General features: G+C 48.1%; 3 protein-coding genes across 6 annotated transcripts; 2 read left to right on the forward strand and 1 right to left on the reverse strand.

Annotated features, from left to right (window-relative positions):
- Positions 1–3,902: 3,902 nt before the first annotated feature.
- Positions 3,903–22,011, reverse strand: DDX24 (DEAD-box helicase 24). 2 transcript variants are annotated; one of them, XM_068991139.1, is made up of 9 exons: positions 21,954–22,011; positions 19,931–20,647; positions 12,796–13,308; positions 11,570–11,723; positions 10,731–11,246; positions 9,725–9,800; positions 6,421–6,609; positions 4,994–5,123; positions 3,903–4,421 (listed from the first exon to the last, which is right to left on the reverse strand). In XM_068991139.1, exons 2-9 carry the CDS (start codon positions 20,643–20,645, stop codon positions 4,150–4,152), a joined length of 2,565 nt encoding a protein of 854 aa, XP_068847240.1. In that variant the 5' UTR covers positions 20,646–20,647; positions 21,954–22,011; the 3' UTR covers positions 3,903–4,149. The 2 variants fall into 2 exon arrangements, with proteins under 2 accessions (XP_068847240.1, XP_068847239.1); XM_068991138.1 differs by having other exon boundaries at positions 19,931–20,650; positions 21,954–21,996.
- Positions 22,012–22,146: 135 nt separating this feature from the next.
- On the forward strand, positions 22,147–38,164 carry LOC138095189 (interferon alpha-inducible protein 27-like protein 2). 3 transcript variants are annotated; one of them, XM_068991183.1, is made up of 6 exons: positions 22,147–22,222; positions 29,917–30,038; positions 30,419–30,571; positions 35,334–35,363; positions 36,393–36,554; positions 37,086–38,164. In XM_068991183.1, exons 2-6 carry the CDS (start codon positions 29,966–29,968, stop codon positions 37,313–37,315), a joined length of 648 nt encoding a protein of 215 aa, XP_068847284.1. In that variant the 5' UTR covers positions 22,147–22,222; positions 29,917–29,965; the 3' UTR covers positions 37,316–38,164. The 3 variants fall into 3 exon arrangements, with proteins under 3 accessions (XP_068847284.1, XP_068847286.1, XP_068847285.1); XM_068991185.1 differs by having other exon boundaries at positions 22,165–22,217; XM_068991184.1 differs by having other exon boundaries at positions 22,170–22,222; positions 29,921–30,038.
- Positions 38,165–49,123: 10,959 nt separating this feature from the next.
- On the forward strand, positions 49,124–60,020 carry LOC138095060 (interferon alpha-inducible protein 27-like protein 2A). The gene is made up of 6 exons (XM_068991010.1): positions 49,124–49,204; positions 49,834–49,955; positions 50,337–50,474; positions 58,018–58,047; positions 59,092–59,253; positions 59,789–60,020. The coding sequence occupies exons 2-6, from the start codon at positions 49,883–49,885 to the stop codon at positions 59,896–59,898; spliced, it is 513 nt and encodes a 170-aa protein (XP_068847111.1). The 5' UTR covers positions 49,124–49,204; positions 49,834–49,882; the 3' UTR covers positions 59,899–60,020.
- Positions 60,021–60,948: the final 928 nt, after the last annotated feature.

A 60,948-nucleotide genomic window follows, 5' to 3' on the forward strand; every position in this document is an offset into this window, starting at 1 on the left:
TTAGGTGGGAAAGACCGGAGATGAGCAGGTGGTAGTGGGGGAGCCCACCGCTGTGGGAGCTGCCGGGTAGCCAAGAGCCCTGGCTCCTGCCAGCCTCCTCATTCATCCGTCTGGACATGGCCCTTAATAAGCTGCTCACCTTACTGCCTCAGGATCTCAAGGAGCCCTGGCTGGGCTGCGGCCACTGCCAGCAAGCTGTCTTCCCCTCTGGGAAGAAAGGGAGAATGCAGGGGTGTAGAATTGCCTTTCTTAATCGAAGGCCTTCAAAGGTTCCAATCTGCAGGGATTTATTCGAATCTACTGGTGCTTCAGTGTCAGACTGCAGCGTCTGCCGACAGCCAGACTGCGCCGGGACCTGGGTAACAGCCTGCTCCCAGTCCCTGTATACAAAGGGCACTCTTGTGTCCATTTTCTGCCTTTGTGAAAACTGATGTCAGGGTGCTTTTAATCCCAGGCACAGGCCCAGGTTCCCGTACTGCCCTGGGCTGGAATGTGGACCCATGGGCTCAAGCTGAGTGCTTGTCCCTTCTTCACAGGAATGTAAATCCGACCCTGATCTCTGAATTGGTTCAGTGGTTCCCCCTCCCTGCCCCTCCCACCTTGGCCTGGGGAGAAGTACACTGTGACAAGTACACTGCCAGAGTGGGGTGATGCGTTACATGGTTTGTGAATATCATGATCCCTGTTTCCAAACTGAAGGGCACCGAGCTCAACCTCTGCTGCTCGGAGCTGTTGTGAGAGCCGTCCTGGGTCTCGGGCCGGGCTGCCGGGCACAGTATGATCAGCAGTGGCTGCTTCCTAACTGCATTCGTAGTTTGTGCACCATCCACAAAAGCGAAGCTTTCTCTTCAGCAGAGGCTGGAGAAATTCCCTTCGGGGTGTGTCTGTGCCTTTCCAGGCCTGCCAGTGCTCTTGTGGCGGGGGGTGGGGGGGGGGGACCCTCTTCTCAGGAGAGATGCTATCAGCTTAGAATCACAACACCCGAGAGAGACAGGCTGTTTCCATGACCTTGCCCTCTGCTCTCCCATTTTTCACAGAACCACTGGCCAAACCCAAAGCACCGCTCTCTTCCCTTCACATCCGCCCTCAGATCTTGCTTCTGAAGGGAAAGCGCCGTGGAGGAAAGGAGTGGCAGAATTCAGAGGAACTCTAAGGAACACAGTTAAAAACTCACTCACACACGGACGTTACCCTGCTTGGCTACAGCAGTCAGGCAGGGAGGCAATCCCACTTCCTGGGTAATGCACCCACCCCACGATGCCTTCTCTTTGCAGACCAAAAGCTGGAAGGAAAGTTGCTTTAAGTTTGTCTTTACAACTGTGTATGTGTTACTTTCCTTCCAAAGGGAACTTTATAAATCAGTGTGACTATTTAGCAACAGAACTGCCCTCGCTTTTGGTTCCTACTTTAAGCACAAAGTGGCTCTGGAGCCAGATTGCCTGGGTTCGAAATCTCGACTTTGTCACTAACTAGTTATATGACCTTAGCCAAGTCACTTCACTCCCCCTGAGTTCCAATTCCCACAACTAGTGAAATGGAGACAGTTATCAACACATCACAGAATTATTGGTTCAAGTGCAACAAGATTATGTATGAAAATAATCGCACAACCTGACGTGTAGTGAGTGCCCTATAAGTGGGATGCTTCCCCCGCAGACCCTTCCCAATGGGACGTGGCAGAACACCCCAAGACGGGAAAAAGCCACCTTGGCGGTGGCTCTGCAGTTTCCTGGGCAGAGGGAAGAAGTCGAAGGACCAAACACACTGCCATGCTGAGCAGAGGCAGGGGCACGGGCTGTGGCTCCGTGAGTGGGTCCCCAGGGGCCCCTGGTTCTGTGGGAGCTAGGCCAGGCCCTACAGCTTCCTCGGGCAATTGGTTAAAAACTTTTCTAGTATTAAAATGGTTTCCATAACAACTTTTGGTCCTGGCTTCTTAATAGTCGGTACCTGGCCCGCACCAAAGATCAAAACTGCCGTCCCACGGGGCTTGTCTGTGTGAGTGGATCAGCAGGGGCAGGAGTGTCTTCGTTGAGTGAAAGGTCCATCCGCTCAGGAAATTCTGTCCTTGGGCTGGGCTGCAAGTGCCAAAGGAACCACAGGCCTCGCCAGAGCTTCACCTCATTGGGTCAAAGAGCAAAACTGCCTTGGAGGCCGGCCCTATCTTTTAAAACCCAGCTCTTTACCATGTTACCCCACCACAAAACAATCTGCTAGGGGGCAAGGACAGGATGTCAAAGGACATCAGTGGGTCTCCTTGGCCTGTGACGAGTGTCCTTAGGCCTCCCAAGGCCCAGGAGCTGCTGCGGGACCCTGAGTCTGCTTGTGCGTCCACTGCTGGCATCTGGAAGATGGGAGAGCCCCTGCCGTCCTCTGATAGCTGTCACTCAGAAGCTGACTTCACATTCTCCTCCACGTCACTGGGGATGCTGGGAAGACATCCTTTAAAGCAGGGGATTCCTGGTGGTTCAGTGGCGAAGGATCTGCCTGCCAGTGCAGGAGACATGGGTCCCTTCCCTGGTTCAGGAAAATCAGTGCCCCACATGCCGCAGGGCAACTAAGCCCATGCCCCACAACCAGTCTGTGCTCTAGAGCCCAGGAACCACAACTACTAAAGCCCCTCAGCCTAGAGCCCAGGCTCCTCCACGAAAGAACAAGAGAAGCCACCAGGATGAGAAGCCTGTGCACTGCACCTGGAGAGGAGCCCCTGCTCGCTGCCAACTAGAGAAAGCTGCACACAGCAACAAAACCCAGCACAGTCAAAAACAAACAAAACACTTAAAAAAAAAAAAAAGCATACAAAAAAACATTAGCCACCACGCAGTTTTCTAAACTTGCCTTTGACCTACAAGAAAATGCCCAGGCTTCTAATCCTAGCTCTGAGCAAGTCTTAACCACTCAGCAGGAGCTTTCTCAACTACAACAAACGGTACTAAGACTTACGTCCCAGGGTCTTGATGGAAACTAAATGATAATTAAAGCGATAAAAAGTACCAAAGCAACACCCAGTGATACCTGCATCTGAGTTCAGGCCAACACCCTGTTGCAGTTACCTACAGGGGCTATGGGGATATAGCTGCCAACCACGAGGCCAAGGGAACACGTTTTGAAGCCCAGTCTTAGCTGTGCAGAAACGTCTGCTTCTCCCATGCCTGTGGCTACTCACCCAGACTGACGGCGAAGCTGCCAGGAGGTCACATGTTCCCTCAGCTCCTATTTACACCAGGCCTGGATCTAAGCACAAGGGCTGCAAGGGGAAATAAAGCAGCTTCTGCTCTCAGGGAGCCCAGCAAGATACCAGATCCCAGTGCGGCCAGTGCTGTGGGTGTCCACAGGAGGAACTCCTCACCTCCTGGGGTTCAGGGGCCAGCATTGCTCAGGGATGGGAAAAGGCAAACAGGCCAAGGGAAATACTGGGACAAAGGCTGGGGGAAAGGAACGAGGGTGTGACAGCGTGGGCAGCAACCATTCTGTCATACAGAGGAGGGAAGCTGTGAGACCAGGCCGGAGACTGGCCAGAGCCAGAGCCTGCACGCCTCACGGTCAGACTCTGCACACTGCTCCTGGCTTCCCCACGAGGGGCTCAGTGAGGTTACGGAAGCTGTGTTCTCTAGGAACCCAAGAGCAGCAATCTCTACCCTGCCCACCTCCCAAGGAGACTCAGGCAAGACAACAGCTGTGAGGCAGAAAGAGTGAAGGAGCTGCTAGGATTCTGTTATGGAGAAAAGCGGGAACACACATTGGGGACCCAGGCAGAAATGACTTCATCGTGATCGGCGAAACTCACCGCCTCTGCTCTATCCACACTGTGCAGGCTGCAGCCCAAGGACTGGACGGGGTCCCCTGACTCTGGCAGAAACTCAAGGTGATGCGTTGGTTCTGACCATTGTTTTTAATTGAGAAAATCAAGTTACACATACAAGAAGCCTGTAAGCACTGATATGCAGAAATATATAAGCTGGCACACAGAATTCTTACTCTGAAACAACATGAATCTGTATGAGGTCTGTCCTGCTGTGAGGGGTGGTGTGGAAGAGAGGGAGATTTCTGGAAGCAGAGCTGACAGTGGGGTGAGATCCAAGGTGGGAAGGTTTCCATACAGCCGGAGAACACAGCCACGGTGCGGTCGCAGCTGACTCTGGCCTGGGGCGGTCAGCCTGCACTTGTGCTCGGCCGAGGCTGCTCCTGCGGCTGCTTCTTGGGCTGCTGCTGTTTCTTCTTCTTCTGTTTGGAAAGGCAGCTCAGCGCGGACTCACCCTTTCTTGGGGCAGACATGAGCACGGGTAGCTTGCCCGACTGAGTCGGATACTTGGTTTTCAGGTCATCTTTAAACAGTGGCTGTGAAAGTAAATGGCGCAGCTCCTTCTTCAGGATCTTCATCTGCTTTTGTCTACGACGCTCTTCCTGCTCGTCAACTTTTCCTCCTTGAAACGCAATTCAAAATAGATGGCATTTACTATGACTTATAGGAGCATTTTCTTTCCCTTGATGGATAATACTTGTGATGAAAAAATGTTTTGGACCTCTTGGGGAGACAGGGCTCCTAGGTTCTCGGCAGAGGCCAGTGTTGGCTAACTTCCAACAGTTTAGGAGAACCACTCAGGGCCACCCTGTCCTTCAACCCCACGAGGCAGGTACTTTATGCCCTAGTTTTATAAATGAGGACAGCATAGGTACAAGAGAGTTGAGTAACCTGACCTGGGCACATAGCTAGTTAAGAGAATAGGCAGCAAACACCTGCAGTCTGGTCTCAGAGCCTGCCCCGACTTCCACCATCTCTCCACACAAGGGACGGACCTACAGCCTCCAGACGGATGATGGCAGCAGCTGAGGGCTTTAGGCTCATCTGAGATTAGGGCTCCTCACAAAGGAGGAGGAGGTATCCTGCTGGTTTTGAGGGGACCTATGGTGGTGGGGGAGGCTCCAACAGACAGAAGTTGAAAAACCAAAGCTAAAAGCTGAATGAACCCTTCCTCAAGCCCATCCGGCTCCTTACCCTTATACATTTCTTCTTCCAGCTCAATCTCAAGGGCAGCCGCGGCCTGCTCAATCCAAGAGTTGTGCAGACAAGCCTGGAAGTTCCGATACTCTGCTTTTTCAATCTGTCGAGCTAAACGGATTCGCTCCTAGGGGCAAGGTAGAGAAAGTATTCATCCGACAGAGGGTTCAGGCCTCTGGGGAAAAAAGGCTCATTTAAGTTGTGTTTTTAAAAAAGATCTTGACGTCAGTGCTCAGAGAGAGACACCTCAGCTCCCATCAAAAAGCATTTGCTTGGGTTCCTGGTTAAAGTAATCACGACTGGTGAGTGTGTACACACGAACCTCAAAAGCCAGCTTTCCAAGCCAACTTGAACAGCCCCTCTTCCTGGCAGCCCACCTTGGTCAGACTCCCAATCTACACGTGTTCAAAGGGGAAACGTGTTTCCCAGACACCACAGCTGACCTCCACAGCCAAGCTAAGACCTGGAAACACCCCAACAGCCAAGTCAGGGCCCAGCTCTCACTCTACATGGCTAACACAGACCTGTCACAGGACTGCCTCCCCCCGTCATCCTCCTCCCAAAACACTTCAATTCTCCTTATGCATACTGGGTTCGACCGCAGTGACAGGAAACACCAAAAACAAAAAAAAAAAAGTAAGATCTTGTGGGGGAAAAGATCCACAGGAAGCCTGGTGGCTCCTGAGGCTCTCTGCAATCTCCATTTGTCCGTCTCATCTCCCACCTCATTTTCCCACACAACTGGCATTCCTTTTGAACCACAGGAGCCAACAGAACGAGCTGTTCCTTGCTTTTTGCTCCGCCAGTTCCTGGAACCCCTTCTTCGTCTCCTTACATCTCTGCCTGCAGGAGGCCTGGAGGAAACTAAACCCCCTACCTGCCCAGGGTGCTTCACCTGCACCGAACTTCAACCTGCCGCACGAGCCAGCGGACTCCTATGGAAATGCAGCCACCCTGCTTTGTTGCCTGACACGCTGCGGCCCACAGTCAGCAGCACTCACTTAAGTGAATGTTTACTGAGTTAAGTAAAACCCCAAAGGTAGGAATTACAGGCATCTGCCTCAGGGATGTGACAGACCTTTGGTTTCTGCCTCAGTGAGACACACTGACCCCACTGCCCTACAACCATCCGTCCGTCCCATAAGATGTCCAGACAGCTACGCTTGCTGCACTGGCCAGTGGTGGGAGGCGGATGATGGTAGAAGTTTCAGGGGCACAGTAAAGGAAGGGCTCATGAAGAAAGCTCCTCACTCTGGCCATTCACCCTTTGCTCCGTCCTTCGAGTAACGGCGCCCTCCATTTCTTTTTTCCACAAAACTAGGAATTCGTTTCCAAAAGCAGTACTCCAGGAATCCCAGGGCAAAGCCAGGGAGTGGCACAAGCCCGCCCCTCGTCAGCGCTGGGCTTCCAGCTTTTCTTTTTACCTTGACCGCATCCATGTACTTTGTCTGCACAGGGAACAGTGGGATGTCCTCATCTTTCTTGAGGGTTTTGTAAATCTTCTTAAAGTTGATCACATCCTCAGGCCCAACCAACATCAGGCTGAGGCCTTCATTGGTGGCACGGGCAGTCCGACCACTTCGGTGGACATAAATCTCCGACGTGCGAGGGACCTATCAAAGAAGAACTGGGAGGTCAACATGTGGCTGTCACCAAACACCACTCGTCCCCTCAAGGCCAACAACCCAAGGCGGGACCCTCCTGCCTTCCAGCCAGGCAGCTAGAAACCTTGCCAGCCCTGTGGAGAGATTAAGCCCTCCTCCCTAAGTCCCACATCCAAACCGTCCCCAGGTTTGGCCCCCTTACTGTGCAGGCTCTGCCCCCTGCCCTGGTTCTGGTTCTCAGGACCATTCCAATGCAAAGCAGAAACAGTGGGTGTGTCACCCACAGCTAGCGTGGCATGGGAGCTCGCGATCCCTCCCGCCCCACACCATGGCGCACACCACTAATCAAGAGCCGTCTTCTACACAGAGCCCAGGCAATGCTCAGTGTCTTTCCCAAAGCAGTGCTCCAGGCAGACCCAGTAGATGGTGGAGTAGAAGAATGTATGCTCATCTTCTGCGAGAACTACAAAATTACAACTAACTGCTGAAAACCATCAACAGGAGAATGTTGGATCCCACTGAAAAAAGATAACCTACATCCAGGGGCAAAGGAGAAGCCCCAACAAAATGGTAGGATGGGCAAAACTGTGTTTAGAATCAAATCCCATGCTCACCAGAGACACTCGGAGGGCTCAAACAAACCCATGTGCACACCAGGACCCAGAGACGCCACGGAGACTGAGCCAGACCTGCCTCTGAGGATCTGAGTGTCTCCTGCAGAGGCACGGGGCAGCAGTGGTCTGCCATGGGGACAGGGGCTCTGGCTGCAGCAGACCTGGGAGGTGCAGCGCGTGGCCTGAGTCCTCTTGGAGGAGGTCACCACTAGCCCCACCATAGATCTGCTGAGCAGATGACCCACAGACTGGAGAACAATTACACCAAAGAAGTTCTCGCACTGTTCCAAAAGCTTTAGGGCTCACAACAGATTTCCCGACCTGGGGATCTGGCAAAAGGACTGAAAACCCCCAGGGAATTTGACTTTGAAGGTCAGGGGGATTTGATTACAGAACTTCCAGACTCTTAGAAGGCACAAACAAAACCCTGTATACACCAGGACCCAGGAGAAAAGAGCAGTAACCCCACAAGAGACTGAGCCAGACTTGCCTGTGAGTGTCCAGGAGCCTCCAGTGGAGGCGTGGGTCAGCAGTGGCCTGCCGTGGGGTCAGGGGCACTGACTGCAACAGTCCTGGCAGCTGAAGCATGCTGGCATAAGTCCTTTTGAAGAAAGTCTCCATTACCCCTACCATATTTGGTAATGAGAACATAGCCCCACCCGTCAACAGAAAATTGTATTAAAGATTTCCTGAGCATGGCCCCACCCTTCAGAGCAAGACCCAGATTTCCCATAGCCAGTCCCTCCCATCAGGAAGCTTCCACAAGCCTTTTATCCTTATCCATCAGAGGGAAGAAAGAATGAAAACCACAACCACAGAAAACTAACCAAATTGATCACATGGATCACAGCCTTATGTAACTCAATGAACTATGAGCCACGCCCTGTAGGGCCACTCAAGACAGATGGGTCATGGTGGAGAGTTCTGACAAAACGTGATCCACTGGAGAATGAAACGGCAAACCACTTAAGCATTCTTGCCTTGAGAATCCCACGAACAGTATGAAAAGGCAGAAAAATATGACACTGAAAGATGAACTCCCCAGGTTGGTAAGTGCCCAATACGCTACTGGAGGAGTGGAGAAATAGCTCCAGAAAGAATGAAGACGCTGACACAAAGCAAAAACAACACCCAGTCGTGGATGTGACTGGTGACGGAAGTAAAGTCTGATGCTGTAAAGAACACTGCACAGAAAAGTGGAATGTTAGGTCCATGAATCTAGGCAAATGAAGCGGTCAAACAGGAGACAGCAAGAGTAAACATCGCCATTTCAGGAATCAGTGAACTAAAATGGTCCAGAATGGGCAACTTTAATTCAGTGCTCTTAGCACTGTTACCCATGGTTCATGATGGTGCCAGAAGTGAAACATCCTTCACTTCCTCTTTGAGTACACATCCCCTCTATTCACTCCCCGGCAACAGCCCACTACCACACCTCTCCTCCTTCCTTCCCTACCTCTACACGCCTGAATCCTCTCCATCCCTAAATGCCAAGCATCTTTTAGAAAGCACTTTCCAACCTAACCTCCCACACCAGAAGTTTTCTCTTTGTCCAACTTTATTTTGCCACTTTCTAGTATCTTCTGCCTTAAAATTATGGCTGCAGGCATCTAACCTCCTCTAGTGGAATTGATATTTCTTAGAGGCTGGGAACTGTATTTTGTTCATCTGGATATTTCTCATAGACTGACCCAGACTCTCCCAAAGAGAGGAAGAATAAAGATTTGCTCAACTGCACTGGCACCCTTAAAGACTGTTAAAAGCATGAAAGATTTAAAGGAAAAAAAAGAAAGCAAGGATTTAAAAGGAGGCATAATTACACCAGTTACTGAGTACTTACACTATGCTAGGTGATCCATCAGCATTAGCTCATTTAATCAGAGTAACCCCATGAAGTAGGTAGCAGCATCCACTCCCAATTTACAATGACATTGAAACCAAAGACACTTAGTAACATGCCAAAAGCTAACCCACTCAGCAGCAGCCAATAAGCATTCAAAGGCTGGAAGTGAGGTTCGAGAGCCCATGCTCCCAACCACCACTCTCTGCTAATTTTCCTAGGTTCACACACTAATACTAATGTCTGCATCAACAGCAGCTAACATTTAGGAAGTGCTGCCTGGCTTTCTAAACTCCTCACACATAATAACCTATTTCACCTTGCAGGACTTAACCACCAGTTTTTTCTCTATAGCAGGGTAATCATTTTACATGCTAAACTTTACTATGCCCATTTCATGGAAGAAACTAAGACTCTAACCTGTCAGTATTATGTAGCCTGGCCAAGTCAAAAAGAGAGGGGCTATCTGACATCAGACAATGTCAAGAGGTTTTGGAGAATAAATCTCACCATAGTAAGTGGAAGCAGCTAGTTGACCAGACACCAGTGGTATTCTCTGTTGCATGAGGCCTTGGGACCAACAATTCTCCTTGCTCTCTCCCTCAACCTTTGCTTTAAAAATCCTCTGCTCAATGCTGGGAGATGCCCACAAATTCCCCGATGTCCCTACCTGGTAATGGATGACATGCTGGACTTTTGGAATATCCAGGCCCCGAGCTGCCACGTCTGTTGCCAGGAGCACACAACTGTGGTAGAGAGAAAGCTTATTAATAACAACTAACAGCTGTCATTAATCAACTCCTTACCACAATCGGGTACTCTAAATACTGCAACCCTTATTAACACTCTACAAGATAACACTATTATGTATGTATCTCCCTTTGAGAGATGAAGAAACTGAGGCTCACAGATATTAACCTCCCAAGATACATACATGCCTATTCGGTTGTGGAGCCAGGATCCAAACCTGGGTTTCACTGGCCACAATCAATAAAGCCACACTCTGCAATAACACAGACTACTTTAAGTGAATTAAATAAGGTAATATTCTAGGTCCGTGACCTCGTCTCCTATCACCTCCCACTTAATTCCCTCAGTCACACAGGTAGACATCCTTGCTTCTGCTCAAACATGCCAAATCCGCCAAGTCTTTGCTTAGCACACTTCAGGCCAGAATGGTTTCCCTCAGATAGTCACATTTCCTTACTTTCTTCCACACTCTGCTCCAATCTCACCTTATGAGAAAAGCCTCCCAGACCACACCCCCCCAGTCTGCTCAACTCCCTATGTAACTTTACTTCTTAGCACCACTTGACAAACTATATACTTACTTTTCCCTCCAAATGGATGTAAACTCCCTGCGAGCAGGGACTTTGCATTAGGCACTATTCTATTACCAGGCCCTAGAACAGTAGCAGGTTCAAAACAAGCACTCAGTAATATGTACTGGATGACGTTTCATAATGTAGGTGTAGTTTGAGGAGAGTCAAAAGCACTTGAGGGATGTTTTTAAAATAAATGTACTAGATGAGAGCGAACCTGCCTCATGCTATGCAAAATTTAAAAGAAGACTGGAGGGCTACCTTCTATTAATAAGGCTCCCAAGAAAGAAGGAAGCTTCCCACCCTCCTGGCAACCTGGACCCAATGGCCAGTCTGTGGACAGGCCTGACTTACTCCTCCAGATGGGCAAACTGCTCCAGGTTTCTAAGCCTCTGCTTCTGGTGCATGCAGGCATGCAGGGTCAGTGGCATGATATCCAGGACTTTGAGGAGCCCGGAGAGGCGCTTGATGCAGGAGATACTGTTGGCAAACACTAAGGTGCGGCCTGGATACTGCATCAGGAAGTAGTACAGATACAAGTCTTTCTCATCAGTCTCACAATGGATCTTGGTCTCTGTCAGCGTCTCTACCGTAGCCTCCTTTCTTGTGAGGTCAATGACCTTGGGCTTGCCCCTCATGCCGATCTTCTGCATGAGGAGGTCAAGTTTGGCAGTTTTGTCGATTTTCTTGGCATGCTTCTTGTGAAGGATGCGGGCAGGAGCTTGATGTACCAGGGTCAGTGTGGCGGAAAAAACAAGGGTCTGTCTCTTTGGGTTGTACTGGGAATCACTGAGCATCTCTAGCAGCTGTGAGAGCTCAGCAAAGTGGCCTTTCTCAACCATCCGGTCAGCCTCATCGATCACCAGGCACCTACAGATCCAGACAGACCCGTGATCACCAGGTTAGCAGCAGGGAAGGGGAGTCACCACAGCATACTCTACCAGTGCCCCCCGCCCCCGCCCCCGCCCAACCCAAGACAAACACCACTTTCACCACCTCCACCAGGGCCCTCAACTAACCTCCCGCACACATGCTTGGTTTCCTAAAGGCCAAGTCCCTAGTACCTAGTAGGGTACCTAGTACCAAGGCTTAGTACCCCACGATGGCACTTTGTGACAGGGAGGATGCACTGTGCCAGCTCACCTCAGGCCCAGTTCAGAACAGGGAGTGGGGGGAAAGGGAGGCACTCTCACCTGAGCTGCCGAAGGTTGCTCAAATGAGGGTGCTTTTCTTTAACTAGCTCCCACAGCCGGCCTGGAGTGGCGATCACAATCTCCGGCTGGCGGTTCAGCATCCTCTGCTGTTTCTGCGTGGACATTCCACCAACCAGAATAGCGGTTTTAATGCCTATGGTTCACACAACACGAGGGACAGTGTTAGTCTGATTGCTTATTTCTTCCACCGTGAACACCAGTGCCCCCAGATTAGCAAAGGCTGCCAGTCAGCGGCACAGCTCCCCTCTCCAGGGGAGTGCTAAGAGCTGGCCTGGCTTGCTGATGCCATTACTGGAGGGCTTACCGGGTCTCCTATGATCTAGGCCCAGCCTACTTCCCAAACCCATTTTTTCTACTCTTTCCCCTCACCCACAACAGTAGCGCTGGAGTTGAACCCAGGCATGGTGACATCCGAGGCTCTGGAGAAGCAGACCAGCGGCACACCGCAGTGCTGGGAGAGATGGAACCAGCAACTGTGACACTTCACCCGGGGGAACTCCTGCCCGTCCCCCTCAATGCAGATTCATCTCAATCTCCTCTAATGCCTAGTGTTCTCTTCTCCTCTCCAGTGGAGGACTTCTCAAGGTATCCAGCGTGGGAGGAACAAAAAGGATCATGCAGGCAAAGTGCTCAGTCAAATGCCTCACATACACAGTAAGAGCTTGGTAAAGAATCATGCCTTTTGCTATAGAATTGAAACCCCTACTACCCAGCCTTTCCCAAGGAATTCCCTGAGAAAATTAAGTGCTCATGCCCTAGAGCAGAAGTCGGCACACTTTTCCACAGTCAACAGTTGTGGCCCCATGTGTGGGCTAAATGGTCTCTGTCACAACTACTGCCTCCATTCCACTCTTCAGTGGTGGTCCAAAAGTGGCCAGACAGTGTGTAAATACACAGGCGTGACAGCTCTTTATTTACCAGGAAAAAAATAAACAAACCACCCCCTAAACGGTGGTTTGCCAAACCCTGTCCCAAGTATCCACTGTAGTGAGTAAGGTAACTAATTGCTTATGCAGCTAGAACAGCGTTAGCTATGTGTTATCCTTGGGAGAATTAAGAATGTGTCACTCGAACAGTTTTCTGTCGGGCTTAATTCTCTGGCAAATCAAATTCCCTCTAGAGGGCGGGAGGCACAGCTCAGTCACCTCTATCACCCCCGCCACTGCGATGCTTTCAGGAAACATTATTCAATGAGTTAAACTTACCTGTAAACTTGGCCACAGCATCGACGTGCTGCTTGACCTGAACAGCGAGCTCTCGGGTGGGAGTCAGAACCAGGCCGAGCAGAGGACGCCGCGGCGGCGCAGCGCTGCCCCCCAACCCTCGCTTCACCTTTCCGGTCTGCTCTCCATCATGCTTTTCCACCTGGTCTCCTTCCTGGTTGGGGATGGGCTTCTCCCTCATCAGGGAAGAGGGTCCTTCACCGGCGTCAACATCACCGTCACAGGACGGCAGCCCCTGGTCTGAGCGGGCAGCTCCAGTACTGGTTCCTGCCTGGCTGGGTGGTGTTCCAGTCTTCGCTCCAACCTCCCTGGGAAGTGCTTCACCCTCACTTCCAACCTCCTCAGGCAAAGCTCCAGACGCAGCTCCAGCCTCATCGCCGGTCTCCCCAGGAGGAGCTCCTGTGTTACTTAGAGCTGGGGTAGGCTTCTTCTTCACCTGCCACCGCAGCACCGCGTCAATCATTGGAATGGCAAAGGCAAGAGTTTTCCCACTTCCTTAAAAGCAGAACAAAACACAAACAAAAACCGTGTGAATCAACAGAGGTACACACTCTTGCCTGAGGTTCCATTCTTCACTCGGAATAAGGGACCCTGAAACAGCCAAGTGCCACCCTGACCAATGCAAAGCTCCTTCCACCCTCTGCCGGCATCCCAACCGCACTGCGCCCAGAGGACACCCGTATCCTCAGGCACCTGAGGGCGTGTGCGACAGACGGCACCGAGAGCTCAGGCCAACAATAACGAAGACACGTGGCCAAACGATGAGACCTGAACAGACAGGTGAGTTATGGGTGTGAGTGTTTTGTTGGTGTTGTGGAGGAACATAAAACTGAAGGGTAAAAAATGGAAATCTGTATAATACGTTCCCAAAACATTTCTTTGGTGAAGGAGGAGGTAGTGAAAGAAAGTTTTCTTAGTTTTCAAGGAAACTTTAAAGCTTTTGTCTATGCTTAAACATTTTCAAACTAGCCTCTGAATGTATATGGAGCCCATCTATGTGGTCAAAAAACAAAACGAAACAAAATACCTCAGGCTGAGAATTTAAAGTGGTTCCAAAATTACAATGCTCCAGGCAGAAGGAAATAAGTGATCTCTGTATGAAGAAGCTTTTATCACAGGCCTCAAAAAACTCACAGATGATTTTTCAGAGTAAAACGAGCTGAGTTCTTGCTTATAGTACCTTGTTCCTTAGAGCTGCCCATTTTCTGAGATGACTTCTACCACATATTTCAGGAAGAAAAATGCCAGTTCTACACACACTCCTTCAGAAAACTGAAGAGAATACTTCAAGTCATTCTGAGCCCAGTATTACTCTGATTTCAAAACCAAAGACATTATAAGAAAACTACAAATATCCCATTAATAGAAATTAAAAAATCAACAAAATTTTAGCAAATCAAATCCAACGATGTATAAATGGAATAATATATTGCAACTAAATTCAGTTTATCATCATCAACAAATTGGAAATGAAAAAAGTATGCATCCCATATAAGCAGAAAAGGCATTAAAAAAAAAACACCACCACCATTCCTGATAAGAATCTTTCTCCAACTAGAAACAGACGAGAATTTTCTCAACCTGATAGAAGCTAAATATGATAAACCTACTGCTAACGTCATATTTAATGATGAAACACTGAACATTTTTCCCCAAATCAGGGACCAAGCAATGGTGCCCAAAAGTTTTAGCCAGTGTGGTAAGAAAAAAGTAAACAAAAGGCAACCAGACCAGATGACATGATCACCTTTGTAGAAAATCCTATGTAATCTTCAGAAAACCAGTTAATCATACCAAGTTGCAGGATACAAGATCAATATAAATAAACGCATACTTCTACTTCCTAGCAACAGAAATAGGAAATTTTAAATTACTATTTACAAAAGCATCAAAAATATTAAACAGTTAAGGATAAAGCTAGCAGAAGTATATACACTGAAAGCTACAAACACCAGTAAGAAAAAGCAAAGACCTAAAAAACTGGAGAGATGGACTGCATTCATGGACTGGAAGATTCCAGACTGTCTAGATGTCACATCCTCAGCTGGCTCTATAATCAATGCAATCCTAATCAGAATACTAGCGGCTTTTCTGAAGAAACTGAAAAGCTTTCTTTAAAATTCATATTGAAATGCAAAGGGCCTCAGTTCAGTTCAGTCGTTCAGTCGTGTCCAACTCTTTGCAGCCCCATGGACTGCAGCATGACAGGCTTCCCTGTCCATCACCAACTCCCAGAGCCTACTCAAACTCATGTCCATTCAGTCAGTGATGCCATCCAACCATCTCATCCCCTGTCATCCTCTTTTCCTGCCTTCAGTCTTTCCCAGCATCAGGGTCTCTTCCAATGAGTCAGTTCTTCACATCAGGTGGCCAAAGTACTGGAGTTTCAGCTTCAGCATCAGTCCTTCCAATGAATATTCAGGACTGATTTCCTTAAGGATTCACTGGTTTGATCTCCTTGCAGCCCAAGGGACTCTCAAGAGTCTTCGCCAACACCACAGTTCAGAAGTATCAATTCTTTGGCGCTCAGCTTTTTTTATAGTCCAATTCTCACATCCATACATGACTACTGGAAAAACCATAACTTTGACTTAGATGGACCTTTGTTGGCAAAGTCATGTCTCTGCTTTTTAATATGTTATCGAGGCTGGTCATAGTTTCCTTCCAAGGAGCAAGTGTCACTTAATTTCATGGCTGCAGTCACCAGAACAGCCAAAACAACTTTTATTTTTATTTACTGTTCTTTTTTTTTCAAAACAACTTTTAAAAAGAACAAAGTTGGAGGACTTACACTACCTGACTTTAAGACTTACACAGAGTCTTACCTAAAGCTACACTATCCAACACTGTGTGGTGTTGGGAAAACAGTAAAGATAGACAAATGGGTCAATGGAAAAGAGAAGACTCCAGAATTAACCCACACCTATATCGTCACAGATTTTCAAAAAAGATGTGGAGGCAATTTAGTGGGGAAAGAGTAGTTTTTCAGCAAACAATGCTGGAGTAATTAGATATCCATATGCAAAAATGGCAACCCACTCCAGCTCTCTTGCCTGGAAAATTCCATGGATGGAGGAGTCTCGTAGGCTACAGTCCATGGGGTCACAAAGAGTTGGACACGACTGAGCGACTTCACTTTCAATGTGAAACAAAACCAAACCTTTGATCCATATTTCTCACCACAAAAGTTAACACAGGAACGATCAGACCGAAACACAGAACCTAAAACTAAACTAATAACACCTCCACAAGAAAATGTAGGAGAAAATCTTTGTGATCTTGTGTTAGGCAAAAGACTCTCAGGAAAGCAAATCTGTAAAAGATCATTTAAACTTCACCAAAATAATACCTCCTGCTCCTCAGAAGAGAACTGAAAGATAAGGGACAAACTAGGGGAGAAAAATGCACGTCATATATCTGATGAAGGAGGTGTGTCTAGAATATCTAATGAATTCAGTGATAAAACCACTACCCAATTAAAACACAGGCAAAAGAACTAAGCAGGCATCACCAAAGATGATGACATGGATGACAATTAAGTACTTGAAAAGATGCTGCTTAACTAGTCACTTTGGCAATACCAATTAAAGTCACAAGGAAGTAACACCAAAAACTTTTTAAATCTAAATTAAATTAAAGACTGACCACACTAAGCACTGGCAAGGACTTGGACCAATTCAAACTCATAAGTTGGTGATTATGTAAAATGGTACAATCACTTTGGAAAACTACTAAAAAGTTACATTTACCTTAAGACCTAGCCATTCCACATCTAGGTATTCAGCCAATGAATCAAAGCATACATCTGCACAAAGACTGATATGCCAATATTTATGATAGTTTTACTTATAAATGCCAAAAACTAGAAAGACCATAACCATCCATCAACACAGATAACACAAACTGCACTATATCCATTCAGTGGAATGCCGCTTATCACTGGAAAGAAATGAACCACTGGTATTTGCAATAACATGGTTGAATCTTAAAGTATGCTGAGTTAAAGCGCAGAGATTCTCCCTCCCCAAAATTTACATATTTGTAGGATCTATTTTAAAATTCCAGAAAATGCAAACTAATCTATAGTGATAAAAAGACTATTAGAGGTTATCTGGGGATGGACAAGGAGGGGACCAGGGAAGGCGTGATTATTAAGGGGCCTAAATACCTTTTGGGGGTGATGGGTAAGTTCATTACCTACACTGGCAACAGTCTGTCTACAGCAGTTTGTCTCTGAGACTTAGACCTGTGGATCCATAGCACTCAAGAGAAACAGCCTGAGAGGATCTGCGGTATAAACCCAAATGCCAATCTCGAGCCGCAGTGGCTCACACCTGGCCTCTGCCTCCAGGCCTCTCTGCACATACGCAAGTCCTATAGCAGCGCTGAACAGCACACAGATCTGGTCTAGAATCCTAGCACTACCGCTTTCAGTGGGGCAGTTTTAGGGGCACTGTCTATCCTGTGACGCTGAGTTTCCTCTTCAGTAATATGGGAATAATAATGGCATCCATCTCAGAGTGGTTGTGAGAACTTTCATCAATATAATGCGTGTAACACACTGTGTGAAGTATTTTAAAGAAATGTTTTAATACTGTTACCTTCATTCCCCCTTCCTGGGGCTTCCTCCCTCTCCCATCTTTGCGACTTTTATACAGGACCTCACCTCAAGTTTCCTGACCACTCTTCCAGAAATCTAAGGCACAAAGTTTCTAGATGGTCTATTTCTGAAACAGAGCAGGACCCAATAGTTCTTCCTCACCATACCCTCTGCCTGCCTTTTGTCTGTGGAAAAACTTGAGCCAAACAGTCAGTTTAATGAAAGAAGTGAGAAAACGCAGAAAAAAAGGAAAGCAATCCAACAAGACTAAGATAATAATAGTTTAGTCAATAAACACAGTTAGGGACCTTTAGTTGCTTTTCAAGAGCTATCGCTAACATTCTGAGCCACATCCTGTGAGCTGTCTTGTAGATACTGAAACTCCCACCAGATGAAAGAAGTTAACTGCATGATGACCAGACTGTAGCCGTGACACTGTCGTTATTTAGTCACTAAGTTATGACCTACTTTTGTGACCCCTTGAACTGTAGCCCCCCAGGCTCCTCAGCCCATGGGATTTCCCAGGCAAAAATATTGGAAGTAGATTGCTATTTCCTTTTCCAGGGGATCTTCCCAACCTAGGGCTCAAACCTGCATCTCCTGCTTGGCAGATGGATTCTTTACACACTGACCCACCAGGAAAGCCGATAAGCTGCCACATTTCTGAGGACTGGCCTCCAGAAAACTGAAACAAACAGACCTTGGAGCTGAAACTAACTGAACTTAAAACAGTCAAAATGAGGCTGGTCAGACTACCACGACCAAGTGCAAGATGTCTGTCAGAGCTGACTGTGTTGTTTCTGCATGAAGCCCCCTCCCTCTGTCTATAAAAGTTCTTGCCCACTGGTTGTCATGGGGGTGGCAGGGGGAGAGCCAGCCTTTGGACAGGAGTCTTCCCCAACTCCCCATTGCTGGTATCCAAAATAAAGCAAACTTTCCTTTCCACCAACCTGGCCTCTTCACTGGCTTTTGAGGAGCAAGCAGCCACCCCACTTTGGTTACAGTTCTATGCCATACAATATAGTAGCCACTAGCCACGTATAGCTATCAAGCACTTAAAATGTGGCTGCTCTAAACTGAGATGGGTGGCAAGTTCAAAATACACGTCAGATTTTGAAAATAGTATAAAAATTAGAACAGAAAATATCTAATTAATAATTTTACATTAATTAATACTGAAATGTTATGTAATGGTTAAATATATTGTTAAATTTAATCTTCACTTTTTAAAAAAATCTTTTTTAATATGGCTCCTAGGGAATTTTAAATTGCACGTGTGGCTTGCATAGCATATGTCATGTCTGATGGCTACTGTTGGTCAAGGTGGACTAATAGTTTCAGGTCTGTTTGCTCCTTACCCCCATCAGCAGTTTAGTTTCCCAGGGTGTCAACCTAACATCGCTTCACAAAGCCGTAGATGGCCCAGGGTATGAGGGATCTTTAAACAATGCCTAGTTCCAACAGTCACCTCCTGCCCAAATTTGCCTATAAAATCTACCCAATGGTTATCACACACTCAAAATCTTCCAATGCCAATAAACCCACCAACTCCCAATGTAGCCCTTTTTATCTGTAGACAACTCTTGAGAATTAGACACTTCCTTATACTAATAAAGATCTACCTCTCCAGAGGGCTGATCTTAGTCCCACTTTACCCCCGAATCATGCAGAAAAGGTTCAAGAATTGAAAAAAACACTACCATTTACAGATCACTGGGGCTTCCCTGGTGGCTCAGCTGGTAAAGAATCTGCCTGCAATGAGGGAGAACTGGGTTCGATCCCTGGGTTGGGAAGATCCCTTGGAGAGGGGAAAGGCTACCCACTCCAGTATTCTGGCCTGGACAATTCCATGGACTGTATATAGTCCACGGAGTCGCAAAGAGTAGGACACGACTGAGTGACTTTCACTTTCACAGATTACTTACAATGTACTGTGTAAATTTTAGTTTACTACTGTTTTTTGTTAGCAGTTTACTATTATGTAAATGTATAAATTTAGTAAGCATTTACACTTAACCCACATAGCAAAAAGGGCTTCCCTTGTGGCTCAGTGGTAAAGAATTCACCTGCAATATAGGAGATCCAGGTTCAATCCCTGGGTTGGGAAGATTCCCTGGAGAAGGAAAGGGCTATGTGCTCCAGTATTCTTGCCTGAAGATTCCCTTGGACAGAGGAGCCTGGAGGGCTACAGTCCATGGGGTTGCAAAGAGTCCAACAGAACTGAACAACTAAGTACACAGCACACAGCAAAAGATGTAGGTACTGAATTCACCTATCTCCATTTGATAATGCAGTCTACAGGGCTGAGAGAAATAAAGTGACCTGCATAGGGCACCAATCAGGAAGTGAGCTACTTTAACCTAGAGCTAGCTGACTTCTTAAAAGTCTTCATGCAACAGTGCTTTCTTTTGTGGTCATGTTCCCAACATTCCCCAGTCTCCCAACCATCCAGCCTGTTAGTGGCCACAAGCTCAATCCAGAAGCAATCTCACCCTGGCCAGATAAGAATGCCCTTACCTGTCTCAGCGGCCCCAAGGATGTCCAGTTTGTCACGAATGGCAGGTGCCAAGGTCAGCGCTTGGATTGGTGTGGGGGCAGAGAAGCCTAGAAAGCTGAGTGCTCGGAGAACCGGCTTGGGTACAAACAGATCCTTCCAAGCCGACACATCTGCTTTGTGATCATGCGTTTCAGGCATCCACGTTTTTGCTTTTTTGGGCATCTTTGGAGAAGTACCCTGGGAAGGCTCTGATTTTTTTTTCCCTTTCTTTTTCTTCTTTTTGGGTACAGTCTGGGCCGGGCTTTCTGATGCCATCTCCCCTACCTCTGGATCAGGACAAACTGTGCCCTCTCCCTGGGGCGCTGGCTCAGTATCTTTGACCTCAAACACTTTCTGGGAACTAGTTCCTTCAGTTTCCACATCTTTACTCTTCTTCAACTTCATCTTTTTCTTTGAGGAGCCAGGCTCTCCTTCCTCCTCTCCTTCTGCAACAGCCTGTGCCTTTCTCTTCTTGGGCTCTTCCTTTGAGAAAAGACTGGAGGAACTTTTGGCAGGGGAGACCAACTGATAATCTGTCAGTTCCTCAAAGCACACCAAGTCATCCATCTGTCCGTCTGCAAACATATTTGGGTCTATCTTCACCTCCTTCCATTTCCCCACAACTTTGATTCCCTTCTTCTGAAATCTGCCACAGTTTGTTGGCTTCGGCCTTGATTTTTTCTCTTTCAACTTCATGGCTGCTGAAAAGGAAAAAAAATGTTCCATTAGATTGGCAACTGAGAAGCAAAGGATTCTGAGGCAACAAATATTTCCTAAGCAGCTATCAGGTCTTACAAAAAAGTAAGGACACAAAGATGGCTCTAACACTGATGCTGCCAGCTGGAGATCACAGAAGGGAAGAAATGTACCCAAGAGCATGCAGCTAGGCCTACAACAGAGAGGACACAGGAGGTGTAGCAAAGACAGATGAGCTAGATCTACTGTGGATTTCAGACTCAATACTTACTGCCTGGGTGCCCTTGGCAGGTCCTGCTCAATCCTCTCTGAACCTCAGAGTTCTCATATTTTAAAAAGGTAGGAGGGATTTACCTGCTAAATCACAAAATGTTCTATGCAACAAGTAAACTCACCTAAAGCGTGAAAGGTGAAGCCTACCACTCCCAAGCCATTCTGAAGCCAGAATAAGAATCTAAGAGGGGGTCGCTGGAGGGGTGTGTGAGGGTGCCGGCTCTACCGAGTGCACAAAGCTTTCTTCCCTCTCAATCTTACCCCAAGAGGTCAAACGCCTGTGTCACCACTCTGGCTGTTGCCCAGTGACTTAAAACCCAATCAGCTTTAATCATTACATTTTAAGTAATTTAAAAACCATTGATGCACAACTCATTTGACTGGAACTTGATCCACGTTCTCCCTTTTTCAGAAAGGCAGAGGAAAATCATAGCTTCCGTGGAAAACAAAGGGAGACCTAGGTTCAAATCTTGACGCGCCACTGGTCAGCTCTGGGTCTGGGGTGGCCCTTATCAATCTGCACGAGTCTCAGTTCCTCGTCTGGAAAATGGGGATGAGAGAGCCTGCGACTCCTTGGATTGTCACGCCATGACGAAAAAGTGGCGCACGTTCAGAACCGCTTAGCATTGCGCCCGGTGGGCAAAGCACGCCAGCGCGCAGGGAAGGTCCACCTCCGCCCCGCATCCGCGACCACAGACAACCCTCACCAACGGGGGTAGGCGTGAGGGGCAGGCACAAGCGGGGCGAGGACGCGGAGTGGGACTCGCGGGGTAAGCCGGGGGGTCCCTCCTTATGGAGCCCGGCGCCGCGCCAGCGCCTCGTCTCAGGCTCGAACGGGCGCATCAAGCGGAGAAGCCGAACCAGCCAAGCCCTGACGTCCGCTCGGCTGGTTCGGAGGCCCCAGAAGAAGCCCCCATGGCAGGGTCGGCCAAGGCACTTGACAAGGCCGGCGGCCACCCCTCTCTGGTCCCCAGAACCCGAGGGCCTGGAGGAGCCCGCAGTGAGAGCCCGCCCCCACCCCGCTCCGGCACTCACCGCGAGGCTACCCTGCCACGACCCGCTCAGGAGCCCACCGAACGCCTCCAAACAAGCAGTGCCGGCGTGCCGCCGCAGCGTCCGCCGCAGTTCCGGGGCGGGGCTTGCATGCAGGCACGCGTGCGCGCAGCGAAGGAAGTCCCGCCCCCACTCTAGACGCCGCACTTGATTCGCTGCGGCGCGCCTGAGTGCTGGACCGCCGGCACGCGAAATTGGGCTGCGCTTTTACGTCCTTCTCCAGGAATTAGGGAGCAAGCGCAACAGGTGAGGTCTGTCCTGCTTCTTCCGGGAGACTTTTGTGCTAGCTCATGCACGGGAATGCAAGTTTTCTTGTCTTCTTGCTTTAGTTTCAGCGCACTGTGTTACGTATTGGCTGTGTGCCTGGACCCTCGCAAATGTTTTAGCGTTTAACTGACCGCTCAACCATTGTAGTATTCTTGCCTGGAGAGTTCCATGGACAGAGGAGCCTGGCGAGCTGCAGTTCGTAGGGTCGCACAGACTCGGACAGGACTAAGCGACTAACATTTTACAACCCAACCAGTCTGTATTGGAGGTTCTATTTTCCCCAGGTTTTCATCCCTCCGCCTGTTGCTCACTGATGGTTGGGGAAGGTGGGCCTGCTTCCAGTCATCAAGCTAAACTGGGTCTTTTGTTATGTGTTGAGAAGTCAGCTCCACAGTAGGTAATCATTTTTTCCACTTGGGGATCACCAGACCATCTGGTGATCTGGAAACTTTTCCCATAGACTGTCTCTGTGTCTGGTGTCCTTGGGAAGTCCTAAAGTTTCAACGAGGGAATTCACCAAGCTCAGGTCAAGTGAGCGAGCCTTCACAGCGCCACCATGGGACACAGCTTAACTCATTCCTTGGGGGCACTTGCCAATGTATCCCCAAGAGTCTAGGTGGCATAGTCTGTGTCCAAGTGGTGCCTGAAGAGGATGTGAAGATAAGAGACGGGCTGTCCCTGATGGCAGAGTGAGGAGAGGCTGCATATCCCTCCATAGTAGGACAGTTTCCTCTCTCCTCTGGGCCAGCTACCCACCTCAGGAGCATTGCAGGGCTGTAGTGACAGAACCTCGACAAACCGTGGCTGGTTGGTGGGAAAAGGGACCTCACCAAAAAGAGGCTAAAAGTAGGGTCCCAGAGGTGGTACTTGGGGGCTGTCTTATGGGGTCCAAAAGATACATTGAGATTCTCAGTGGAGGCCTCAAAAAGCTAACAAAAGCATCTGTATTACTCAGGGTTCTCCCTGGTGGCTCAGATAGTAAAGAATCTGCCTGCCATGCTGGAGACCTGGATTTGATCCCTGGGTTGGGAAGATCCCCTGGAGAAGAAAATGGCAACCTGCTTCAATATTCTTGCCTGGGAAATCCCATGGACAGAGGAGCCTGGTGGGCTACAGTCCATGGAGTTGCAAAGAGTCAGACGTAACCAAGGGACTAACACTTTCATTTTCACTTTCTCCAGAGAACCAGAATCAACAGAATACCATATGTAGAGAGAGGTTTGTTTTAAGGAATTGAATTACAGTGATTGTGGAAACAGAGAATCCAGGATCTGCTGAGGTAGTCCAGCAGGCTAAAGACTCGGGGAAGGCATCCTAAAGCAATTAGCTTGCAGAATCCCTGCTTGCTGAGGGAAAGTCAATTTTTGTTATATTAAGGGCTTCAACTGCTTGGGTGGGGCGCACCCACACAGTGGAGGGGAATCTACTTTGCTTAAAGTCCACAGATTTAAATGTTAATGTCATTCAGGAATTCCTGGTGGTCCAGTAGTTAAGAATCTGTCTTCCAATGCAGGGGATGTGGGTTGACTCCCTGGTTGAGAATCTAACATCTCCCATGCCATGGAGCAATAGCCAAGCTGGTGTACTGCAATGAAGACCCAGCACACCACAAAATTGTAATAATAATAATAAAAATATTTGTTAAATGTTTGGTGGTGTTCAGTCACTAAGTCGTGTCCAACACTTTGTGACCCAGTGGACTGCAGCATGCCAGGTTTCCCTGTCCTTCACTATCTCCCAGAGTTTGCTCAAACTCATGTCTGTTGAGTCAGTGATGGCATCCAACCAGCTCATCCTGTCACCCACTTCTCCTCCTGCCCTCAATCTTTCCCAACTTCAAGGTCTTTTCCAATGAGCTCAGATGGCCAAAGTATTGGAGCTTCAGCATCAGTCCTTCCAATGAATATTCAGGGTTGATTTCCCTTAGGATTGACTGTTTTGATCTCCTTGGTGTCCAAGGGACTCTAGAGTCTTCTCCAGCACCACAGTTTGAAGGCATCAGTTCTTCAGTGCTCAGCCTTCTTTATGGTCCAACTCTCACATCCATCCATGACTACTGGAAAAACTATCACTTTGATTATACAGACCTTTATTGGCAAAACAATGTCTCTGGTTTTTAATATGCTGTCTAGATAGTAAATGTTAATCTCATCTAAAACACCTTCACAAAAACGTGTAGACTAATGTGTGAAAAATATCTGGGCATGATGACCTAGTCAAACTGATGCATAAAATTAACCACCAAACATCCTTGGAGAGAAAAGGGCAGCTTTTGTTTGGATGTTCTCCCTGACAGAGACAGCTCTATTGGACAGTCAAGAGACCTCTACATACTGTACCACCTAAAGTAAAATAGCTTTTTGCACCTTTATGTCTCATGGCTCTAGTCAGTTGACCCTGACATTGCCAAAAGCAGCCATTTGGGAAGGAAGTAGAGGAAAGAAAAGTGAGGAGCAGATTCTGTCTCCCTCCCCCTTCTGAAACCTCTCCACATGGGAGCCTGAATCAAATCTAACCTGGGGAAATGGGAGAAGTTATGAATGACACATGAGATGGAAATTCTGACATCAGATTAAGTTTTTATTTATGCATTAGTTTTTCATAATAAAACTTTTCCTGGTTATTATGGATACAATGTTGAAATGTCATTCTTTCAGAGCTGGTTTCAAACTGAGAAGAAAACAATAGCTGTCAAATTTCCTCACTCTGCAAAGTAGGTTGCTTGGAGAGCCTTAGACCTGGCAAGGAAGTTGTCTCAAAATCAGCTTTGTGACCTTTAACTCAATACGTAGTTCAAATTATGAGAGCATTGAGATTGAATTAACTTGAAATTTGTAATAATTTCCTTGAAGAATGTTGTTTCAAACATGTAACCACAGTTGAATAAAGTATAATTCAGGCTAAGAATTTGTCTCAACATCTTCAGGATTCCCAGAGCTTTTGCTGTGCTGAATAGCACTTGTAGCTCTGTATTAGAGAAAGAGATGTATTTTTCTTGTCTTATATTTCTTCCTAGATTGCAAACTCCTCATGAAATCCCGTCCGATTTATCTTGGCATCCCCCCAAAATGTCTAATCAGTGCCTGACTGACTTTGTGAGTCATAGATATTTGTTGAATGAATGAATGAGTGAGCAGTTGATTCTAGCTGAGAACAGACTCTTCAACTCCACTTTTGTGGTTGAACCTGGTACCAAAAGTTACAGAGTACTGACCTGGTCAGGTGCCACTTGTTGATAGTTCATAGCAGCTTTAATAGCTAATAGCCAAAAACAACCAAGATAGGTGAATGGCTAAACAAACGGCAGTGTGCAGTAATCTTTTTGCAATACATGCATGTACTAAATCACATTGCACACTATAACTTACACAATGGTTTACATCAATTATGAAAAGCCCATCACGAAATATCATATAACATTCTTAAAATGACATTATTATAGAGATATAAAACAGATTAGTGGTTTCAAGGGATAAGAAAAGCTGGGCCAGGGAGATAGAGATTCAGTGTGAGGGTTCAGAGAGAGGTTCAGGGGTGATGGAATCGTTCCGTATCTTGAGGCGATAGTGGTTACGCATGTAGTGAAATGACATAAACACACTTTCTACCAATGTTAGCTTCCTAGCTTTTAGCTTATAGTATCATTACATAATATACAAGCAATGGAGTTAACTGGGTGAAGGATCCTCAGGACCCCTCTGCACAAACTTAGCAACTTCCTTTAAATCTATCATTATTTGAATGTTTAACAAGTAAAGAAGAAACTACATCACTGATATATTCTTATCACAAAGTATTTAACCTGCATCTAATTCTGATTACTAAAATAATTAATACTAGTAGTAAAACAATTAATCTGCTATTCTTTCTTAAAGGGAAATAATTTTGGCATTTTCTTTTATCAGAAGGTGATGTGAAGTAATATGAAATATTATGATGATGTGAAATAATAAGGAAAAAAAAATATATATATATTGATCTTTGACCCTAATCCCTAACACAGAATTCCTAAAACCTTTGTACTTTCCTAGTGATAGGTGCATCTTACAGAGAGCTCCTATGTTCTTTGGAGTTTCCTGAGTGATAGAATCATCCTTTGTTCTAATGGGGTGATTCTAGCTGGGCTCCTGGATGGGAGCTGGTCACCAGAAAGACCAAGCCATGATCAGCCCCATCCCCAATCCTGCAGGGCGAGGAGAGGGATAAAAATGAAGCTAATGTTCCATCACACCTACACTATGGGGCCTCCATAAGTGAAGTCGCTCAGTTGTGTCTGACTCTTTGCGACCCCATGGGCTGTAGCCTACCAGGCTCCTCTGTCCATGGGATTTTCCAGGCAATAGCCCTGGAGTAGATTGCCATTTCCTTCTCCAGGGGATCTTCCCAACCCAGGGATCAAACCTGGGTCTCCCACATTGCAGACAGACGCTTTACCATCTGAGCCACCAGGGAAGTCATGGGGCCTCCATAAACATCCCTAAAATATGGAGTTCTGAGAACTTGCCAATTGGGAAACAATAATACATCCACACTCTGGAAGGGTGATGCACCCCAGACTCCACGGGGACTGCAACTCCTGTGTTCCAACCTCATCGTAGGTATCTTTCCACCTGGCTGTTGACTTGCATCCTTTAATACTCTTTGTAGTATATCAGTAATAGTAAGGAAAGTGCTTTTCTGAGTTCTGTGAGCCTTTTGGCAAATTATAGAACCCAAGGAAGAGGTCATGTAACCCAATGTATGTCCGTGTGCCCAGCAAACAGTGGGGCCAAACAATATCAAAACGGCAGTTTGGAGCAGAGGACTGTTTCTTGCAGGGCCAGGAAGGAGACAGGTGGCTCATGCCTTAAAAATCCAGAAATCTGGAAGCTTTCAGTAAAGCCTCTTTCTAGGAAAAATGAGGGAGGGCTGTGGTTGATTATTGTCACCTTCCTGATGTCAGATCCCTTGTTCTAGAAGTCAGGTCCCAGTCAGCGCACTGCTGCTGTTGCTGCTGCTAAGTCGCTAAAGTCGTGTCCAACTCTGTGCGACCCCATAGACAGCAGCCCACCAGGCCCCCCCGTCCCTGGGATTCTCCAGGCAAGAACACTGGAGTGGGTTGCCATTTCCTTCTCCAAGTCAGGTCACTATGTTCCTGTAAATCTCCACCAAACAAAGATTATTCTCTGTCCTGCCAAGGAAGCAGGAAAAGCAAAGTCCCAAGGTACAACTTTTGCCCTCCGAGGCTCAGGCCCTGCCTAAGAGGAGAGAGTACATGAAGGGGTAGGTTACCCTGCCCAGGTCAAGCACCCCATAGGGGTCCTCCCACAGTGCCCAGATCTGGCTGAGGAGGCAGCTCTCAGCTGGTGGTGCCCTCAGGGCCTGGTCCCCAAACCCTGTCCAGGCATCGTCATGAAGGAGCCAGGCATCCAGAGCCCAGTCAGTTTGCAAGCTCCTCCGGCATCCCCGATGGGACCGGGTCCCAGACTGTGACCCAGGGTGACCACCACACCCTGTCAAAGAGACAGGGATGGATGGTGTTTATAATGTCACCTGTGGTCGGATGATACCAGTCTTTTCTGTTTCATAGGCTGTCTTTCTAGCTATCTTCTAGTGATAGGAATTTCAGAGAAACCAATCGGCCTGATTCTCCAGGTAGGGGATGTTCCTTGTGTCCTGAATTCTGGGAAAGTCAATACCAAGTGACACCAAGGAGGGGCTCCTGCAGCCTCTCTGCTCTTGGCCCCATGGACGTCGTCCCACAGTGGCTTACCGAAGCTGCATCAGATTTGCTGAAATGTTTGGCTTTGTTGTCCCAAAGTTTAAGCAAAGGTAGGGGTGAGGGAAAGACAGGGCCCTGGCTCTGGGCCCTCCTGTCCTCATCTTGCAAGAGGAGCAAGGCCTCCATTTCCAAGACACTCAGGCCTGTCCCAAACAGAGGCCTCTTCCAACACTGATTCTGCCTCTTCCCCCATTTTCTGCCCCTTGTTCCCTGACCCAGCTTCACACTGACATTCTCACTTTCCTCTTCTTCTTTGCTCTACCATTCAAAATACATTTATGGAGATCTAGACCCAGGAGAAGACAGACAAATCTATGCTATTTGTAAGGTTTATTCCACCAGGGATAAGGGACAGAAGGGCTTCCCTGGTGACTCAGGTGGTAAAGAATCTGTCTGTGATGCAGGAGACCTGGGTTCAATCCCTGGGTCAGGAAGATCCGCTGGAGGAGGACACGGCAACCCACTCCAGTAATCTTGCCTGGAAATTCCCCAAGGACTGAGGAGCCTGGCAGGCTACAGTCTTGGGGTCACAAAGAGTCGGACACGACAGAGCAACTAACTCTTCAAGGGACAAAAGGAAGTAAATATAGTAATACCACCTATTCTGTGAATGCCAGGGTGTCAGCAAACGAAGGCATATCAAGGGTAATTCACTCCTTTAGTCGCAACTAAGGATTCCTCCCCAGGCACTGGTTAGAGATGGTGCTTTGACCATCAACCTGCTCTGCCTTCTCCGTTATTACAGATATGAGATTGGGGTTCTCTGCTCTTTGTCAGTCAGGAAGAACATTTTGTACCATAAACCTGCAAATCATGGAGGGCAGGGAAAATAAAGTTCACAAGAATTGCAGGTGAGTTTTATAAAAATGAGGACTAGGGATTCCTCACATATCCAAGAAGGGGAATCTGAGAGGGAAAGCCATGCTTCTGCAGAAGCCCCGCCCCTCATCCTCCCATTAGCATGCAAAGGTGAGGTCTACGTGGCACCCAGCCTGGGATGAGAGGGACTCACCTCCACCTTGGACTCTTGGGGTCAGAAGTCATCCAGGGAGGGACTGTTTAGACGGCTGGAGTTCTCAACAGCCTCACTCTGTGCAGGGCTTCACACACTACTCTTCAATTCCCAACAATTACTAAGCAGGGTAAGCAGGGGCCTGGGAGGTGGGGAGGGGAGGGAGCGAAGGGACTCCACTCTCAGCCTCCCTCTCCACTTCCATCAGGACCGCTGTCCCTGTGACCAGAGCTGAGGGTGTGTGCGGGGCTTGATCCCACCTTTACCATGAGACGTTAGGAACCTCTGGTCTTGTCTTGACCCAGGTTACTATGAAACTTAGACCAGGTGGGCAGTGAGCAGGGGACAGAGATGGGGTGTTAGAGGTGGCCAGGATTCTGGAGATCAGGGAGCCAAGCAAAGTCATTATTAACTTCAAAACTGTGGTCTGAGCAGATTAAGGGGGTGGGTTGGAAGTGGTCCATAGGCTGCAATGGGACAGAGGGCAGGGCTGGAAAAGCAGAGAGATACCCCCCTGAAACCTTACTGCAGCCTAAATCAGGCAGTGAAATTGAAAGTCACTCAGTTATGTCCGAGTCTTTGCGACCCCATGGACTATACAGTCCATTAAACTCTCTAGGCCAGAATACTAGAATGGGTAGCCTTTCCCTTCTCCAGGGGATCTTCCCAACCCAGGAATGGAACCCACATCTCCCACATTGTAGGTGGATTCTTTACCTACTGAGCCACAAGGGAAGCCCAAGAATACTGGAGTCGGTAGCCTATCTCTTCTCCAGTGAATCTTCCCAACCCAGGAATCAAACCACGGTCTCCTGCATTGCGGGCGGATTCTTTACCTTCTGAGCTATCAGGGAGGCCCGAAATCAGGTGGAGCAGTTTTAACTTCACACTCTGTTTCTAAAAAGGCAGTGGTGTCCTTGGCTCCAGTACCAGTGTTCCCACACTGCCCCCAGGATGTCAGCTAGAGCCATAGAGAGCGGGGAAGGCCATGCCTTGGGCCCCCTCCTGCTAGAATTGCTGCCGGAAGGTGAGTGCCCTTGGGGAAGCTCCCGAGGGTGGGTGGCCCAGAACTTGGGGTTCCTGGGTGGACAGCGGGGGTCTGGGTTCTGGCCTGGGGCTGCCACCAGGTGCTCTGGGCCCATCAAGCCTCTTCCCCCTGGGCCTCAGCCTCCTGCTCTGTGCAGACAGGACCCCCAGCTCTCCACGGGTGCTGGGCCTTCCTCTCTCTGTTGTCTCCCTGGTTCACCTCCAAGCACCCTTGACACCTCTCAGCTCGGCTCCCTCTGAGGTGCCCTCCCTACGTCAGAGATCCTGGGGGCTTCAGGAAAGGGTGGAGGGGGCTGTGCGGGGTCTGTTCCCCCAGCTGCCTGCACCGCTGTGTGCTCCCCCATTATTTTTTTCTTCCAGAGGAAGAAGAATCTTCCCAGTCAAGCAGCCAGACCTCTGATGGGTCTTCTCCTGGGAAGGCACCACAGGGGCCACATCAAGGACCGGATGGCTCTGGCTCTGACCCCAGAGATCCACCCAAGTCGGAAGGCAGCAATTTCTACCATTATGCAGGTAACGGGTCTCTGAGCACCAATCCATGGATCCTCACCCCACACCCACTGCTCAGCTCAACATGCTAAGTTGTCAATGTAAGGACAGTCTTCCTGATGGAATCTCTCTGACACACTGTCAGAAAAAAGGCACAGTGTACAGGAAATGAAATAAATGATGCTCTATTATCAGAAGGACCACACTTCAGGGTTTAGCTCTGCCTCTGACTTGCTGAGTGACCCAGAGCCAGTCACTTGCCCTCTCTGGGCCTTCATAGGTTGGTTTTTAGCACAGGGGTAGGAGGAGGTCACTCTTAGGGGTCTCTCAGTGTCGGGTCATCTCCAATTAGGTGGGGCAGAGGTGCTGCTCAGGTTAGATGCCTGACAGCCGGCAGGCCAGGTCTCAGGCACGGCTCCTTGCCAATGAAAGTTCATTGCTCATGCCTGCCCTGTTGCCCCCCAGTACCCAAGGCAGGTAAGTTTCATTTCTCCATTTGTGCTCCTCCCTTGATACCCCAGGACCTGGTCACTAATGTCCTCCCAGAACACACCCTCCAAGGGCAGAGTCACCTCTAATGTGGGGCCGCCCAGGGGCAGGGCACCAAAGGTACATGTTTGTTTTTTCTTAAATCAGGTGATAATACACTACAGAATTTAATTTGCCAAGATGAGAGCTTGTCAGCGTAGGTGAACAGTGTTAAGTACATTCGCATTGTTGTCTGCTTGGTCTCAAGAATTCTTTTCATTTCCCGAAACGGAAACTCTGTCCATGTTAAACATTAACTCTCTGTCTCCTCCTGCTCCCAGCTCCTGGAAACCACAATTCTTTCTATTTCTAAAATTTGAGTAAGGTAATCTGATTTCCATGTCAGCGGTTCATTTTACTTCGCATAAGGCCCTAGGTTCACCCATATGTCATAGCTTCCTCTTTAATGCAGAATGGTATTCCCTTGTGTGTCTCTAGCACATGGCGATGACCCGTTTATCCATCGATGGACACTTAGATTGCTTCCACTTCTCGACAACTGTGAAAAATGCTGCTGTGAACATGCAGTGCAAATATCTCTTCAAGACCCTGTTTTCAATTTCTTTAAATCAATATCCAGAAGCTGGATTGCTGCTGGATCCTATGATTTTCTATGTTAATGTTTCAGGAACTGCCATAGTGTTTTCCTCAGCTCTTGCACCATTTTATATTCCTACCAACAGTGCACAAGAGTGCCACTGCCTCCACATACTGACCAAGACTTGTTATTTTATGTTTTTTTGTTTTTTAAATAGTAAGTATCCTGATGGATGTGAAGTGGCATCCTGTGGTTTTGATTTAGTTAGTTAGTGTTAGTCGCTCAGTCGTGCCCGACTTGGCGACCCCATGGACTGCAGTCCGCCAGGATCCTCTGCCCATGAGGTTTTGATTTCCATTTCCCTAATGATGACTGACCCCACTCCAGTACACTTGCCTGGAAAATCCCACGGACTGAGGAGCCTGGTGTGCTGCTCCATGGGGTCGCTAAGAGTCAGGCACGACTGAGCAACTTCCCTTTCACTTTTCACTTTCATGCATTGGAGAAGGAAATGGCAACCCACTCTAGTATTCTTGCCTGGAGAATCCCAGGGACGGGGGAGCCTGGTGGGCTGCCATCTGTGGGGTCGCACAGAGTCGGACACGAGTGAAGTGACTTAGCAGCAGCAGCAGCAGTGGTGACTGAATTCAAGGACCTTTTCATATGCCTGTTAGCTGTTTGGATCTCTTTAGGGAGTTGCCTAACTGAATTTTTTGCCCAATTTTAAACCGAGTTCTTTGAGTTCTCTCTCATAGGAATTCTATCTACCACACCTTGAATATTAGTCCCTTCCTAGATACATGATTTGCCAAGGTTTTCTCCCATTCTATAGGTTGCCTTTCCACTGTGTGGATTGTGTCTTGATCATTATGGGTGCTATAACTAAATGCCATAACCTAGGTGTCTTAAAAAGAACAGAACTTTATTTTTCACTTTTGTATAGCCCAGGAAGTCACAGGTCAGGACACCAGTAGACTCCGTGTGTTCTGAGAGCTCACTTCCTAGACAGCCATCCCTGTGAGCCTCTATGCTGGGAGGAACAAAGGAACTGGCAGGGGGATGGGCTGGAGGAGCCTCTCTCATAAGGAAATTGATCTCAACCAAGAGGGCTCTGCCTTCAAGACCGAGTCACCTCCCTGAAGCTCCCCTCCCCACCATCACATGGGCTATTAGGTTTCAACAGGTGACAATACAAGAACACAGACATTCAGATCATAACCTGACTTTGCATGCACATAGATATGCTTCATTCATATTTCTTTTGCTGAAATTCTCCTTCAGAGCTTCCTTGTTCCCAAGCCAGTACTTGGCATGTTGGGAGACGGCAGAGAAGGAGGATTTACACTTGACTTTAAAGCACTCAAAAAGCAGAAACGGTAGAGAATCATACTGCCTTGTGGAAAATTCTGTGGCAGCAGGAGCACAGTAGACTCACATTGAGTCTTTGGGTGGAGGTGGCTCAGGAACATTGGGAATGTGTGGCAGAGTCCTGGAAGATGTTCCTGGATGTGTCAGGCAAAAGATTGAATGCTGAGGGCTGGGCATGGCTTCTATTCTTTCCCCAGGATAGAAGCAGAAGCCAGATCAACGAGAGTCTCCTCATCCTCACTAAGGAGGTGAACTTTCACCTGTGGGCACAGAGAGCAAGGAGGGACCCCAACACCTTCACTCTTGTCTGTACCCAGCAGCCAACAGATGTGTCTCATTCTGTGTGTTGCCCCCCATCTCTGATCCTGGACAAGGAGAGGTGATGCCCACAAGGGTGGCAGTGGTGGAGTCAGAGAGATCGGAGCGAGGCAGCCACAAGCCAGCAGTTGTCAGCAAGCACTAGACAATGATGTTCAAAAGGTCAAGGAAAGACCCTCCCCTAGAGCCTTCAGAGAGAGCCTGGCTCTGCCTACACCCCTAACCTCCAGAACTGTGAGAACATGAGAAAATAAACAGAGCTTGTGCTCATTAGTTACTGCAGCCTCAGGAAACTAATGTGGGCAAATCTCATTTTATTGGAGTTTGCAGATACTCTTTTTTTTTTTTTTTAACAATTTGAAGACTTGTAGCAACCAAGAGTTGGCAGAGCTGGTTGATACTTTTAGAATTAAGTATTTTTAACTTAAGATATACCCATTTTTTAATACATAATGTCATTGCTCACTTAGTAGACTCCAGCATATTATAAACATAACTTTTATATGCAATAGGGAACTAAAAACTCATCTGATAATTGCTTTATTGCAGTAACCTGGAACCGAATCCCTAGCATCTTCAAGTTGTGTCTGGACAGAGATCAAAAATCTCATTGCGGTTGAGGAACTGTTGAAGGCTCTACTGGAATCAGAATCTGTGAAAGGAGGAGCTGGGATTATCTAGAGGGGTGCTGAAGTTGATCGCAGGGAGGAGGCAATGTTTGTCCGTGACAAGATCGAGGGCCCTACTGTCCAACAGAGCTTTCTGCAGTGATGACCATGATCTTAGTGTGATCCAAGACAGTAGCCACTAGCCATGTGTGACTAATGAGCACTGGGTCATGTGGCCCAGAAACTGAGTTGTAATGTTTATTTCATTGTAATTCACTGTGGCTCAGTTGGTAAGGAATCTGCCTACAGTGTGGGAACCCTGGGTTCGATCCCTGGGTTGGAAGATCCCCTGGAGAAGGGAAAGGCTACCCACTCCTGTATTTTGGTCTGGAGAATTCCATAGACTGTAAAGTCCATGAGATCATAAGGAATCAGACAGGACTGAAAGACTTTCTCTTTCACTTTCAATATTTAAGTAGCACACATAGCTAGTGGTTGCCATAGCGGGCAGCATAGGTATAGGACATGACCTTGGGTGTGTGTGGCATAGAGTCTAAGATCCTTGGAAGTAGGGAGGTGAGAACTGAAAGACCAGGTTGTTAGAAATTTCATCCGTGCAGAAATGGAAGCCCTCAAGACAAGTCAGGGCTCCTGATGGACAGAGAGATGTTGGTGAGCCAGGAGCAACAACCTCCCAGAAATGACTGGGGGCCCGAGGCTGATTTTGTACCTTTTCTTCCTTGCCTGGTATCAAGGCTGCTCTTTCTGGGGAGCTGGCTGAGCTCACTCCCACAGCTCCTGAAATCTCCGGAACACCTGGTCCTTGCTGCCCGAACATCCCAGTCCCTGCCACTGTTAGGTGTCCCTGCCAGACCCAAGAGCTCTGAGCAATTCAGTGTGGTACAGGCTTGCTGGAATCCAGTGTGGCCAGGGGCTCCAGCCACAAGGCAGCACACACATTTCCCGATGGGGGAGTCAGGGATGCTTTGTGCAGAAAGTCACAAGTAGGCTGAGCCCTGGAGGACAGGGTGCTTCCACTTGAGCTATATCCTCAGAAGGGCATAGTGTGTCTGAAAGATGAACAAACCAGAACAGTCAAATTTATTCCATTGCAAATAAAATTAGCATGCTTTTCTGATTTCTTTCTTTTGTTTTTGAGAAAATGATACTGAAGGTGTTAAAGTTAAGGAGCAGTATGAAATCGTTCAAGGCAGGTTGCTCTCCCCTCTGGAGCATCACAGAGCTCTGGATTCTTGTCCATCCTCTGATTCCCGGACTATCAGGCTACTACCTAAAATCAGAGAGCCACACAGGAGCTGCTCTGTCCTGTGATCCCAGCTCCAGGGAACCCTTCCCACTGGGACAGCAGCAGGGACAAGGGAGGAAGGCAAATGCTGGCTATTCATGGGAGTTCTTCTGTCTACAGGCAAGACTGCTGCAGGCTTGATTGGAGGAGGTGAGTCTCTTTGTAAAGCAACTCAGGGCCCCATGTGCTCTTGTCCCTGGGTTCCTGGGAGAGTCTGGCCTTTACCGAGTCCAAGATTACCTTGAGCCTCAAGACCTGGGTGGGTAGGGGTGTGGTGGACATGGTCAGAGGTGGAATTCTTGAAGTAACAAGAACCTTGCCAAGAAGGAACCAAAGCAAAGCTATTCACAGTACCCACTTCCAATCTCAGCTTCTCCCGAGTGCAAACTGTGGGAACCCAGGCAAGGCGTTAGAGCTATATGAATCTGTGATTTCTCCCCAGAAAGCTGGGGCATGGTTTCTTGCAAAGGCTTGTAGGAAATGTGTGAGCTGAGCTGTGTGGATTCTTCGGAACTGCTCTGTAATGCTTGGAGCTCATCTAGTGAGCCCAGTTAGGGTCACTCACTGGTGAGGGTCACCCACTGGTGAGGGTCATTCGTGGTGGCCAAAATCAAAGAAAATCAAATATTTCTGTCACACCAGCCAGTCTCAAGTGCTCAGTGCCACATGTGTCCACCATGTGGACGGTGTAGACATAGAAGGTTCCAGGTTGCAGAAGGTTCTATGCCTGCACCATCTGAGATGTAGGGACCCTGGGGGATGCTCACCAGCGGCCTTGGGCCAGAGGTCAGAAGCTTCCACCCAGCACCTTTTTAGAAGGGCAGTTCTGTCCTCATACTCTGGGCCTGTGCTTGCATGAAAGACACCAGTTTCCCGTCAAAGGGGGCTTTTGAAGACCCCTGCTTGTTTCGACTTTATTTTATAAAGGGCAAACTAAAGCCCAGGGAGGACTGTGAGGTTCCCAGGAACACAGCTGAAATGAGGCACCAACAGGGCTGGGATTAGGGTTTTTGGAGGGGTCCCCCCACCCACGTGTGTCCACATCTACAGCTTTCCCTCAGACGCCGAGGCTCTCAGGAGAGCAAAGTGGACCCCTCACCTCATGTCATAGGAAGGTGTCAGGGAGATCTAGGGAGTCGGTCCCATGGGGCCAAACCCAAATCTCCTGTCTCCCTGCAGCCCTGGCTGTGGGGTCTGTTCCCGTAGTGCTGGGCGCCATGGGCTTCACTGGGGCTGGAATCGCCGCCTCCTCCATCGCAGCCAAGATGATGTCAGCGGCCGCTGTGGCCAATGGGGGTGGAGTTGCTGCTGGCAGCCTGGTGGCCACTCTCCAGTCCGTGGGTAGGCGTCCGGTGGGAGAATGGGGAGGGTGTGACAAACTAGCTCAGGATTCAGGCACGAGGCCAAGCCTGAAGGAGGGCCTCTGTGCTTCTTCCAGCTTCGTGGTCATCAGGGTCCTGGTCCTTTGTGTCACCCTCACTGTCCCCTCTTCTAGTTGGGAATATGGTTGGTGGGATGAGAGGTATGCAGGCCAGGAGGCCGGCATTCCTCCTCAACCCTATATAACCTATGTAGGTGCCCTCCACTCCCTGGGCCCAGCCTGGTGCTGTGGAGGGAGGGGCAGCCTGTCCTTTCTCAGAGGGCCTGTCCTGTGGCTGGTGGACTGACCATCAGAGTTCACGTCTCCTCTTTGGGCAGCCGTGTGCAGCCGCCCAGACATCCTGGGGTATCAGGATGTAGAGCAGGCAGCAAAGGCGGGATGTCTCTTTCCTTGGCCTCCAGATGGTCCTGGGATTGCTGACTCCCACAGCCTTGCTGGGGGCTGCTGGGCCTGCCTGTCCCCTTGTGCTCTAACCTCCTCCTCTCCCCCAGGGGCAGCTGGACTTTCCACATCATCCAACATCCTCCTCGGCTCTGCTGGGTCAGCAATTGGGGCATGGCTGTGGGGTTCAAAAAAGAAGGCCCCTTCTCCTCCAGGATCCAGTACTGAACAAGAGAGTGGTTCCCATGCTGGAGATGACCCTGCAGGGCCTCAGGATGTCAGTCCCCCAAGTGACAAGCCCTCTGCCTCCCAAAATTCTTCAAAGAATCATAAGAAGTAAAAACAAGACGCTGTGACTTTTCATGAGTGTCCCTACTGGGTTCTTATTTATCAGACAGGGTGCAGGGCATCTGTATAGCCAGGGGAGATGGGATATGTGCCAAGAACTTTGTAAGGATGGACACTGATATCCACGACAGGATGCCAAGTGTTTCCGCTCTATTGTGAACAAAAGTGAAAGTGTTAGTTGATCAGTCACTGCCAGGAGCCAGCACCAGGAGTCCCACCCGTGGCAAAGGCCATGAGGTTAAGGGGTCCAACAGGCAAAGGCGAGTCCGGCCTTAAGGGAGTCTCGCTGGATTTTCTCGAGCATCTACCCCCAAACCAGAATCTGCCTGTCTTACTGCGTTGTGCTTTTTGCCTACTTTTCTGACATTATCAGGGGGCTGTCCCCCCACGACCTTTTTCTGGAAAAAGTTAGTTTAGAGCTTTTAGATAATAAGTCTCCTGGGCATAGTGTTTCAGTCCAAAAACCCCTCTGATGGCTTTCTAGCCTGACTACGAGACTCAGCTGTGCATGTGATTGCTTGCCTCCTCTGGACCGCGAGAGGCACAGGAAGCTTAAAACATCCTAGGAATGTAGGGGCTTCCGAGGAGTCAAAATCATTAGCATAGGACTGATTAAGGGTTTCATTTGTTGAGCCAATACTTGCTGCCAAATTTTCATATCTTTTATTTGTTGATATAGTTGGTATATAGAAAAAACAAGTAGCAACATAGATCTTTGAGTTAAGTACCTTCTTTGTTATAACCCACTGTGCCTTTGTTCTACAGGGATGTAACTTTATTTAGTGCTTTAAAGGTGATACAGATTAAAGAAAAACACTACAGGGAAAATGAGATTAACATTCATTAAGGAAGAGAGCCATAAAATGTTAACAGGCCTTTAGGTCAGAAGATATGTAAACTACCTGAAACTCTTTGTATATGGAAAGATTTGCAGAAAGAAAGCCTGGTCTTGATAAGAATCAGGGCTGCTGACCCTGCATACCTTTGTATTATCCATTGATGTCTATATACAAACAAAAGTATAAAAAGCTTTCCTGGAAAATAAAGGACGGGCAAGTTCCTCTAAAGACTGGTTCCCCCGTGTCTTCTTTTCTTTCTTACTCTATTTTCTGGCTGATTCCCATCTGAGGCATAGAGGCTGGCTGTGTCTACTTATTTGCCTGGGCTTCTAAGACCCACGCGAGAAGGAGCCCAAGGCAGGGCACCCTCTGCTATTCAAGTGGGTGCCTGTGGCCCTATGTAGGTGGTTCAAGTCCCTTGTCTCGGGGCTTTATTGGCTTTCTATGTAAACCAAGGAATACAGCCTCTTTCCTCCTCTAAATTCCCCACTACACTATTCTTTCCTAATCTGTCTTTATATTTCTAATTAAATAGTTCTTTCCTAAGACACCGACTCTATCCCCCTTCGAATTCCCTGGATCCACAGGGGCTAGAACCCGGCAAGTCATGTCTGATTGTTTGTGGCCCAATGGATGGTAGCCGCTGACAAGGCTCCTCTGTCCATGCAATTGTCCAGGCAAGAATCCTGGAGTAGGTTGCCATTCCTTTCTTCAGTGGATCTTCAAGACCCAGGGATGAAAACTGGGTCTCCCACATTGCAGTCAGATTCTTTATGATCTGAGCCACTAAGTAGGGCAATCTTGTGGGTTTGAGCCCTTAACCCATGGGGTTAACTCTAGTTAATGTCAGAATCAAGTTAAATTGCAGGACACCCAGCTGCTATCCATAGTCAACTAGAGTTTCTTGTAAAGGAATCCATACGTCTGACGTCCAAAGTGGTCTGAGTGGCCATGGTACTGAAAAACTCTGTTTTCTCACTCAGATGGTAAAAGTAATTTATGTCTGTGACATCGTAAATTACCTAGAGTTTTGCCCACACTTCCAGAGTTGCTCCAAGTACCATACGTTACAAACACAGGTACAGGGACTTCCCTGCTGGTCCAGTGTTTAAGAATCCACCTTCCAATGCAGGAGACATTGGTCAGAGAATTGGTCAATTCCTGGTCAGGGAACTAAGACCCCACATGCCCGGGGCAACTGAGCCCCCAAGCTTCAACTACTGAGCCCACGTGCCCTAGAACCCTTGGTCTGAGGCAAGAAAACCCACCACAGTGAGAAGCCTGAGCAGCACAACAAGAGAAAGCCTGCACAGCAATGAAACTCAGCACAGCCAGAAAGAAATAAACTAAATACTGAAAAGATATGTCCAGGCAGTTACATGTAATTAAAATAGCAAGTTTGACTTTATGTGACTCTTACCACAAAAACAAACAAACAGAAGAAAAACATAAGTACATGTTAAAACTCCCAACGGTGTCTTCCCTTACTACTGCACGATCAATTCCTTCTTAACAATGCCTAAGGAACAGTTCCCCATATTGACAAATATTAACCTATATAACCGAGGACAGAGCTAGGATTTAGGGGTTTGAGATTAAAGTAACTGGGGAGAGAAAACTCTAAAAAAGATAACAGAGAATTACAGTCTAAAATGCCAATAGACCTAAAATGTCATTCAGAAACAAGGGAAGGCAGGAGAAGAAAGACAATTTGGAAGGAGTCTGCAGTCTTAACCAGTTACTCTTAGAATATCATACTTTTGCAAATAGTAATGATTGCATTGCTAGCATGCTGCAGAATTGTTCTCAGGAATTCTCCTGGACAGAAGCAGTGCAAGTGAGGGTCCCTGAACTCAGGCTTCTTTCAGTTTTGTTCAGTTCAGTTGCTCAGTCATGTCCAACTCTTTGCGACCCCATGGACTGCAGCACGCCAAGCCTCCCTGTCCATCACCAACTCCTGGAATTTACTCAAACTCATGTCCTTCGAGTCAATGATGCCATCCAGCTATCTCATCCTCTGTCGTCCCTTTCTCCTCCTCCCTCCCAGCATCAGAGTCTTTTCCAATGAGTCAACTCTTCGCATCAGGTGGCCAAAGTATTGGAGTTTCAGCTTTAGCATAAGTCCTTCCAAAGAACACCCAGGACTGATCTCCTTTAGAATGGACTAGTTGGATCTCCTTGCAGTGCAAGGGACTCTCAAGAGTCTTCTCCAACACCACAGTTCAAAGCATCAATTGTTTGGCATTCAGATTTCTTTACATTCCAGCTCTCACCAGCTTCTTTCACTAAGCGGTAAACTGGTCTTTGACTCTATCATCAGTTTCTACATAGAAGTCTGTTATATGGGGGGATACAATTATGTGTCCTTGATTTCCTCTGGTTTTAAAGGTTTACTGTCTTCCAGAACAGAGAAGGCAATGGCACCCCACTCCAGTACTCTTGCCTGGCAAATCCCATGGATGGAGGAGCCTGGTGGGCTACAGTCCATGGGGTTGCACAGAGTTGGACTCGACTGAATGACTTCACTTTCAGTTTTCACTTTCATGCACTGGAGAAGGAAATGGCAACCCACTCCAGTGTTCTTGCCTGGAGAATCCCAGGGATGGGGGAGCCTGGTGGGCTGCCGTCTACGGGGTCACACAGAGTCGGAGATGACTGAAGCGACTTAGCAGCAGCAGCAGTCCTCAATAACACTGTGATAATCAATCATGTACAGATATTTTGTGCACATATCTGACTCTTTTCTTACAATGAATTCCCAGAAAGCGTATTTCTGAATTAAGTGGAGTGAAATCTGTTATTACACATTTCTGTATTGCCACTTGTGACTTATGTATCAGAGCACATCCCACCCAGCAAGGTGTGAGCGTTCACCTTTCCTTGCCCCATGCAAACACTGGGTGTTTTTAGTTACTTTCTCTGGAGCAGCTGTGGAGGTCATCCTCACTCAGCTCTGCTTCACCTCCTACTGTGAACCCCCCAGGACAGAGAGTAATGACCATATTCCCCAGCTTCTCTGGCGACACTGCTTCTGCAAAGGCCCTGGATCTTGTGTCAGGCAAGGAGACAGGGCTACTGCTTTGCTACCAAGCAGAGTAGTGAGGACTAGGTCTTCTCCAGCAGCAGTGGAGTCAGAATCCAGCTCTCACCTGGCTGAGATGCATCAGGTCCCAGAGTGGCTGCTCAGTATCTCTGGTTCCTGATCAAGGCAGCAGTCCCAGCATCCTTGGTGGCCCAGTCCTTCAGCATTCCTCTAGAGGATGGGAAGTTCATTCCAGCCTCCGCCTTGAATCTTCTTCTCCAATCTTGGGGTGCATGGAATTCCTTGTATAAAAACATTCTGCTTCAGTTAGCTGGAGTGAGTCCTGATATCTGCAGCGAAATTCTATCTGAATGATTTATGGAACACGCACACACACACACACACGCACACACACACACACACACACACACACACACACACACATACAGAGCTACTTTTTTAAGAAATTATTTTTACTCTCAGCAAGATTGAATGTTTTCTCAAATATTCATTGGTAGTAAACAATTCTCTCTTTAAGAATCGCCTCTACTAGTCTTTTTTTTTTTTTTTTTTGGCCACATCTCAGCATGCTGAATATTTTTTCCCAGACAAGGAGTGGAATCTGTGTTCTCTGCAGTGGAAGCGCAGTGCTCTAATCTCTGGATCTCCAGGAATTCCCAAGGCTGAGTTTCTTTTAAAAAAAAGAAAATTATTTATTTATTTGGCAGCGTTGGGTCTTAGCTGTGGTGCTCAGGTCTTTGTTGATTCAGGTGGATATTTACTGGAAGTACACAGAATCTCTAGTTGAGGCCCGAGAGCTCAGTATTTGTGCCCCTTGGGCTTAGTTGCTCCTTGACATGTGGGATGTTAATTCCCTGACCAGGGGTCGAACCTGTGTTCTTTCCACTGGAGGGCACATTCTTAACCACTGGACTACCAGGGAAGTGCCCTGAGTTCCTTGTTAAAGGCTTTAAAAATATTATTCCTTAAGAACTCTCTTTACTTTGGGAATTCTAATAATGCAAAGGTTTTGTTTTCCTTTCCCTTCAGTAGATCACTTTTCTCTTACCCATGTTCACGAGTTTGTAATGTCACATGTACTCTGAAGGCACCAGTCTTTTCTGTTCCATAAGGTGTCTTTCTAGCTACCACCTCGGTTCAGTTCAGTTCAGATGCTCAGTCGTGTTCGACTCTGTGGCCCCATGAACCACAGCATGCTAGGCCTCCCTGTCCATCACCAACTTCAGAGTTTACCAAACTCATGTCCATTGAGTTGGTGATGCCATCCAGCCATCTCATCCTCTGTTGTTGCCTTCTCCTCCTGCCCTCAATCTTTCGCAACATCAGGGTCTTTTCCAATGAGTCAGCTCTTCACACGAGGTGGCCAAAGTATTGGAGTTTCAGCTTCAGCATCAGTCCTTCCAATGAACACCCAGGACTGATCTCTTTTAGGATGGACTGGTTGCATCTCCTTGCAGTCCAAGGGACTCTCAAGGGTCTTCTCCAACACCACAGTTCAAAAGCATTAATTCTTCGGTGCTCAGCTTTCTTCACAGTCCAACCCTCACATCCATACATGACTACTGGAAAAACCATAGCTTTGACTAGATGGACCTTTGTTGGCAAAGTAATGTCTCTGCTTTTTAATATGCTGTCTAGGTTGGTCATAACTTTCCTTCCAAGGAGTAAACGTCTTTTAATTTCATAGAGTTTAATTTCATCTAGCTACCATCTAGTGACAGGAAATTCAGAGAAACGAATCAGCATGCTTCTGTAGGTGGCAGGTGTCCCTCATGCCCTGAATTCTCCAGGAAAGTGGAGCCATACCAAGTGACACCAAGGTGGGGCTCCTGTAAACTCTCCGCTCCGGCCCATGGACAGCATCTCACAGTGTCTCAGGGAAACTGCAGCAGGATTTGCTGAAATGTTTGGAATTCTTGTCCTAAAGCTTAAGCAGGGGTACAGGTGGGGGACAGACAGCGCCCTGCCTCTGGTCCCTCCTGTCCTCCTCTGGAAGGAGGGACAAGGCCCCTATTCCCAGGACAGTCACCTGTCCCAAGCAGCGCCCTCTTCCACCCGATTCTGCCCCTTCTTTCATCTCCTGCCCTTTGTCCTCCCACCCCACCCCAGCTTCACACTCACCGTCACTTTCCCCTTTCTTGTCCGTATTCATTCTTTCATTCAAATCATATTTACTGAGCTCCAGACCCAGGACAAGAGGCTGACAAATGTACTCTTTTCATGAGACTTATTTCACTAGGGGTAAGAGACAGAAAGAAGCAAATGTAGTAATAGCATTTAATCTGTAAGTGCCTGCTTACCTCCAAACTAAGGCACAACAAGGGTAAATCACTCCCCGAAGGTCACAAGTAAGGGTTCCAACCCAGGCACTGGTCAGAGATCCTGCTCTTAACCGCCAACCTGCACTGCCCCCTCGGTTGTTACAGATATGAGATTAGGGCTCTGTGCCATATGTCAGCCAAGGGAGGATGCTTTCTACTGTAAACTTGCCAATCATGGGGAGCAGGGAACGTAAACTTCCTGAGAATTGCAGGTGAATTTTTATCTAAAATTGTATTTATTTAGTTACACTTGGCTGTGCTGGGTCTTTGTTGCTGTGCATGTGCTTTCTCTAATTGCAGAAACAGGGTCTACTCTTCAAAGCAGCAAGAGTCATGGTCAGGATTCTCGTGGCAGTGCCTTCTCTTTAGCACAGCACGGATGTAGGTGTGAAGGCTCGGTAGTTGGAGTGCTCAGGCTTAGTAGATCCATGGCATGTGGGATCTTCCAGGAGCGGGGATTGAACTTGTGTCCACTGTCCTGCAAGTTGCACTCTTCAATGCTGAACCAGCAGGAAAGCCCGGTGAGTTGTATAAAATGGAGGACTGTGGATTTCAAACATATGCAAGAAGAGGATTCTGAGAGGGAAAGTCATGCTCCTGCCCAAAACCAGCCCATGGCCCTCAATGTCCCAATAGCAAAGTAGTGGAGAAACCACAGCTGGAAAGAGACTGACTCACTTCCTCCTTGGACTCTCGGGGTTAGTTATCATCCATGGTATCTATTCAGCTGCCTGGAGGCCCCAGACTCACTCCGTGCAGAACTTGCCACGCTGCTCTTTGTTCCCAGACACTTACCAACCAGGATAAACAGGGACCTGTGCAGAGAGGAGGGAGGGAGCACAGGACTCCACCCACAGCATCCAGGGCTGTGGGCACTGTGACCAGAGGTGAGTGTGGGAGGGGGCTCGAGCCCACCTTTACCATGAGACTTTGGGAGACTCAGATTTTGTCCCAAGCCAGGGTGCTCTGAAACCTCAAGACTTCGACTGGGTGGGTAGTGAGCATCGGACAGAGATGGGGTGTTAAGAGGTAGACAGGATTCTGAAGGTCAGGGAGACAAGCAAAGTCACGATTAACTTCAAAACTGTTTTCTGAGCAAATTAGTGGGGTGGGCTGGAAGTAGCCCACAGACTGTCATAGCACAGAGAGCAGCGCTGGGGCAGTAGAGCGGTGCCCATCCCGTAGTCCTTCAGAAATCGGGAGAGCACTTCTGATTTTCTCCCTCTGTCTGTGAGAAAGATAGTGGTGTCCTTGTCTGTGCACCCTGTTTCCACACGGCCACCAGAATGACAGCTGAAACCATAGAGAGCAGAGACAGGAGCCACCTCTGACCTCACAGGGGTAGGATGAGGTCACTCTTAGGGGTCTCCCAGATCCAGGTCATCTCCAATTAGGTAGCACACAGAGGCTGCTCTGGCTCCTGGTGAGCCGGCTGGCATAGGCACAGGCATGGCTCCTTGCCGCGCCTGCCCTGTTGCCCCCCAGCACCCAAGGCAGGTAAGTTTCATTTCTCCATTTGTGCTCCTCCCTTGATACGACAGGGCCTGGCTACTAATGTCCTCCAAAGACACACCCTCCGAGGGGCAGTGTCACCTCTAAGACAGGGCCAGCCCAGGGCCAGGGCACCAAAGTCACATGCCTTAAAAATAAACCATGGCAGAATACACAGAGCCTTAAATACCAACACGACCTTTTGTCAGTGTGCACTGAACAGTGTTTACTATATTCACATTTTGTGCACCCGATCTCCAGAACTCCTTGCAACATGAAATTCTATAAGCATTACACATAACTAGCCATTTCCTCCTCACCCCAGCTTCTGGCAGCCACAGTCCTTTCTGCCTCTATGAATCTGACCAATTTAAACTAATTTCCAAGTAAATGGAATCAGGATGTATTTTTCTCTTTCTGACTGATTTATTTCAATTAGCATAAGTTTCCCAAGGTTACAGAAATAAAAACAAAAGTAAACAAGTGGGAGCCGATTACCCTTCAAAGCTTTTGCACAGCAAAGGAAACTAGACGGGAGGTGAAAAGACAACCCTCAGAATGGGAGAAAATGATAAGAAATGAAACAACTGACAAAGGATTAATTTCCAAAATGTACAAGCAGCTCATATACCTCAATACCAGAGAAACAAATAACCCAATCAAAAGTGGGAAAAAGACCTAAATAGACATTTCTCCAAAGAAGACACACCGATGGCTAACAAACACACGAAAGGATGCTCAACATTGCTCATTATTAGAGAAATGCAAATCAAAACTACAAAGAGATATCACCTCACACCAGTCAGAATGGCCATCATCAAAGAGCCGAAAAGCAGTAAATGCTGGAGAGGGTGTGGAGACAAGGGAGCGCTCTTGCAGTGTTGGTGGCAATGTGAGTTGATCCAGCCACTATGGAAGACGGTATGGAGATGCGTTAAAAAACTAGGAATAAAAGCACCATGTGACCCAGCAATCCCACTCCTAGGCATATACCCTGAGGAAACCAAAATTGAAAAAGACACATGGATCCCATTGTTCATTGCAGCACTATTTACAATAGATAGAACACGGAAGCAACCTAGATGTCCATCGACAGATAAATGGATAAAGAAATCTTGGTACATATACACAATGGAATATTATTACACAGCCATAAAAGGAATGCATTTGTGTCAGTTCTAATGAACTCAATGAACCTAGGACCTATTATACAGAGTGAAGTAAGTCAGAAACAGGAAGATAAATATCATATTCTACGCATATATGTCAGAGAAGGCAATGGCACCCCACTCCATTACTCTTACCTGGCAAATCCCAGGATGGGGGAGCCCGGTGGGCTGCAGTTCATGGGGTTGTGAAGAGTTGGACACAACTCAGCGACTTCACTTTCACTTTTCACTTTCATGCATTGGAGAAGGAAATGGCAACCCACTCCAGTGTTCTTGCCTGGAGAATCCCAGGGACGGGGGAACCTGGTGGGCTGCCGTCTATGGGGTCACACAGAGTCAGACACGACTGAAGCGACTTAGCAGCAGCAGCAGCAACGCATATATGTGGAATCTAGAAAAATAGTACTGAAGAATTTATTTACAGGGCAGCAGTCGAGAAAGAGACATAGAGAATAGGCCAATGGACATGGGGATGGGGTGGAGAGGGTGAGATGTATGGAAAGAGTAATATGGAAACTTGTTACCTTATGTAAAATAGACAGCAAACGGAAATTTGCTGTATGGCTCAGGAAACTGAATCAGGGGTTCTAGAGGAGTGGGATGTATCAACCTAGAGGAGTGGGATGGGGCAGGAGATGGGAGGGAGGTTCAAAGGGAGAGGATATATGTATAGCTATGGCTGATCCAACCAGTCCCTTCTGAAGGAGATCAGCCCTGGGATTTCTTTGGAAGGAATGATGCTAAAGCTGAAACTCCAGTACTTTGGCCACTTCATGTGAAGAGTTGACTCATTGGAAAAGACTCTGATGCTGGGAGGGATTGGGGGCAGGAGGAGAAGGGGACAACCAAGGATGAGATGGCTGGATGGCATCACTGACTCGATGGACATGAGTCTGAGTGAACTCTGGGAGTTGGTGATGGACAGGGAGCAACAAGCCTAGTCTGCACCAGGCGAACCTCAAGTCTCAAGGCCGGGTAGGCATGAGATGGGCAGGGAAGAGACAAGCGTTAGGAGGGAGTAAATGAGAGCCATTCCAAGACCTCACTTTGGAAGCAGCGGGACCTGCATTGGGTCCTGCTTTGCATAGCAGAAATAGTGAAACAAAATTAAGGGTAAAACAACTAATTCACTATGCTTTCTTAAAGGGAAATAATTTGGTCATTTGCTTTTAGCAGATAATGTAAAATAAGTAAAATATATACACATATAAGAATATACAATAGTTACATATGTCATATAGTAATAAGGAATATATATATATATAAAAGTCTCAGGGGGCTTCCCTGGTAGCTCAGCTGGTAAAGAATCTGCCCGCAATGCAGGAGACACCAGTTCAATTCCTGTGTCAGGTAGATCCCCTGGAAATAGGGTACCCACTCCAGTACTCTTACTTGGAGACTTTCATGGACAGAGGAGCCTGGCAGGATCACAAAGAGTCAGACATGACGGAGCCACTAACTCTTCCATATATCAAGGACAAAAGAAGTAGTGTAGTAATACCACAATTCTGTGAATGCCAGTGTGTCACCAAAGTAAGGCTCATCAAGGGTATTTCAACCCCTTAGTCGCAACTAAGGATTCCTCCCCAGGCACTGGGCAGAGATGGTGCTTTGATCGTCAACCTGCTCTGCCTCCTCAGTTATTACAGATATCAGATTAGGGTTCGGTGCCATTTGTCAGCCAAGGAAAAATATTTTGTACCGTAAACCTACATGAAACAACAGACTGGTTCCAAATAGGAAAAGGAGTATATCAAGGCTGTATATTGTCACCCTGCTTATTTAACTTATATGCAGAGAACATCATGAGAAACGCTGGACTGGAAGAAACATAAGCTGGAATCAAGATTGCCGGGAGAAATATCAATAACCTCAGATATGCAGATGACACCACCCTTATGGCAGAAAGTGAAGAGGAACTACAAAGCCTCTTGATGAAAGTGAAAGAGGAGAGTGAAAATGTTGGCTTAAAGCTCAACATTCAGAAAACGAAGATCATGGCATCCGGTCCCATCACTCCATGGGAAATAGGTGGGGAAACAGTGGAAACAGCGGAAACAGTGTCAGACTTTCTTTTTTGGGGCTCGAAAATCACTGCAGATGGTGATTGCAGCCATGAAATTAAAAGACGCTTACTCCTTGGAAGGAAAGTCATGACCAACCTAGATAGCATATTCAAAAGCAGAGACATTACTTTGCCGACTAAGGTCCGTCTAGTCAAGGCTATGGTTTTTCCAGTAGTCATGTATGGATGTGAGAGTTTGACTGTGAAGAAGGCTGAGCGCCGAAGAATTGATGCTTTTGAACTGTGGTGTGGAGAAGACTCTTGAGAGTCCCTTGGACTGCAAGGAGATCCAACCAGTCCATTCTGAAGGAGACCAGCCCTGGGATTTCTTTGGAAGGAATGATGCTAAAGCTGAAACTCCAGTACTTTGGCCACTTTATGCGAAGAGTTGACTCATTGGAAAAGACTCTGATGCTAGGAGGGATTGGGGGCAGGAGGAGAAGGGGATGACCAAGGATGAGATGGCTGGATGGCATCACTGACTTGATGGACGTGAGTCTGAGTGAACTCCAGGAGTTGGTGATGGACAGGGAGGCCTGGTGTGCTACGATTCATGGGGTCGCAAAGAGTCGGACACGACTGAGTGACTGAACTGAACTGAACTGAACTGAAACCTACAAATGGTGGAGGGCAGGGAAAATATAGTCCACAAGAATTGCAGGTGAGTTTTATAAAAATGTGGACTAGGGATTCCTCACATACCCAAGAAGGGGAATCTGGGATGGAAAGCCATGCTCCTGCAGAAGCTCCGCCACTCATCCGTCCCATTAGCATGCAAAGGTGAGGTCTACATGGCGCCAAGCCTGGGATGAGGGTGACTCACTTCCTTCTTGGACTTCTGGGGTCAGAGGTCATCTAGGGAGGGACTATTTAGCCGGCTGGAGTTCTCAACAGCCTCACTCTGTGCAGGGCTTCACACACTACTCTTCGATCCCCAACAATTACTAAGCAGGGTAAGCGGGGGCCTGGGAGGTTGGGAGGGGAGGGAGCAAAGGGGCTCCACTCTCAGCCTCCCTCTCCACTTCCATTGGGACCGTTGTCTCTGTGACCAGGGCTGAGTGTGGGGAGGGGGCTTGAGCCCACCTTTACCATGGGGCGTTGGGAACCTCTGGTCTTGTCTTGACCCAGGTTACTACTGAAGTCCTGAGACTTAGACCAGGTGGGCAGTGAGCAGGGGAAAGAGATGGGGTGTTAGAGGTGGCCAGGATTCTGGAGATCAGGGAGCCAAGCAAAGTCATTATTAACTTCAAAACTGTGGTCTGAGCAGATTAAGGGGGAGGGCTGGAAGTGGTCCATAGGCTGCAATGGGACAGGGGGCAGGGCTGGAATGGCAGACAGATGCCCCCCTGAAAGTCGCTCAGTCATGTCCGATTCTTTGTGACCCCAAGGACTATAGAGTCCAGTGAATTCTCCAGGCCAGCATACTGGAGTGGCTAGCCTTTCTCTTCTCCAGGGGATCTTCCTAACCCAGGAATCAAACCCAGGTCTCCTGCAATGAGGGCAGATTCTTTACCTTCTGAGCTATCGGGGAAGCCCGAAATCAGGCAGAGCAGTTTCAACTTCACACTCTGTTTGTAAAAAGACAGTGGTGTCCTTGGCTCCAGAACCAGTGTTCCCACACTGCCTCCAGGATGTCAGCTAGAGCCATAGAGAGTGGGGAAGGCCATGCCTTGGGCCCCCTCCTGCCAGAATTGCTGCCGGAAGGTGAGTGCCCTTGGGGAAGCTCCCAAGGGTGGGTGGCCCAGAGCTTGGGGTTCCTGGGTGAGCAGCGGGGGTCTGGGTTCTGGCCTGGGGGTGCCACCAGGGGCTCTGGGCCCATCAAGGCTCTTTCCCCCGGGCCTCAGCTTGTGCTCTGTGCAGACAGGACCCCCAGCTCTCCACGGGTGCTGGGCCTTCCTCTCTCTATCGTCTCCCTGGTTCACCTCCAAGCACCCTTGACACCTCTCAGCTCAGCTTCCCCTGAGGTCCCCTCCCTGCATCAGAGATCCTGGGGGCTTCAGGAAAGGGTGGAGGGGGCTGTGTGGGGTCTCTGTTCCCCCAGCTGCCCACACCGCTGTGTGCTCCCCCATTATTTCTTTCTTCCAGAGGAAAAAGAACCTTCTGAGTCAAGCAACCAGGCCTCCTATGGCTCTTCTCCTGGGAAGCCACCACAGGGGCCACATCAGGGACCAGATGACTTTGGCTCTGACCCCAGAGACCCACCCAATTTCTACCATTATGCAGGTAACGCATCTCTGAGGACCAATCCACAGATCCTCACCCCACACCCACTGCTCAGCTCAACCTGCTAAGCTGTCAGTGTAAGGACAGTCTTCCTGATGGAATCTTTCTGACACACTGTCAGAAAAAAGCCACAATGTGCAGGAGATGAAATAAATGACGCTCTAGAATCAGAGGGACCACACTTCAGGGTTTAGCTCTGCCTCTGACTTGCTGAGTGACCCAGAGCCAGTCACTTGCCCTCTCTGGGCTTTTATAGGCTTGTTTTTAAGCACAGGAGTAGGATGAGGTCACTCTTAGGGGTCTCTCAGAACCAGGTCACCTCCAATTAGGTGGGGCAAAGGTGCTGCTCAGTTTAGATGCCTGACAGCCACCTGGCACAGGCTTGGGCACGGCTCTTTGCCAGTTTAAGGTCACTGCCCATGGTTTCCTGTTGCCCCACAGCACCCAAGGCAGATAAGTTTCATTTCTCTATTTGTGCTCCTCCCTTGGTGCCCGAGGGCCAGGTCACTAATGTCCTCCCAGAACACACTCTCCAAGGGCAGAGTCACCTCTAATGTCAGGCCAGCCTAGGGCCATGGCAGCAAAAGTCACAGAGTTTTTTTAAAGTCATTTCAGAATACACATAGCATGAAATTTACCAAAACAACTGGGCTTCCCTGGTGGCTCATCTGTTAAACAATCTGTCTGCAATGCGGGAGACCTCAGTTCGATCCATGGGTTGGGAAGATCCCCTGAAGAAGGGAGTGGCTGCCCGCTCCAGTATTCCTGCCTGGAGAATTCCATGGTCAGAGGAGCCTGGTGGGCGACAATTCATGCAGTCAGAAAGAGTACACTGGACTGAGTGACTAACAAACACAACCGTTTTGTGTCCACAACTGAATTGTTGGTTTTTGTTGTCCGGTCACTAAGTCGTGTCTGACTCTGGAATCCCATGGACTGCAGCACGCCCGGCTTCCCTGTCCTTCACTATCTCCCAGAGTTTGCTCAAACTCACATTCATTGAGAAGGTAATGTCAGCCAACCATCTCATCCTCTGTCACCGCCTTCTCCTGCCCTCAATCTTTCACAGCATCAGGGTCGTTTCCAGTGAGTCGGCTCTTGAACAGTGGTAACCATATTCGTGCTACTGTGCCTCCCATCTGCAGAACTCTTTCCATCTCCTCATACTGGACCTCAATTAGACATTAACTATTGATTTCCTCCTGCCGCTTCCTGGCAACCACAGCTCCTTCTGTCTCTTTGCTCAACTAATCTAATCTAATCTCCATGTGAGTGGAATCATACAGCATCTGTTATTTTCTGACAGGTCTATTTTAGTTAGCATAAGGTTCCCCAGGTTCCTCATGTGTCAGAAGTTCCTATTTAAAGTTGAATGATATCCTCTCGGGCATCTATACCACGTGGTAATGATCCATGTATCCACTCGTCGACACTTAGTTTGCTTCCTCTTGGCAACTGTGATTACTGCTGCTATGAACATGGAGTACAAATATCTCTTCAAGACCCTGTTTTCAATTTCTTTGGATCGATATCCAGAAATGGGATTGCTGGATTATATGGTTTTCTATCTTAAATTTTTTTCAGGAACTGTCACTGTGTTCCATGTTTGTTGCACCATTTTATATTCCTACCAACAATGCACAAATGTTCCAGTTTCTCCACATCCTAACCAACACTTGCTATTTTCCATTTTTATTTTTGTAATATAGTGGCTTTCCTGGTGGGTGTGGAGTGATTTCTCGTTGCAGTTTTGATTTGAATTTCCTAATGGTTACTGATATTAAGTATAGTTTTCTATTCTTGTTGGCCATTTGTGTGTCATTCGGGAAATGTCTGTTCTGATTCTTTGCCCATATTTCCTTTCTTTCTTTCTTTCTGTCTGTGCTGCGCCTTCATTGCTGCATGTGGGCTTTCTCCAGTTGCGCTGCACATGTGCCCATTTTTAAATCAAATTATTTTAAATCAAGTTTTCTGTTGCTGGAGGAATTCTTTATACTATATCCTGAATATGAACCTCTAAACAGATATATGTTTTGCCAATATTTTCTACCATTCTGTAGACTGCCTTTTCCCTCTGTTGACTGTGCCCTATCTTAGTGAATTAGGGCTGCTATAACAAAATGTGGTAAATCGGATGGCTTAAGAAGAACAGAAACTTATTTTTCACAGTTCTGGAGGCTGGGAAATCATGTTCTAGGCACCAGTGGACTTTGTGTGATGAGAGCTCACATCCTAGAACAACCTCCGCATTAACCTCCCATGTTGGGAGGAAAAGAGGAACTCTCTTGGATCTCTTTTAAAAGGAAACTGACCTCAGTCAGGAGGGCTCTGCCTGCACGTCTTAATCAGCTCCCACAGGGCCACCTCCTAACATCATCATTGGGCATTAGGTTTCAATATATCATTTTTGGGGGACACAAACATTCAGACCATAGCATGACTCAGGATGCCTAAAGGTGCACTTTGGATTAGTACTTCTTTCTTTGAACTCCTCCTTTGGTGCCTCCTTGATCCCAAGCCTGTGCCTGGCACAGGAGAAAGCAACAGTGAATGAGGCTTGGCCCTTGACCCGAAAGAACTCAAAATCCAGCAGAGATTTCAGAGAACTGTATTGCCTTGTGGGAAATTTTATGGCAGCAGGAGCACAACTAATTCACACTCGGGAGTCTACAGGTGAAGGTGGCCGAGGAAGACTGGGAACGTGTGCTCAGGGCAGGTTCTGGAAGATGTGTTGGGTGGCAGAGTCCTTAAAAATGTGCCTGGATTTGGCTGGCAAAAGATTGAACATCATGAGGCAGGGAGGTGGCTTCTATTCACTCCTTAGGATAGAAGCAGAAGCCTGATCATGCAGGGACCCCCTCATGCTCATGGAACAGGTGGACTTTAACTTATGGGCCAGAGGGGGCAAGGAGGGGACTTAACACCTTCATTCTTCTTCCCTGTAGAGCCAGAAACAGATTGGAGAGATGCAGCCACAAGGCAGAGATTGGCACCGACAGCTAGACAACGATGCTAGAGAGATAAGGAAGGGTCCTCCCCTAGAGCCTTCAGAGAAAGCCTGGCTCTGTTTACCCTTTGATCTTGGATCTCTGACTGGGAGAAAACGAGAGAATTAGCACAGTTCGTGGTAATTCCTTCCTGCAGCCTCAGGAAACTAACATGTGCTTTTATAAGTTGAAGATTTGTAACAACTTAAGAGTTGGCAGGTGGAGGTTCACATTTTTAGCAATGAAGTATTTTTAAATTAAGGTATGCACATTGCCTTTTTAGACATAAGGCTATTGCACCTTAGCAGACAAGGGTATAGTCTAGTTATACATAAATATAACTTGTATATAGACATAACTTTTATATGCACTGAAAACCAAAAAGTTCACATGATATTCCTTTTACTTTGGTGATCTGTAACCCGATCGACAGTATTGCCGAGGTGTGCCTGGACAGAGATTAAAAATCTCATTGTGTTTGATGAAATGGTGAAGCCTGTGTTAGCGTCAGAATCTGTAAAAGGAGGAGGTGAGAGTCTCCACGTGAGCACTGGTCATTGATCATAGAGAGGGATTTTTCACTGGTGACCAGGTCTAGGGCAGCACTGTCTGGGAGCCCTTTCTGTGATGGTAAGCGTGTTCTCTGTGTGATCCAGTATGGTAGATGACCACTAGCCAGATGCAACTATTGAGCACTTGAGCAGTGGTCCATGCAACTCAGGAACTGAGTTTTAAGTTTTATTTCATCTGAACTAACTAAGATTTACCTTGCACACATGGGTAGTTGTTCCTATAGTGGTGAGCTTGGGCTAGGGCAATAGTCCCCAACATTTTTGGCGCCAGGATCAGTTTCAGGGAAGATACAGGCAGGGAGGGGGAGGATGGTTTGGGGATGATTCAAGCACATTGTGTTTATCATGCACTTTATTCATATTATTATTGGGTTGTGATATATAATGAAATCATTATACAACTCACCATAATGCAGAATCAATGGGAGCCCTGAGCATGTTTTCCTGCAACTAGATGGTCCCATGTGAGGATGCCAGGAGACAAGGACACCTGAAGTGTCTTACTTATGTCCAGTCTACCCTGTCATCTTTTGGTTACTGTTACTGCAGAAAACCCTGCTTCACAAAGATAGGCTGTCGGAAACAGAAGCAGGCTTTTCAGTGCTTTTGTGGCAATCTCAAGCTATTCTGCCTTGATTTTAATCTAGAACATATGGAGATTTGAAGTCATCTCAAATATACTTTCAAGGGCACTGTTGTTTGTGATCTCAAGCAGTTGATTCTCTTCTAGCAGGCACAAAGTCAGTTCACCTGGCTTATGTACAAATGGGTCAGGGATCCATTCCTTCTCATTTCAGGGGTCTTTTGTGGTTGAGAAGTAATGCTCAAACGCTGTTGAAAGCTGAAATAAGTGGACATGCACCAGTTGGGTGGAAAAGGCGATGGCACCCCACTCCAGTACTCTTGCCGAAAAATCTCATGGATGGAGGAGCCTGGTGGGCTGTAGTCCATGGGATCGCGAAGAGTCAGACATAACTGAGCGACTTCCCTTTCACTTTTTACTTTCATGCATTGGAGAAGGAAATGGCAACCCACTCCAGTGTTCTTGCCTCGAGAATCCCAGGGACAGGGGATCCTGGTGGGCTGCCGTCTATGGAGTCACACAGAGTCGGACACGACTGAAGTGACTTAGTGGCAGCAGCACCAGTTGGGAGAAAGACGACCCTGACCGAGTCTCTTTCCAATCTCTGCTAATATTTGAAACATGTCAAAATTCCCAGTGTTCATTCATCGCCTGCATAATTCCAGTTTGGCTCTAAATGCAGCCACTTTACCTGGTGATTTGAACAGTTGTCATTCTCCCCTGAAGTGTCAGACTGAGTTCCCTGAGCAAGTTGAGTATGTCACACAAGTAAGGATGTTTTTCGACACCTTCTGTGTCACTAAAATATGCTGCCAGTGGTGACTGCTTTTCTAAAAGAAATCCCCGGAGCAGCTCTCACAACTCAGAACTGCTGGCCAGTGATCTACGTTTAGAGAGCTGTCTCATTTCTGTGTGTAAGAGGAGACGCTTGTGCTCTGCAGCCATTTCCTCACAGAGCTGCATGAACAGACATGAGTTAAGGGCACGTACTTTAATGTCGTTGATAATTTTCATCACTTCCTGCAAAACGTTAAGTTCAGGTGACATTTTTCAGCTGGCAAACACTTCTCTGTGGATGACACAATGTGTAGACTCACATTCAGAGGTGACCACTTTGACCAATATAGTGAAAACCAGAATTCCATCCAGTCATGGCAGGCACTCCGTCCGTGCATATAGCAATGCAAAATGACCAGTTCAGCTTTCCTGATATGTAGTCATTCAGAGACTTGAATAGTTTTGCAGCTGTGGTGTTGGCAAGAAAAGGGCATGTTACACATCCTCATGCACATCCTCCTGAAAAATATATCGCACAGAAACAAGTAAAGTTGCCTTGTGGTCAACATTGGTAGATTCACCAACCTGGATTGCATACCATGGTGACTCATTAATCCTTTCTAACAGTTGGCCTCAATATGTCTGCTGTTTCACATGCCAGCTTTTGAACTTCAGCCTCTCCTAAAAGTTCATGACAACTGACCTTAGCAGCAGGCAGGATCAATTCTTCACCAACAGTAAACAATTTCTTAGATTTAGCAATGTGGTTAACCACTAATAATGATGCTCTCAGTGCAGATTCATTTGATAAAGTGAAGGCCTTCAATAATTGCTTCTGTTCTTCATGTTCACATTAAAAAAAAAAAAAACAAAACGCCAAAGCCTTGTCTTTTAATGCAAGGTGCTTGGTCTCCATGTGGCAAAGCAGTTTTAAATGTTTTAAAACTTCGTTGGGTAGCTGGTCGCCACGGATTATACAAAGCAGTATTGGAGAATGTGATCACCGGCTGCAATGAACTTGTACTTTAAGTAGCACTCTTGGTATTTTCTTTTAAATGTAGCTTTCTCTTCATTGGCCATCTTAGAGTCTTCTACATTCTCATCATTGGGTCTTTCTCCATTTTCAAAGAAACGGTTCAGCAACATTTGCTTAAAATTTTTTTTTAACTTATTTTGTCAAGGGTTAGCTTGTGGGCTTACCAAAACTGTGACCAAAACAAGTGCACAGTGCAGGAAAGAGGCAAGAATAGAAGTGGCAAATAAAACAGTGAGTGGGACATGGGACTAAAATAAGTGTTGGATTCTGACTTAAAGCCTGCCACCAGATGCAGCTTAATTGGCCCTTGCCACTCACCGGTAGGGTTTTGATATGAGTCTGCAAGGTATTCATTTATTATGGTCCCTGTGCAGTCAAACCTTTCTGTTTGTGATCATCTGTGTTTGCAACCGCTCCCGAGTCCTACCATCACCACCTCAGCTGCAACTCAGAGCATCAGGCATTAGACTCTCATAAGCATTAGGCAACATCAATCCATCACAAGCACAGTTCACGGTAGGGCTCGAGCTCTTATGAGAATCTAATGCTGCTGCTGATCTGACAGGAGGTGGAGCTCAAGTGTTCATACGAGCGAGGGGCAGTGGCTGTAAAGCTTTGGTGGCTCACCTGCCACTCAACTCCTGCTGTGCAACTGGGTTCCTAACAGGCCAGGGACCAGTATCAGGGTTGGGAACCCCTGGCCTAGGGTATGACCTTGGGTGTGCGTGGCATAGGATCCAAGATCCTTGGAAGTGAGGAGGTGAGAACTGTAAGATCCGTTTGTTGAAAACATCGTCTGTGCAGAAATGGAAAATCTCAAGACAGGTCAAGTGTCCTGATGGAGAGAGATGTTGGTGAGCCAGAAGCTACAACCTTCCAGAAATGACTGGGGGATGGAGACTGCTTTTGCAACTTCTCTCCCTTGCCTGGGGCCAAGACTCTTTTTCATGGGGAGCTCTCTGAGCTCACTCTCACAGATCCTGAAATCTCTGGAACTGTCCCAGCTGTCCAAAATGCCTATTCCCTGCCAGACCCAAGAGCTCTGAGCAACTCAGTGTGGTCCAGGCATGCTCTGTCCAGTGTGGCCGGGGGCTCCAGCCACAAGGCAGGACATGCAGAGGAAGCATGGTGCCTTCTAATGGGGGAATAAGGGATGCTTCCTGCAGAAAGTCACAAGTAGGCTGAGCCCTGGAGGATGGGGGGCTTCCACTCCAGCTGTACCCTGGATGGGCATAGGGTGTCTGGAAGATGAACAGACAGAACAGTCAAATATATTCCATTACACAAAAGGAGCATGCTTTTCTTGATTTTTTTTTTAATGATACCAAAATGTGTTAAGTTCAAAGAGCAGAATGAAACCTTTTCAAGGCAGGTTCCTCTCCCCTCTGGAGTATCACAGAGCTCTGGACTCTTGTCCATCCTCCTCTGATTTCTGGAAAATCAGACTTCTCTGTAAAAGCAGAGGGAACCACACAGTGCTGCTGTCTCCTGTGATCCCAACTCCAGGGAACTCTTCTCACTGGGACAGCAGCAGAGACCCAGGGGAAGTCCAGTGCTGGGCACTCACAGGGGTTCTTTCTGTCTCCAGGCATGACGGCAGCTGCTGTGATTGGAGGAGGTAAGTCTCTTTGGGAAGAAGCTCAAGGCCCCATCTGCCCCTGTCCCTGGGCTCCTGGGAGCACCCTTCCTCGACCAAGTCCAAGATTGCCTTTAGCCCCAAGACCTGGGTGGGTAGGGGTGGGGTGGACTGGGAACAGAGGTTGAATTCTTGAGGTAACAAGAACCTAGCTAAGAAGGAACTGAAGGAAACCCATTCATAACACCCACTTCCAATCTCAGCTTCTCCCAAGTGCAGACTGGGATCCAGGCAAGTTGGAAGATCTGTCTGAACTCATGATTCCTCCCCAGAAAGCAGTGCCAGGGGCCCTTCCAAATGACTGTAAGGAATGTGTGAGCTGAGTTGTGTGGATTACTCAGAACTGCTCTGCCTACAACCCTCTAGTCATCCAGAAAGCCTAGTGGTTTCCTGCTGGGCCTCTGGCCAGGGTCCTCCCACACGGTGGCCAAAATTAAAGAAAATGAAACATTTCTGTCATACCAGCCACAGTCTCAAGTGCTCAGTGGCCACATGTGTCCACCATGTGGATGGTGCAGACACAGAAGGTTCCTGGCTGCAGAAGGTTCTATACCTGCACTGTCTGGAGATGTAGGGACCCTGGGGGGATGCTCACCGGTGGCCTCAGGGCAGTGGACAGAAGCTTCCACCCAACACCTTTTCAGAAGAGCAGCTCTGTCTTTATACTGTGGGCCTGTGGTTGTATGAAAGACACCAGTTTCCCACCAAAAGGGGACATTTGAAGACCCCTGCTTGTTTCAACTTTATTTCATAAAGGGCAAACTAAAGCCCAGGGAGGACTGCTGAAGCTTCCAGGGTCACAGGCAAGCAGAGTCAGGAACAGGCCTGGGTTCCAGGTTCTTGGAGGAGGACGGGGTGTTGGGGTGGGCATCCACCCAGTTGTGTCCACACCTACAGCCTTCCCTTGCCTCTGGCCCTATGGTCTGAGCGAAGAGGACCCCTCACCTCACCCCCCCAGGAAGGTGTCAGGGAGGTCTGGCAAGCCTGTCTCTCGCAGCTAGCCCTGAAGAGTCTCTGCCCTTACAGTCGTGGCCGTGAGGGCTGTGCCTGAGTTGCTGGACACCGTGGGCTTCACCAGAACAGGAATCTCTGGCTCCTCCTTAGCGGCCAAGATGATGTCATCAACTGCCAGAGCCAATGGGGGCAGAGTTCCCTCTGGCAGCCTAGTCTCCAACCTCCAGTCCAAGGGTAAGTGTCTTCCCTGGAGGAGGTGGAGGAGGGCTCACAAATCAGCACAAGATTGATCCAGATGCTAAAGAAGCAGACAGGCTTCTTCCAGCTTTGTGGTCCTCAGTGTCCCACTGGTCCTTTGTGTCCCCATCATGGTTCCCTCTTCTGGTTGGGTGTGGGGTTGCAGGATGAGGGGTGTGTCACTCAGGAGGCCTGCGTTCCTCATCAACCCTAAAAAACCTGGTTAGGTGCCCACTCCTCCCCGAGCCCAGCCCAGTGCTGTGAAGGGGAGGGGCAGCCCCTCATTTCTCAGAGGGTCTGTCCTGTCGCTGATGGACTGACCATCAGAGTTCATGTCCTCTTTGGGCAGCCATGCGCAGCCACCCCTCCCTGAGCAGATATCCTGGGGTCTCAGAAGTAGAGGAGGAAACAGGGGTGGGATGTTGGTGTCTAGGGCCTCCAGTCAGTCCTGGGGTCTCTGACACTCACAGTCTTGCTGGGGGCAGCTGGGCCTGCCTGTCCTCTTGTGCTCTAACCTTCTCCTCTCCCCCAGGGGCAACTGGACTTTCCACACCAACCAACATCCTCCTGGGATCTGCTGGGGCACTTCTGGGGGCCTTGCTGTGGGATTCCTACAGCTCCTCCAGGAGGACCCAGTACTAAAGCAGAAAGAGGCTCCCATTCTGGAAATGATCCTCCAGGGCATCAGGATGTCAGTCTCCCAAATGACAAGTCCCCTGCCTCTCAAAATTCTTCAAAGAATCATAAGAAATAAAGTCGAGATGTGGTGACCTTCGATAAGTGTCCGTGCTGCGTTCCAGGCAGGGTGCGGGGCACCTACAGAGCCCTGTGGGTGTTGGGTGTAGGGTAGGAACTCTGTAAGAATGAGCACCAAGCCAGAACAGGAAGCCATGTCTTTTCCCAGTCCTGCCACTCAGTTTTGACCCTGCGAAGATTGTGTCTCTTCTTTGAGCCTCAGTTTGTTGCTCTTCAGATGGGAACTTGGACCACATGTCTTCAAAGACCTCAGCCAGAGGAGCTAACGGCTTGGCCCTGGGGTCAGTTTGAGCCTCTGACCCTCAGTTACCAAGCCCTTTATTCTCAGGCAGTATTGATCCCCTCCCCTCCCCACCCAAGGCTCTGGGTCTGGCTGTTTCATGACTCATCAGTAACACTGTCTGTCTGGCCTGGTGGCCTTTGGAGTGCTTCAGGTGGGAAGAGGATCTGCATTTCTCCAGAGAGCTCTGTCTCTGTTGTCTAGAGTTCAGTTCACTGGCCCCAAGTGAGCCTGCCCAGAACCTGCAAGGACAGACAGGTCTCCCCACCATGGGGCTCCCGAGAGGCCGGTCAATGCAGAACACTCACTTACCCATTGGGTGCCTGGCCCTGGATCCAGTGCCAGGCTCTGTGTGTGTTAACTTGGCACCTGCAACCTGCCTGCCCATGTGGATAACCCACAGCAGGTTCTGGAAGACCTGCTTCCACTTAAACGTGAGTCTCTGATCCCAACCTGTTGGCTCCAGGACTCCAGCCCAGGTCCCCACTCTGGCCTTCACACCTGTCTTCCCTCCTGCTCCTTCTCCACCGGGCTCTCTCCTTACGATGCTGCCTCAGCTCACTGCAGCTTCCAGCTGGCTTCAAGGGCTCCATCCCAGTCTCCTACGGCTGCAGTAGATTGGCGGGGTCCCTTTCAGCCCAGTGTGTGTAACACTG

Source organism: Capricornis sumatraensis, chromosome 19, assembly GCF_032405125.1.
Source record: "Capricornis sumatraensis isolate serow.1 chromosome 19, serow.2, whole genome shotgun sequence".
Taxonomy (NCBI): domain Eukaryota; kingdom Metazoa; phylum Chordata; class Mammalia; order Artiodactyla; family Bovidae; genus Capricornis; species Capricornis sumatraensis.

What these genes read in the sequence shown, in the direction of transcription:
- LOC138095189 (XM_068991183.1), top strand. Translation starts at nt 29,966, where the DNA reads ATGTCAGCTAGAGCCATAGAGAGCGGGGAAGGCCATGCCTTGGGCCCC. An exon ending in TGCAGGCTTGATTGGAGGAG is followed by an intron (nt 35,364 to 36,392) that starts GTGAGTCTCTTT and finishes GTCTCCCTGCAG; the next exon opens with CCCTGGCTGTGGGGTCTGTT. An exon ending in GGCCACTCTCCAGTCCGTGG is followed by an intron (nt 36,555 to 37,085) that starts GTAGGCGTCCGG and finishes CCTCTCCCCCAG; the next exon opens with GGGCAGCTGGACTTTCCACA.
- LOC138095060 (XM_068991010.1), top strand. Translation starts at nt 49,883, where the DNA reads ATGTCAGCTAGAGCCATAGAGAGTGGGGAAGGCCATGCCTTGGGCCCC. An exon ending in CAATTTCTACCATTATGCAG is followed by an intron (nt 50,475 to 58,017) that starts GTAACGCATCTC and finishes TTCTGTCTCCAG; the next exon opens with GCATGACGGCAGCTGCTGTG. An exon ending in CTCCAACCTCCAGTCCAAGG is followed by an intron (nt 59,254 to 59,788) that starts GTAAGTGTCTTC and finishes CCTCTCCCCCAG; the next exon opens with GGGCAACTGGACTTTCCACA.
- DDX24 (XM_068991139.1), bottom strand. Translation starts at nt 20,645, where the DNA reads ATGAAGTTGAAAGAGAAAAAATCAAGGCCGAAGCCAACAAACTGTGGC. An exon ending in TGCTGTGGCCAAGTTTACAG is followed by an intron (nt 11,724 to 12,795) that starts GTAAGTTTAACT and finishes TGTGAACCATAG; the next exon opens with GCATTAAAACCGCTATTCTG. An exon ending in AGCATGTCATCCATTACCAG is followed by an intron (nt 6,610 to 9,724) that starts GTAGGGACATCG and finishes CTTCTTTGATAG; the next exon opens with GTCCCTCGCACGTCGGAGAT.